Source organism: Schistocerca gregaria, unplaced genomic scaffold (genome assembly GCF_023897955.1).
Source record: "Schistocerca gregaria isolate iqSchGreg1 unplaced genomic scaffold, iqSchGreg1.2 ptg000066l, whole genome shotgun sequence".
Classification (NCBI taxonomy): domain Eukaryota; kingdom Metazoa; phylum Arthropoda; class Insecta; order Orthoptera; family Acrididae; genus Schistocerca; species Schistocerca gregaria.
This window is the reverse complement of record NW_026061707.1, coordinates 17,505,862-17,577,950: the sequence shown is the minus strand read 5'-3', so window position 1 is coordinate 17,577,950 and position 72,089 is coordinate 17,505,862.

Here is a 72,089-nt window from a genome sequence, read left to right as displayed (position 1 = left end):
TCACCATGCGCACTTTCCTACACGGGAGTAATGTCTCAAACAGTCTACGATTTGATCGTTCCCTGGAAGACCAGTAGTAGTTTCCGATGCACATCTGGTGGCCTTCTGTAATCTGTGGACTATCAGAGTGCTGATGAAACACAGAAATTGCATCGCGATTGAGTACAACAATCACAATGCGCACTTTCCTACACGGGAGTCATGTCTCAAACAGTCTACGATTTGATCGTTCCCTGGAAGACCAGTAGTAGTTTACGATGAACATCAGGAGGCATTCTGTAATCTGTGGACAATCAGAATGTTGATGAAACACAGAAATTGCATCGGGATTGAGTACAACAGTCAGCATGCGCACTTTCCTACACGGGAGTAATGTCTCAATAGGTCTACGCTTTGATCGTTCCCTGGAAGACCAGTAGTAGTTTCCGATGCACATCTGGGGGCTTTCTGTAATCTGTGGACTATCAGAGTGTTGATGAGACACAGAAATTGCATCGGGATTGAATACAACAGTCACCATGCGCACTTCCCTCCATGGGAGTAATTCTCAAACAGTCTATGTTTTTATCGTTCCCTGTAAGACCAGTAATAGTTTCCGATGCACATCAGATGGCATTCTGTAATCTGTGGACTATCAGAGTGTTGATGAAACACAGAAATTGCATCGGGACTGAATACGACAGTCACCATGCGCACTTTCTTCCATAAAAGTAATGTCTCAAACAGTTTACCCTTTGATCGTTACCTGGAAGACCAGTAGTAGTTTCCGATGAACATCTGGAGGCATTCTGTAATCTGTGGACTATCAGAGTGTTGATGAAACACAGAAATTGCTTCGGGATTGAATACAACAGTCTCCATGCGCAGTTTCCTCAATGGGAGTAATGTCTCTAACAGTTTTGAGCTTTGATCGTTCCTGGAAGACCAGTAGTAGTTTCCGATGAACATCTGGAGGCATTCTGTAATCTGTGGACTATCAGAGTGTTGATAAAACACAGAAATTGCATCGGGAATGAATACAATAGTCACCACGCGCACTTTCCTCTACGGTAGTAATGTCTCAAACAGTCTACGCTTCGATCGTTCCCTGGAAGACCAGTAGTGGTTTCCGATAAACAGCTGGTGGCATTCTGTAATCTGTGGACTATCAGAGTGTTGATGAAACACAGAAATTGCATCGGGATTCAATACAACAGTCGCCATGCGCACTTTCCTCCGTGGGAGTAATGTCTCTAACAGTCTACGCTTTGATCGTTCCCTGGAGGACCAGTAGTAGTTTCCAATGCACATCTGGAGGCTTTCTGTACTCTGTGGACTATCAGAGAGTTGATGAAACACAGAAATTGCATCGGGATTGAAAACAACAGTCTCCATGCGCAGTTTCCTCCATGGAAGTAATGTCTCAAACAGTCTACGCTTTGATCGTTCCCTGGAAGACCAGTAGTAGTTTTAATTGCACGTCTGGAGGCATTCTGCAACCTGTGGACTATCACAGTGTTGATGAAACTCAGATATTGCATCGGGATTGAATACAACAGTCACCATGCGCACTTTACTCCATGGGAGTAATGTCTCTAACAGTCTACGCTTTGATCGTTCCCCAGATGACCAGTAAGAGTTTCCGAAGCACATCTGGACGCTTTCCGTAATCTGTGGACTATCACAGTGTTGATGAAACACAGAAATTGCATCGGGAGTGAACACAACAATCACTTTGCGCACTTTCCTCCATGGAGTAATGTTTCAAAGAGTTTACGCTTTGATCGTTCCCTGCAAGACCAGTTGCAGTTTCCGATGCACATCTAAAGGCATTCTGTAATCTGTGGACTATCAGAGTGTTGATGAAACACAGAAATTGCATCGGGATTTTATACAACAGTCACCAAGCGCACATTCCTCCATAAAATTAATGTCTCAAACAGTCTACGCTTTGATCGTTCCCTGGAAGCCCAGTAGTAGTTTCCGATTAACATCTGGAGGCATTCTGTATTCTGTGGAGCATCAGAGTGTTGATGAAACACAGAAATTGCATTGGGGGTTGAATACAACATTCTCCATGCGCACTTTCCTCCATGGCAGTAATGTCTCTAACAGTCTAGGCTTTGATCGTTCCCCAGTAGACCAGTAGTAGTTTCCTATGCACATCTGGAGGCTTTCTGTACACTGTGGACTATCAGAGTTTTGATGAAACACAGAAATTGCATCGGGGTTGAATACAACAGTCTCCATGCGCAGTTACCTCCATGGGAGTAATGTCTCAAACAGTTTACGCTTTGATCGTTCCCTGGAAGACCAGTAGTAGTTTCCGATGCATATCCGGTGGCATTCTGTAATCTGTGGACTATCAGAGTGTTGATGAAACACAGAAATTGCATCGGGAATAAATGCAACAGTCACCATGCGCACTTTCCTCCACGGGAGGTATGTCTCAAACAGTCTACGCTTTGATCTTTCCCTGGAAGACCAGTACTAGTTTCGGATGCACATCTGGAGGCATTCTGTAATCTGTGGACTATCAGAGTGTTGATGAAACACAGAAATTGCATCGGGATTGAATACAACAGTCACCATGCGCACTTTCCTCCATTGGAGTAATTCTCAAACAGTCTATGTTTTGATCGTTGCCTGTAAGACCAGTAGTAGTTTCCGATGCACATCTGGTGGCATTCTTTAATCTGTGGACTATCAGAGTGTTGATGAAACACAGAAATTGCATCGGGAATGTATACAACAGTCACCATGTGCACTTTCCTCCACGGGAGGTATGTCTCAAACAGTCTACGCTTTGATCGTTCCCTGTAAGACCAGTAGTAGTTTCCGATGCACATATGGAGGCATTCTGTAATCTGTGGACTACTAGAGTGATGATGAAACGGAGAAATTGCATCGGAATTGAATACAACAGTCACCATGCGCACATTCCTCCATAAAAGTAATGTCTCAAACAGTCTACCATTTGATCGTTCCCTGGAAGACCAGTAGCAGTTTCCGATGAACATCTGGAGGCATTCTGTAATCTGTGGACTATCAGAGTGTTGATGAAACACAGAAATTGGATCGGGATTGAATACAACAGTCACCATGCGCACTATCCAAAACGGGAGTAATGTCTCAAACAGTCTACGCTTTGATCGTTCCCTGGAAGACCAGTAGTAGTTTCCGATGCACATCTGGTGGCATTCTGTAATCTGTGGACTACTAGTGTGATGATGAAACACAGAAATTGAATCGTGATTGAATACAACAGTCACCATGCGCACATTCTTCCATAAAAGTAATGTCTCAAACAGTCTACCATTTGATCGTTACCTGGAAGACCAGTAGTAGTTTCCGATGAACATCTGGAGGCATTCTGTAATCTGCGGACTATCAGAGTGATGATGAAACACAGAAATTGCATCGGGATTGAATACAATAGTCACCATGCGCACTTTCCTCCATGGGAGTAATTTCTCAAACAGTCTATGCTTTGATCTTTCCCTGGAAGACCAGTAGTAGTTTCCGAAGCACATCTGGAGGCATTCTGAAATCTGTGGACTATCAGAGAGTTGATGAAACACAGTAATTGCATCGAGATTGAATACAACAGTCGCCATGCGCTCTTTCCTCCACGGGAGAAATGTCTCAAACAATCTACGCTTTGATCGTTCCCTGGAAGACCAGTAGTAGTTTCCGATGCACATCTGGTGGCATTCTGCAATGTGTAGACTATCGGAGTGTTGATGGAACACAGTAATAGCATCGGGATTCAATACAACAGTCACCATGCGCACTTTCCTCCATAGGAGTAATGTCTCTAACAGTCTACGCTTTGATCGTTCCCCAGAAGACCAGTAGTAGTTTCCTATACACATCTGGAGGCCTTCTGTACACTGTGGACTATCAGAGTGTTGATGAAACACAGATATTGCATCGGGATTGAATACAACAGTCTCCATGCGCAGTTTCCTCAATGGGAGTAATGTCTCAAACAGTTTACGCTTTGATCGTTCCTGGAAGACCAGTAGTAGTTTACGATGAACATCTGGAGGCATTCTGTAATCTGTGGACTATCAGAGTGTTGATTAAACACAGAAATTGCATCGGGAATGAATACAACAGTCACCACGCGCACTTTCCTCTACGGTAGTAAGTCTCAAACAGTCTACGCTTTGATCGTTCCCTGGAAGACCAGTAATAGTTTCCGATAAACAGCTGGCGGCATTCTGCAATCTGTGGACTATCAGAGTGTTGATGAAACACAGAAATTGCATCGGGATTGAATACAACAGTCACCATGCGCACTTTCCTCCATGGGAGTAATGTCTCTAACAGGCTTCGCTTTGATCGTTCCCTGGAAGACCAGTAGTAGTTTCCGATGCACATCTGGGTGCTTTCTTTAATCTGTGGCCTATTAGAGTGTTGATGAAACACAGAAATTGCATCGGGATTGAATACAACAGTCACCATGCGCACTTTCCTCCATGGGAGTAATTCTCAAACAGTCTATACTTTGATCGTTCGCTGTAAGACCAAAAGTAGTTTCCGATTAATATCTGGAGGCATTATGTATTCTGTGGAGTATCAGAGTGTTGATGAAACACAGAAATTGCATCGGGATTGAATACAACAGTCTCCATGCGCACTTTCCTCCATGGGAGTAATGTCTCAAACAGTCTACGCTTTGATCGTTCCCTGGAAGACCAGTAGAATTTTCCGATGCACATCTGGGGGCTTTCCGTAATCTGTGGACTATCAGAGTGTTGATGAAACACAGAAATTGCCTCGGGATTGAATACAACAGTCAACATGCGCACTTTCCTCCGTGAGAGTAATTCTCAAACAGTCTATGCTTTGATCGTTCCCTGTAAGACCAGTAGTAGTTTCCGATGCACATCTGGTGGCATTCTGTAATGTGTAGACTATCAGGGTGTTGATGAAACACAGTAATTGCATCGGGATTGAATACAACAGTAACCATGCGCACTTTCCTCCATAAAAGTAATGTCTCAAACAGTCTACGCTTTGATCGTTCCCTGGAAGACCAGTAGTAGCTTCCGATGCACATCTGGAGGCATTCTGTAATATGTGGACAATCAGAGTGTCGATGAAACACAGAAATTGCATCGGGATTGAATACAACAGTCATAATACGCACTTTCCTCCATGGGAGTAATTCTCAAACAGTCTATGCTTTGATCGTTCCCTTTAAGACCAGCAGTAGTTTTCGATGCATATCTGGTGGCATTCTGTAATCTGTGGACTATCAACGTGTTGATGAAACACAGAAATTGCATCGGGAATGAATACAACAGTCACCATGCGCACTTTCCTCCATGGGAGTAATGTCCACAAACAGTCTACGCTTTGATCATTCCCTGGAAAACCAGTAGTAGTTTCCGATGCACATCTGGAAGCATTCTGGGTTCTATGGAGTATCAGAGTGTTGATGAAACACAGAAATTGCATCGGGATTGAATACAACAGTCACCATGCGCACTTTCCTCCATGGGAGTAATGTCTCAAACAGTCTACGCTTTGATCGTTCCCTGGAAGACCAGTAGAAGTTTCCGATGCACATCTGGGGGCTTTCCGTAATCTGTGGACTATCTGAGTGTTGATGAAACACAGAAATTGCCTCGGGATTGAATACAACAGGCACCATGCGCACTTTCCTCCATGTGAGTAATGTCTCAAACAGTCTACGCTTTGATCGTTCCCTGGAAGACCAGTAGTAGTTTCCGATGCACATCTGGGGGCATTCTGTAATCTGTGGACTATCAGAGTGTTGATGAAACACAGAAATTGCCTCGGGATTGAATACAACAGTCATAATACGCACTTTCCTCCATGGGAGTAATTCTCAAACAGTCTATGCTTTGATCGTTCCCTTTAAGACCAGCAGTAGTTTTCGATGCATATCTGGTGGCATTCTGTAATCTGTGGACTATCAGCGTGTTGATGAAACCCAGAAATTGCATCGGGAATGAATACAACAGTCACCATGCGCACTTTCCTCCATGGGAGTAATGTCTCAAACAGTCTACGCTTTGATCGTTCCCTGGAAGACCAGTAGAAGTTTCCGATGCACATCTGGGGGCTTTCCGTAATCTGTGGACTATCAGAGTGTTGATGAAACACAGAAATTGCCTCGGGATTGAATACAACAGTCAACATGCGCAGTTTCCTCCATGGGAGTAATTCTCAAACAGTCTATGCTTTGATCGTACCCTGTAAGACCAGTAGTAGTTTCCGATGCACATCTGGTGGCATTCTGTAATGTGTAGACTATCAGGGTGTTGATGAAACACAGAAATTGCATCGGGATTGAGTACAACAGTCACCATGCGCACTTTCCTACACGGGAGTAATGTCTCAAACAGTCTACGATTTGATCGTTCCCTGGAAGACCAGTAGTAGTTTCCGATGCACATCTGGTGGCCTTCTGTAATCTGTGGACTATCAGAGTGCTGATGAAACACAGAAATTGCATCGCGACTGAGTACAACAATCACAATGCGCACTTTCCTACACGGGAGTAATGTCTCAATAGGTCTACGCTTTGATCGTTCCCTGGAAGACCAGTAGTAGTTTCCGATGCACATCTGGGGGCTTTCTGTAATCTGTGGACTATCAGAGTGTTGATGAGACACAGAAATTGCATCGGGATTGAATACAACAGTCACCATGCGCACTTCCCTCCATGGGAGTAATTCTCAAACAGTCTATGTTTTTATCGTTCCCTGTAAGACCAGTAATAGTTTCCGATGCACATCAGATGGCATTCTGTAATCTGTGGACTATCAGAGTGTTGATGAAACACAGAAATTGCATCGGGACTGAATACGACAGTCACCATGCGCACTTTCTTCCATAAAAGTAATGTCTCAAACAGTTTACCCTTTGATCGTTACCTGGAAGACCAGTAGTAGTTTCCGATGAACATCTGGAGGCATTCTGTAATCTGTGGACTATCAGAGTGTTGATGAAACACAGAAATTGCATCGGGATTGAATACAACAGTCTCCATGCGCAGTTTCCTCAATGGGAGTAATGTCTCTAACAGTTTTGAGCTTTGATCGTTCCTGGAAGACCAGTAGTAGTTTCCGATGAACATCTGGAGGCATTCTGTAATCTGTGGACTATCAGAGTGTTGATAAAACACAGAAATTGCATCGGGAATGAATACAATAGTCACCACGCGCACTTTCCTCTACGGTAGTAATGTCTCAAACAGTCTACGCTTCGATCGTTCCCTGGAAGACCAGTAGTGGTTTCCGATAAACAGCTGGTGGCATTCTGTAATCTGTGGACTATCAGAGTGTTGATGAAACACAGAAATTGCATCGGGATTCAATACAACAGTCGCCATGCGCACTTTCCTCCGTGGGAGTAATGTCTCTAACAGTCTACGCTTTGATCGTTCCCTGGAGGACCAGTAGTAGTTTCCAATGCACATCTGGAGGCTTTCTGTACTCTGTGGACTATCAGAGAGTTGATGAAACACAGAAATTGCATCGGGATTGAAAACAACAGTCTCCATGCGCAGTTTCCTCCATGGAAGTAATGTCTCAAACAGTCTACGCTTTGATCGTTCCCTGGAAGACCAGTAGTAGTTTTAATTGCACGTCTGGAGGCATTCTGCAACCTGTGGACTATCACAGTGTTGATGAAACTCAGATATTGCATCGGGATTGAATACAACAGTCACCATGCGCACTTTACTCCATGGGAGTAATGTCTCTAACAGTCTACGCTTTGATCGTTCCCCAGATGACCAGTAAGAGTTTCCGAAGCACATCTGGACGCTTTCCGTAATCTGTGGACTATCACAGTGTTGATGAAACACAGAAATTGCATCGGGAGTGAACACAACAATCACTTTGCGCACTTTCCTCCATGGAGTAATGTTTCAAAGAGTTTACGCTTTGATCGTTCCCTGCAAGACCAGTTGCAGTTTCCGATGCACATCTAAAGGCATTCTGTAATCTGTGGACTATCAGAGTGTTGATGAAACACAGAAATTGCATCGGGATTTTATACAACAGTCACCAAGCGCACATTCCTCCATAAAATTAATGTCTCAAACAGTCTACGCTTTGATCGTTCCCTGGAAGCCCAGTAGTAGTTTCCGATTAACATCTGGAGGCATTCTGTATTCTGTGGAGCATCAGAGTGTTGATGAAACACAGAAATTGCATTGGGGGTTGAATACAACATTCTCCATGCGCACTTTCCTCCATGGCAGTAATGTCTCTAACAGTCTAGGCTTTGATCGTTCCCCAGTAGACCAGTAGTAGTTTCCTATGCACATCTGGAGGCTTTCTGTACACTGTGGACTATCAGAGTTTTGATGAAACACAGAAATTGCATCGGGGTTGAATACAACAGTCTCCATGCGCAGTTACCTCCATGGGAGTAATGTCTCAAACAGTTTACGCTTTGATCGTTCCCTGGAAGACCAGTAGTAGTTTCCGATGCATATCCGGTGGCATTCTGTAATCTGTGGACTATCAGAGTGTTGATGAAACACAGAAATTGCATCGGGAATAAATGCAACAGTCACCATGCGCACTTTCCTCCACGGGAGGTATGTCTCAAACAGTCTACGCTTTGATCTTTCCCTGGAAGACCAGTACTAGTTTCGGATGCACATCTGGAGGCATTCTGTAATCTGTGGACTATCAGAGTGTTGATGAAACACAGAAATTGCATCGGGATTGAATACAACAGTCGCCATGCGCACTTTCCTCCATTGGAGTAATTCTCAAACAGTCTATGTTTTGATCGTTGCCTGTAAGACCAGTAGTAGTTTCCGATGCACATCTGGTGGCATTCTTTAATCTGTGGACTATCAGAGTGTTGATGAAACACAGAAATTGCATCGGGAATGTATACAACAGTCACCATGTGCACTTTCCTCCACGGGAGGTATGTCTCAAACAGTCTACGCTTTGATCGTTCCCTGTAAGACCAGTAGTAGTTTCCGATGCACATATGGAGGCATTCTGTAATCTGTGGACTACTAGAGTGATGATGAAACGGAGAAATTGCATCGGAATTGAATACAACAGTCACCATGCGCACATTCCTCCATAAAAGTAATGTCTCAAACAGTCTACCATTTGATCGTTCCCTGGAAGACCAGTAGCAGTTTCCGATGAACATCTGGAGGCATTCTGTAATCTGTGGACTATCAGAGTGTTGATGAAACACAGAAATTGGATCGGGATTGAATACAACAGTCACCATGCGCACTATCCAAAACGGGAGTAATGTCTCAAACAGTCTACGCTTTGATCGTTCCCTGGAAGACCAGTAGTAGTTTCCGATGCACATCTGGTGGCATTCTGTAATCTGTGGACTACTAGTGTGATGATGAAACACAGAAATTGAATCGTGATTGAATACAACAGTCACCATGCGCACATTCTTCCATAAAAGTAATGTCTCAAACAGTCTACCATTTGATCGTTACCTGGAAGACCAGTAGTAGTTTCCGATGAACATCTGGAGGCATTCTGTAATCTGCGGACTATCAGAGTGATGATGAAACACAGAAATTGCATCGGGATTGAATACAATAGTCACCATGCGCACTTTCCTCCATGGGAGTAATTTCTCAAACAGTCTATGCTTTGATCTTTCCCTGGAAGACCAGTAGTAGTTTCCGAAGCACATCTGGAGGCATTCTGAAATCTGTGGACTATCAGAGAGTTGATGAAACACAGTAATTGCATCGAGATTGAATACAACAGTCGCCATGCGCTCTTTCCTCCACGGGAGAAATGTCTCAAACAATCTACGCTTTGATCGTTCCCTGGAAGACCAGTAGTAGTTTCCGATGCACATCTGGTGGCATTCTGCAATGTGTAGACTATCGGAGTGTTGATGGAACACAGTAATAGCATCGGGATTCAATACAACAGTCACCATGCGCACTTTCCTCCATAGGAGTAATGTCTCTAACAGTCTACGCTTTGATCGTTCCCCAGAAGACCAGTAGTAGTTTCCTATACACATCTGGAGGCCTTCTGTACACTGTGGACTATCAGAGTGTTGATGAAACACAGATATTGCATCGGGATTGAATACAACAGTCTCCATGCGCAGTTTCCTCAATGGGAGTAATGTCTCAAACAGTTTACGCTTTGATCGTTCCTGGAAGACCAGTAGTAGTTTACGATGAACATCTGGAGGCATTCTGTAATCTGTGGACTATCAGAGTGTTGATTAAACACAGAAATTGCATCGGGAATGAATACAACAGTCACCACGCGCACTTTCCTCTACGGTAGTAAGTCTCAAACAGTCTACGCTTTGATCGTTCCCTGGAAGACCAGTAATAGTTTCCGATAAACAGCTGGCGGCATTCTGCAATCTGTGGACTATCAGAGTGTTGATGAAACACAGAAATTGCATCGGGATTGAATACAACAGTCACCATGCGCACTTTCCTCCATGGGAGTAATGTCTCTAACAGGCTTCGCTTTGATCGTTCCCTGGAAGACCAGTAGTAGTTTCCGATGCACATCTGGGTGCTTTCTTTAATCTGTGGCCTATTAGAGTGTTGATGACACACAGAAATTGCATCGGGATTGAATACAACAGTCACCATGCGCACTTTCCTCCATGGGAGTAATTCTCAAACAGTCTATACTTTGATCGTTCGCTGTAAGACCAAAAGTAGTTTCCGATTAATATCTGGAGGCATTATGTATTCTGTGGAGTATCAGAGTGTTGATGAAACACAGAAATTGCATCGGGATTCAATACAACAGTCACCATGCGCACTTTCCTCCATAAAAGTAACGTCTCAAACAGTCAACGCTTTGATCGTTCCCTGGAAGACCAGTAGTAGTTTCCGATGCACATCTGGAGGCATTCTGTAATCTATGGGCTATCAGAGTGTTGATGAAACACAGAAATTGCATCGGGATGAATACAACAGTCACCATGCGCACTTTCCTCCGTGGGAGTAATGTCCCAAACAGTCTACGCTTTGAACGTTCCCTGTAATACCAGTAGTAGTTTCCGATGCACACCTGGAAGCTTTCTGTAATCTGTGGACTATCAGAGTGTTGATGAAACACAGAAATTGCATCGGGATTGAATACAACAGTCACCATGCGCACTTTCCTCCATGGGAGTCATGTCTCAAACAGTCTACGATTTGATCGTTCCCTGGAAGACCAGTAGTAGTTTCCGATGCACATCTGGAAGCATTCTGTATTCTGTGGAGTATCAGAGTGTTGATGAAACACAGAAATTGCATCGTGATTGAATACAACAGTCACCATGCGCACTTTCCTCCACGGGAGGTATGTCTCAAACAGTCTACGCTTTGATCGTTCCCTGGAAGAGTAGTAGTAGTTTCCGATGCACATCTGGTGGCCTTCTGTAATCTGTGAACTATCAGAGTCTTGATGAAACACAGAAATTGCATAGGGATTGAATACAACAGTCACCATCCGCACTTTCCTTCTTAAAAGTAATGTCTCAAACAGTCTACGCTTTGATCATTCCCTGGAAGAACAGTAGTGGTTTCCGATGAACATCTGGAGGCTTTCTGTAATCTGTGGACTATCAGAGTGTTGATGAAACACAGTTATTGCATCGGGATTGAATACAACAGTCGCCATCCGCACTTTCCTCCATGGGAGTAATGTCTCTAACAGTCTACGCTTTGATCGTTCCCTGGAAGACCAGTAGTAGTTTCAATTGCACATCTGGGGGCATTCTGTAATCTGTGGACTATCAGAGTGTTGATGAAACACAGAAATTGCATCGGGATTGAACACAACAGTCACCATGCGCACTTTCCTCCATGGCAGTAATGTTTCAAAGAGTTTACGCATTGATCGTTCCCTGGAAGACCTGTAGCAGTTTCCGATGCACATCTGGAGGCATTCTGTAATCTGTGGACTATCAGAGTGTTGATGAATCACAGAAACTGCATCGGGATTGAATACAACAGTCACCATGCGCACTTTCCTCCACGGGAGGTATGTCTCAAACAGTTTACGCTTTGATCGTTCCCTGGAAGACCAGTAGTAGTTTACGATGCACATCTGGTGGCATTCCGTAATCTGTGGACTATCAGAGTGTTGATGAAACACAGAAATTGCATCGGGAATGAATACAACAGTCACCATGCGCTCTTTCCTCCACGGGAGAAATGTCTCAAACAATCTACGCTTTGATCGTTCCCTGGAAGACCAGTAGTTGTTTCTGATGCACATCTGGTGGCATTCTGTAATGTGTAGACTATCAGAGTGTTGATGAAACACAGTAATTGCATCGGGATTGAATACAACAGTCATCATGCGCACGTTCCTCCATGGCAGTAATGTCTCTAACAGTCTACGCTTTGATCGTTCCCCAGAAGACCAGCAGTAGTTTCCTATGCACATCTGGAGGCTTTCTGTACACTGTGGACTATCAGAGTGTTGATGAAACACAGAAATTGCATCGGGGTTGAATACAACAGTCTCCATGTGCAGTTTCCTCCATGGGAGTAATGTCTGAAACAGTTTACGCTTTGATCGTTCCCTGGAAGACCAGTAGTAGTTTCCGATGCACATCTGGTGGCATTCTGTAATCTGTGGACTATCAGAGTGTTGATGAAACACAGAAATTGCATCGGGAATGGATACAACAGTCACCATGCACACTTTCCTCCACGGGAGGTATGTCTCAAACAGTCTACGCTTTGATCGTTCCCTGGAAGACCAGTAGTTGTTTCCGATGCACATCTGGTGGCATTCTGTAATCTGTGGCCTATCAGAGCGTTGATGAAACATAGAAATTACATCGGGATTGAATACAACAGTCACCATGCGCACTTTCCTCCATGGGAGTAATCCTCAAACAGTCTATGCTTTGATCGTTCGATGTAAGGCCAGTAGTAGTTTCCGATGCACATCTGGAGGCATTCTGTAATCTGTGGACTACTAGAGTGATGATGAAACACAGAAATTGCATCGGGATTGAATACAACAGTCACCATGCGCACATTCCTCCATAAAAGTAATTTCTCAAACCGTCTACCCTTTGATCGTTACCTGGAAGACCAATAGTAGTTTCCGATGAACATCTGGAGGCATTCTGTAATCTGTGGACTATCAGAGTGTTGATGAAACACAGAAATTGCATCGGGATTAAATACAACAGTCACCATGCGCACTTTCCTCCATGGGAGTAATTTCTCAAACAGTCTACGCATTGATCTTTCCCTGGAAGACCAGTAGTAGTTTCCGATGCACATCTGGAGGCATTCTGAAATCTGTGGACTATCAGAGTGTTGATGAAACACAGAATTTGCATCTACATCTACATCTACATCTACATCCGTACTCCGCAAGCCACCTGACGGTGTGTGGCGGAGGGTACCCTGAGTACCTCTATCGGTTCTCCCTTCTATTCCAGTCTCGTATTGTACGTGGAAAGAAGGATTGTCGGTATGCTTCTGTGTGGGCTCTAATCTCTCTGATTATATCCTCATGGTCTCTTCGCGAGATATACGTAGGAGGGAGCAATATACTGCTTGACTCTTCGGTGAACGTATGTTCTCGAAACTTCAACAAAAGCCCGTACCGAGCTACTGAGCGTCTCTCCTGCAGAGTCTTCCACTGGAGTTTATCTATCGTCTCCGTAACGCTTTCGCAATTACTAAATGATCCTGTAACGAAGAACCCTACCTGGTGCGGATCCCACACTGCTGAGCAGTATTCAAGCATTGGGCGAACAAGCGTACTGTAACCTACTTCCTTTGTTGTCGGATTGCATTTCCTTAGGATTCTTCCAATGAATCTCTGTCTGGCATCTGCTTTACCGACGATCAAATTTATATGATCATTCCATTTTAAATCACTCCCAATGCGTACTCCCAGATAATTTATGGAAATAACTGCTTCCAGTTGCTGACCTGCTATTTTGTAGCTAAATGATAAGGGATTGAATACAAGAGTCACCATGCGCATTTTCCTCCACGGGAGTAATGTCTCAAACAATCTACGCTTTGATCGTTCCCTGGAAGACCAGTAGTAGTTTCCGATGCACATCTGGTGGCATTCTGTAATGTGTAGACTATCAGAGTGTTGAAGAAACACAGTAATTGCATCGGGATTGAATACAACAGTCGCCATGCGCACTTTCGTTCATGGGAGTAATGTCTCTAACAGTCTACGCTTTGAGCGTTCAATGGAAGACCAGTAGTAGTTTCCGATTAACATCTGGAGGCATTCTGTATTCTGTGGAGTATCAGAGTGTTGATGAAACACAGAAATTGCATCGGGATTCAATACTACAGTCACCATGCGCACTTTCCTCCTTGGGAGTAATGTCTCAAACAGTGTACGCTTTGATCGTTCCCTGGAAGACCAGTAGTAGTTTCCAATGCACATCTGGAGGCATTCTGTAGAATGTGGACTATCAGAGTGTTGATGAAACACAGAAATTGTATCCGGATTGAATACAACAGTAACCATGCGCACTTTCCTCCACGGGAGAAATGTCTCAAACAATCTACGCTTTGATCGTTCCCTGGAAGACCAGTAGTAGTTTCCGATGCACATCTGGTGGCATTCTGTAATGTGTAGACTATCAGAGTGTTGATGCAACACAGTAATAGCATCCGGATTCAATACAACAGTCACCATGCGCACTTTCCTCCATAGGAGTAATGTCATTAACAGTCTACGCTTTGATCGTTCCCCAGAAGACCAGTAGTAGTTTCCTATACATATCTGGAGGCTTTCAGTACACTGTGGACTATCAGAGTGTTGATGAAACACAGAAATTGCATCGGGATTGAATACAACAGTCTCCATGCGTAAATTCCTCAAAGGGAGTAATGTCTCAAACAGTTTACGCTTTGATCGTTCCTGGAAGACCAGTAGTAGTTTCCGATGAACATCTGGAGGCATTCTGTAATCTGTGGACTATCAGAGTGTTGATGAAACACAGAAATTGCATCGGGAATGAATACAACAGTTACCACGCGCACTTTCCTTCACGGTAGTAATGTCTCAAACAGTCTACGCTTTGATCGTTCCCATAAGACCAGTAGTAGTTTCAGATAAACAGCTGGCGGCATTCTGTAATCTGTGGACTATCAGAGTGTTGATGAAACAGAGAAATTGCATCGGGATTGAATACAACAGTCACCATGCGCACTTTCCTCCATGGGAGTAATGTCTCTAACAGGCTTCGCTTTGATCGTTCCCTGGAAGACCAGTAGTAGTTTCCGATAATCAGCTGGCGGCATTCTGTAATCTGTGGACTATCAGAGTGTTGAAGAAACACAGAAATTGCATCGGGATTGAATACAACAGTCACCATGCGCACTTTCCTCCATGGGAGTAATTCTCAAACAGTCTATGTTTTGTTCGTTCCCTGTAAGACCCGTAGTAGTTTCCGATTAACATCTGGTGGCATTCTGTATTCTGTGGAGTATCAGAGTGTTGATGAAACACAGAAATTGCTTCGGGATTCAATACAAGAGTCACCATGCGCACTTTCCTCCATAAAAGTAATGTCTCAAACAGTCTACGCTTTGATCGTTCCCTGGAAGACCAGTAGTAGTTTCCGATGCACATCTGGAAGCATTCTGGATTCTGTGGAGTATCAGAGTGTTGATGAAACACAGAAATTCATCGGGATTGAATACAACAGTCACCATGTGCACTTTCCTCCATGTTTGTAATGTCTCAAACAGTCTACGCTTTGATCGTTCCCTGGAAGACCAGTAGTAGTTTCCGATGAACATCTGGAGGCATTCTGTAATCTCTGGACTATCAGAGTGTTAAAGTAACACAGAAATTGCATCGGGAATGAATACAACAGTCACCATGCGCACTTTCCTACACCGGAGGTATGTCTCGAACAGTCTACGCTTTGATCGTTCCCTGGAAGACTAGTAGTAGTTTCCGATGCACATCTGGGGGCTTTCTGTACACTGTGGACTATCAGAGTGTTGATGAAACACAGAAATTGCATCGGGATTGAATACAACAGTCTCCATGCGCAGTTTCCTCAATGGGAGTAATGTCTCAAACAGTTTACGCTTTGATCGTTCCTGTAAGACCAGTAGTAGTTTCCGATGAACATCTGGTGGCATTCTGTAATCTGTGGCCTATCAGAGTGTTGATGAAACACAGAAATTGCATCGGGATTGAATACAACAGTCACCATGCGCACTTTCCTCCATGGGAGTAATGTCTCAAACAGTCTACGCTTTGATCGTTCCCTGGAAGACCAGTAGAAGTTTCCGATGCACATCTGGGGGCTTTCCGTAATCTGTGGACTATAAGAGTGTTGATGAATCACAGAAATTGCCTCGGGATTGAATACAACAGTCAACATGCGCACTTTCCTCCGTGAGAGTAATTCTCTAACAGTCTATGCTTTGATCGTTCCCTGTAAGACCAGTAGTAGTTTCCGATGCACATCTGGTGGCATTCTGTAATGTGTAGACTATCAGGGTGTTGATGAAACACAGTAATTGCTTCGGGATTGAATACAACAGTAACCATGCGCACTTTCCTCCATAAAAGTAATGTCTCAGAGAGTCTACGCTTTGATCGTTCCCTGGAAGACCAGTAGTAGCTTCCGATGCACATCTGGAGGCATTTTGTAATCTGTGGACAATCAGAGTGTTGATGAAACACAGAAATTGCATCGGGATTGAATTCAACAGGCACCATGCGCACTTTCCGCCATGTGAGTAATGTCTCAAACAGTCTACGCTTTGATCGTTCCTGGAAGACCAGTAGTAGTTTCCGATGCACATCTGGGGGCTTTCTGTAATCTGTGGACTATCACAGTGTTGATGAAACACAGAAATTGCCTCGGGATTGAATACAACAGTCATAATACGCTCTTTCCTCCATGGGAGTAATTCTCAAACAGTCTATGCTTTGATCGTTCCCTTTAAGACCAGCAGTAGTTTCCGATGCATATCTGGTGGCATTCTGTAATCTGAGGACTATCAGAGTGTTGATGAAACACAGAAATTGCATCGGGAATGAATACAACAGTCACCATGCACACTTTCCTCCATGGGAGTAATGTCTCATACAGTCTACGCTTTGATCGTTCCCTGGAAGACCAGTAGAAGTTTCCGATGCACATCTGGGGGCTTTCCGTAATCTGTGGACTATCAGAGTGTTGATGAAACACAGAAATTGCCTCGGGATTGAATACAACAGTCAACATGCGCAGTTTCCTCCATGGGAGTAATTCTCAAACAGTCTATGCTTTGATCGTTCCCTTTAAGACCAGCAGTAGTTTCCGATGCATATCTGGTGGCATTCTGTAATCTGAGGACTATCAGGGTGTTGATGAAACACAGAAATTGCATCGGGATTGAGTACAACAGTCACCATGCGCACTTTCCTACACGGGAGTAGTGTCTCAAACAGTCTACTCTTTGATCGTTCCCTGGAAGACCAGTAGTAGTTTCCGATGCACATCTGGTGGCATTCTGTAATCTGCGGACTATCAGAGTGTTGATGAAACACAGAAATTGCCTCCGGATTGAATACAACAGTCACCATGCGCTCTTTCCTCCATAAAAGTAATGTCTCAAACAGTCTACGCTTTGATCGTTCCCTGGAAGACCAGTAGTAGTTTCCGATGCACATCAGGAGGCATTCTGTAATCTGTGGACTATCAGAGTGTTGATGAAACACAGAAATTGCATCGGGATTGAGTACAACAGTCAGCATGCGCACTTTCCTACACGGGTGTAATGTCTCAAACAGTCTACGATTTGATCGTTCCCTGGAAGACCAGCAGTAGTTTCCGATGCACATCTGGTGGCATTCTGTAATCTGGGGTCTATCAGAGTGTTGATGAAACTCAGAAATTGCATCGGGATTGAATACAACAGTCACCATGCGCACTTTCCTCCACGGGAGTAGTGTCTCAAACAGTCTACTCTTTGATCGTTCCCTGGAAGACCAGTAGTAGTTTCCGATGCACATCTGGTGGCATTCTGTAATCTGCGGACTATCAGAGTGTTGATGAAACACAGAAATTGCATCCAGATTGAATACAACAGTCACCATGCGCACTTTCCTCCTTGGAAGTAATTCTCAAACAGTCTATACTTTGATCCTTCCCTGTAAGACCAGTAGTAGTTTCCGATGCACATCTGGTGAACTTCTGTAATCTGTGGACCTTCAGAGTGTTAAAGAAACACAGAAATTGCATCGGGAATGAATACAACAGTCACCATGCGCACTTTCCTCCACGGGAGGTATGTCTCGAACAGTCTACGCTTTGATCGTTCCCTTGAAGACCAGAAGTAGCTTCCGATGAACATATGGTGGCATTCTGTAATTTGTGGCCTATCAGAGTGTTGATGAAACGCAGAAATTGCATCGGGATTGAATACAACAGTCACCATACGCACTTTCCTCCATGGGAGTAATGTCTCTAACAGTCTACGCTTTGATCGTTCCCCAGAAGACCAGTAGTAGTTTCCTATGCACATCTGGAGGCTTTCGGTACACTGTGGACTATCAGAGTGTCGATGAAACACAGAAATTGCATCGGGGTTGAATAGAACAGTCTCCATGCGCAGTTTCCTCCATGGGAGTTACGTCTCAAACAGTTTACGCTTTGATCGTTCCCTTGAAGACCAGTAGTAGTTTCCGATGAACATCTGGAGGCATTCTGTAATCTGTGGACTATCAGAGTGATGATGAAACACAGAAATTGCATCGGGATTGAATAAAACAGTCACCATGCGCACTTTCCTCCATAAAAGTAATGTCTCAAACAGTCTACGCTTTGATCGTTCCCTGGAAGACCAGTAGTAGTCTCCGATGCACATCTGGGGGCTTTCTGTAATCTGTGGACTATCAGAGTGTTGATGAGACACAGAAATTGCATCGGGATTGAATACAACAGTCACCATGCGCACTTTCCTCCATGGGAGTAATTCTCAAACAGTCTATGTTTTGATCGTTCCCTGTAAGACCAGTAATAGATTCCGATGCACATCAGGTGGCATTCTGTAATCTGTGGACTATCAGTGTGTTGATGAAACACAGAAATTGCATCGGGATTGAATACAACAGTCACCATGCGCACTTTCTTCCATAAAAGTAATGTCTCAAACAGTCTACCCTTTGATCGTTACCTGGAAGACCAGTAGTAGTTTCCGATGAACATCTGGAGGCATTCTGTAATCTGTGGACTATCAGAGTGTTGATGAAACACAGAAATTGCATCGGGATTGAATACAACAGTCTCCATGCGCAGTTTCCTCAATTGGAGTAATGTCTCTAACAGTTTACGTTTTGATCGTTCCTGGAAGACCAGTAGTAGTTTCCGATGAACATCTGGAGGCATTCTGTAATCTGTGGACTATCAGAGTGTTGATTAAACACAGAAATTGCATCGGGAATGAATACAACAGTCACCACGCGCACTTTCCTCTACGGTAGTAATGTCTCAAACAGTCTACGCTTTGATCGTTCCCTGGAAGACCAGTAGTAGTTTCCGAAGCACAGCTGGTGTTATTCTGTAATGTGTAGACTATCAGAGTGTTGATGCAACACAGTAATAGCATCGGGATTCAATACAACAGTCACCATGCGCACTTTCCTCCATAGGAGTAATGTCTCTAACAGTCTACGCTTTGATCGTTCCCCAGAAGACCAGTAGTAGTTTCCTATACACATCTGCAGGCTTTCTGTACACTGTGGACTATCAGAGTGTTGATGAAACACAGAAATTTCTTCGGGATTCAATACAACAGTCACCATGCGCACTTTCCTCCATAAAAGTAATGTCTTAAACAGTCTACGCTTTGATCGTTCCCTGGAAGACCAGTAGTAGTTTCCGATGCACATCTGGAGGCATTCTGTAATCTATGGACTATCAGAGTGTTGATGAAACACAGAAATTGCATCGGGATGAATACAACAGTCACCATGCGCACTTTCCTACACCGGAGGTATGTCTCGAACAGTCTACGCTTTGATCGTTCCCTGGAAGACTAGTAGTAGTTTCCGATGCACATCTGGGGGCTTTCTGTACACTGTGGACTATCAGAGTGTTGATGAAACACAGAAATTGCATCGGGATTGAATACAACAGTCTCCATGCGCAGTTTCCTCAATGGGAGTAATGTCTCAAACAGTTTACGCTTTGATCGTTCCTGTAAGACCTGTAGTAGTTTCCGATGAACATCTGGTGGCATTCTGTAATCTGTGGCCTATCAGAGTGTTGATGAAACACAGAAATTGCATCGGGATTGAATACAACAGTCACCATGCGCACTTTCCTCCATGGGAGTAATGTCTCAAACAGTCTACGCTTTGATCGTTCCCTGGAAGACCAGTAGAATTTTCCGATGCACATCTGGGGGCTTTCCGTAATCTGTGGACTATCAGAGTGTTGATGAAACACAGAAATTGCCTCGGGATTGAATACAACAGTCAACATGCGCACTTTCCTCCGTGAGAGTAATTCTCAAACAGTCTATGCTTTGATCGTTCCCTGTAAGACCAGTAGTAGTTTCCGATGCACATCTGGTGGCATTCTGTAATGTGTAGACTATCAGGGTGTTGATGAAACACAGTAATTGCATCGGGATTGAATACAACAGTAACCATGCGCACTTTCCTCCATAAAAGTAATGTCTCAAACAGTCTACGCTTTGATCGTTCCCTGGAAGACCAGTAGTAGCTTCCGATGCACATCTGGAGGCATTCTGTAATCTGTGGACAATCAGAGTGTTGATGAAACACAGAAATTGCATCGGGATTGAATACAACAGTCATAATACGCAATTTCCTCCATGGGAGTAATTCTCAAACAGTCTATGCTTTGATCGTTCCCTTTAAGACCAGCAGTAGTTTTCGATGCATATCTGGTGGCATTCTGTAATCTGTGGACTATCAGCGTGTTGATGAAACACAGAAATTGCATCGGGAATGAATACAACAGTCACCATGCGCACTTTCCTCCATGGGAGTAATGTCCACAAACAGTCTACGCTTTGATCATTCCCTGGAAGACCAGTAGTAGTTTCCGATGCACATCTGGAAGCATTCTGTAATCTGGGGTCTATCAGAGTGTTGATGAAACTCAGAAATTGCATCGGGATTGAATACAACAGTCACCGTGCGCACTTTCCTCCACGGGAGTAGTGTCTCAAACAGTCTACTCTTTGATCGTTCCCTGGAAGACCAGTAGTAGTTTCCGATGCACATCTGGTGGCATTCTGTAATCTGCGGACTATCAGAGTGTTGATGAAACACAGAAATTGCCTCCGGATTGAATACAACAGTCACCATGCGCTCTTTCCTCCATAAAAGTAATGTCTCAAACAGTCTACGCTTTGATCGTTCCCTGGAAGACCAGTAGTAGTTTCCGATGCACATCAGGAGGCATTCTGTAATCTGTGGACTATCAGAGTGTTGATGAAACACAGAAATTGCATCGGGATTGAGTACAACAGTCAGCATGCGCACTTTCCTACACGGGTGTAATGTCTCAAACAGTCTACGATTTGATCGTTCCCTGGAAGACCAGCAGTAGTTTCCGATGCACATCTGGTGGCATTCTGTAATCTGGGGTCTATCAGAGTGTTGATGAAACTCAGAAATTGCATCGGGATTGAATACAACAGTCACCATGCGCACTTTCCTCCACGGGAGTAGTGTCTCAAACAGTCTACTCTTTGATCGTTCCCTGGAAGACCAGTAGTAGTTTCCGATGCACATCTGGTGGCATTCTGTAATCTGCGGACTATCAGAGTGTTGATGAAACACAGAAATTGCATCCAGATTGAATACAAAAGTCACCATGCGCACTTTCCTCCTTGGAAGTAATTCTCAAACAGTCTATTCTTTGATCCTTCCCTGTAAGACCAGTAGTAGTTTCCGATGCACATCTGGTGAACTTCTGTAATCTGTGGACCTTCAGAGTGTTAAAGAAACACAGAAATTGCATCGGGAATGAATACAACTGTCACCATGCGCACTTTCCTCCACGGGAGGTATGTCTCGAACAGTCTACGCTTTGATCGTTCCCTTGAAGACCAGAAGTAGCTTCCGAGGAACATATGGTGGCATTCTGTAATTTGTGGCCTATCAGAGTGTTGATGAAACGCAGAAATTGCATCGGGATTGAATACAACAGTCACCATACGCACTTTCCTCCATGGGAGTAATGTCTCTAACAGTCTACGCTTTGATCGTTCCCCAGAAGACCAGTAGTAGTTTCCTATGCACATCTGGAGGCTTTCGGTACACTGTGGACTATCAGAGTGTCGATGAAACACAGAAATTGCATCGGGGTTGAATAGAACAGTCTCCATGCGCAGTTTCCTCCATGGGAGTTACGTCCCAAACAGTTTACGCTTTGATCGTTCCCTTGAAGACCAGTAGTAGTTTCCGATGAACATCTGGAGGCATTCTGTAATCTGTGGACTATCAGAGTGATGATGAAACACAGAAATTGCATCGGGATTGAATAAAACAGTCACCATGCGCACTTTCCTCCATAAAAGTAATGTCTCAAACAGTCTACGCTTTGATCGTTCCCTGGAAGACCAGTAGTAGTCTCCGATGCACATCTGGGGGCTTTCTGTAATCTGTGGACTATCAGAGTGTTGATGAGACACAGAAATTGCATCGGGATTGAATACAACAGTCACCATGCGCACTTTCCTCCATGGGAGTAATTCTCAAACAGTCTATGTTTTGATCGTTCCCTGTAAGACCAGTAATAGATTCCGATGCACATCAGGTGGCATTCTGTAATCTGTGGACTATCAGTGTGTTGATGAAACACAGAAATTGCATCGGGATTGAATACTACAGTCACCATGCGCACTTTCTTCCATAAAAGTAATGTCTCAAACAGTCTACCCTTTGATCGTTACCTGGAAGACCAGTAGTAGTTTCCGATGAACATCTGGAGGCATTCTGTAATCTGTGGACTATCAGAGTGTTGATGAAACACAGAAATTGCATCGGGATTGAATACAACAGTCTCCATGCGCAGTTTCCTCAATGGGAGAAATGTCTCTAACAGTTTACGTTTTGATCGTTCCTGGAAGACCAGTAGTAGTTTCCGATGAACATCTGGAGGCATTCTGTAATCTGTGGACTATCAGAGTGTTGATTAAACACAGAAATTGCATCGGGAATGAATACAACAGTCACCACGCGCACTTTCCTCTACGGTAGTAATGTCTCAAACAGTCTACGCTTTGATCGTTCCCTGGAAGACCTGTAGTAGTTTCCGAAGCACAGCTGGTGTTATTCTGTAATGTGTAGACTATCAGAGTGTTGATGCAACACAGTAATAGCATCGGGATTCAATACAACAGTCACCATGCGCACTTTCCTCCATAAAAGTAATGTCTCAAACAGTCTACGCTTTGATCGTTCCCTGGAAGACCAGTAGTAGTTTCCGATGCACATCTGGAGGCATTCTGTAATCTATGGACTATCAGAGTGTTGATGAAACACAGAAATTGCATCGGGATGAATACAACAGTCACCATGCGAACTTTCCTCCGCGGGAGTTATGTCCCAAACAGTCCACGCTTTGATCGTTCCCTGTAAGACCAGTAGTAGTTTCCGATGCACACCGGGAAGCATTCTGTAATCTGTGGACTATCAGAGTGTTGATGAAACACAGAAATTGCATCGGGATTGAATACAACAGTCACCATGCGCACTTTCCTCCACGGGAGGTATGGCTCAAACAGTCTACGCTTTGATCGTTCCCTGGAAGAGTAGTAGTAGTTTCCGATGCACATCTGGCGGCATTCTGTAATCTGTCTACTATCAGAGTGTTGATGAAACACAGAAATTGCATCGGGATTGAATACAACAGTCACCATGCACACTTTCCTCCATGGGAGTAATGTCCACAAACAGTCTACGCTTTGATCATTCCCTGGAAGACCAGTAGTAGTTTCCGATGCACATCTGGAAGCATTCTGGGTTCTATGGAGTATCAGAGTGTTGATGAAACACAGAAATTGCATCGGGATTGAATACAACAGTCACCATGCGCACTTTCCTCCATGGGAGTAATGTCTCAAACAGTCTACGCTTTGATCGTTCCCTGGAAGACCAGTAGTAGTTTCCGATGAACATCTGGAGGCATTCTGTAATCTGTGGACTATCAGAGTGTTAAAGTAACACAGAAATTGCATCAGGAATGAATACAACAGTCACCATGCGCACTTTCCTACACCGGAGGTATGTCTCGAACAGTCTACGCTTTGATCGTTCCCTGGAAGACTAGTAGTAGTTTCCGATGCACATCTGGGGGCTTTCTGTACACTGTGGACTATCAGAGTGTTGATGAAACACAGAAATTGCATCGGGATTGAATACAACAGTCTCCATGCGCAGTTTCCTCAATGGGAGTAATGTCTCAAACAGTTTACGCTTTGATCGTTCCTGTAAGACCTGTAGTAGTTTCCGATGAACATCTGGTGGCATTCTGTAATCTGTGGCCTATCAGAGTGTTGATGAAACACAGAAATTGCATCGGGATTGAATACAACAGTCACCATGCGCACTTTCCTCCATGGGAGTAATGTCTCAAACAGTCTACGCTTTGATCGTTCCCTGGAAGACCAGTAGAATTTTCCGATGCACATCTGGGGGCTTTCCGTAATCTGTGGACTATCAGAGTGTTGATGAAACACAGAAATTGCCTCGGGATTGAATACAACAGTCAACATGCGCACTTTCCTCCATGTGAGTAATGTCTCAACCAGTCTACGCTTTGATCGTTCCCTGGAAGACCAGTAGAAGTTTCCGATGCACATCTGGGGGCTTTCCGTAATCTGTGGACTATCAGAGTGTTGATGAAACACAGAAATTGCCTCGGGATTGAATACAACAGGCACCATGCGCACTTTCCTCTATGTGAGTAATGTCTCAACCAGTCTACGCTTTGATCGTTCCCTGGAAGACCAGTAGTAGTTTCCGATGCACATCTGGGGGCATTCTGTAATCTGTGGACTATCAGAGTGTTGATGAAACACAGAAATTGCCTCGGGATTGAATACAACAGTCATAATACGCACTTTCCTCCATGGGAGTAATTCTCAAACAGTCTATGCTTTGATCGTTCCCTTTAAGACCAGCAGTAGTTTTCGATGCATATCTGGTGGCATTCTGTAATCTGTGGACTATCAGCGTGTTGATGAAACACAGAAATTGCATCGGGAATGAATACAACAGTCACCATGCGCACTTTCCTCCAAGGGAGTAATGTCTCAAACAGTCTACGCTTTGATCGTTCCCTGGAAGACCAGTAGAAGTTTCCGATGCACATCTGGGGGCTTTCCGTAATCTGTGGACTATCAGAGTGTAGATGAAACACAGAAATTGCCTCGGGATTGAATACAACAGTCAACATGCGCAGTTTCCTCCATGGGAGTAATTCTCAAACAGTCTATGCTTTGATCGTACCCTGCAAGACCAGTAGTAGTTTCCGATGCACATCTGGTGGCATTCTGTAATGTGTAGACTATCAGGGTGTTGATGAAACACAGAAATTGCATCGGGATTGAGTACAACAGTCACCATGCGCACTTTCCTACACGGGAGTAATGTCTCAAACAGTCTACGATTTGATCGTTCCCTGGAAGACCAGTAGTACTTTCCGATGCACATCTGGTGGCCTTCTGTAATCAGTGGACTATCAGAGTGCTGATGAAACACAGAAATTGCATCGCGATTGAGTACAACAATCACAATGCGCACTTTCCTACACGGGAGGCATGTCTCAAACAGTCTACGATTTTATCGTTCCCTGGAAGACCAGTAGTAGTTTACGATGAACATCAGGAGGCATTCTGTAATCTGTGGACAATCAGAATGTTGATGAAACACAGAAATTGCATCGGGATTGAGTACAACAGTCAGCATGCGCACTTTCCTACACGGGAGTAATGTCTCAATAGGTCTACGCTTTGATCGTTCCCTGGAAGACCAGTAGTAGTTTCCGATGCACATCTGGGGGCTTTCTGTAATCTGTGGACTATCAGAGTGTTGATGAGACACAGAAATTGCATCGGGATTGAATACAAAAGTCACCATGCGCACTTCCCTCCATGGGAGTAATTCTCAAACAGTCTATGTTTTTATCGTTCCCTGTAAGACCAGTAATAGTTTCCGATGCACATCAGATGGCATTCTGTAATCTGTGGACTATCAGAGTGTTGATGAAACACAGAAATTTCTTCGGGATTCAATACAACAGTCACCATGCGCACTTTCCTCCATAAAAGTAATGTCTCAAACAGTCTACGCTTTGATCGTTCCCTGGAAGACCAGTAGTAGTTTCCGATGCACATCTGGAGGCATTCTGTAATCTATGGACTATCAGAGTGTTGATGAAACACAGAAATTGCATCGGGATGAATACAACAGTCACCATGCGAACTTTCCTCCGTGGGAGTAATGTCCCAAACAGTCCACGCTTTGATCGTTCCCTGTAAGACCAGTAGTAGTTTCCGATGCACACCTGGAAGAATTCTTTAATCTGTGGACTATCAGAGTGTTGATGAAACACAGAAATTGCATCGGGATTGAATACAACAGTCACCATGCGCACTTTCCTCCACGGGAGGTATGGCTCAAACAGTCTACGCTTTGATCGTTCCCTGGAAGAGTAGTAGTAGTTTCCGATGCACATCTGGCGGCATTCTGTAATCTGTCTACTATCAGAGTGTTGATGAAACACAGAAATTGCATCGGGATTGAATACAACAGTCACCATACGCACTTTCCTCCATGGGAGTAATGTCCACAAACAGTCTACGCTTTGATCATTCCCTGGAAGACCAGTAGTAGTTTCCGATGCACATCTGGAAGCATTCTGGGTTCTATGGAGTATCAGAGTGTTGATGAAACACAGAAATTGCATCGGGATTGAATACAACAGTCACCATGCGCACTTTCCTCCATGGGAGTAATGTCTCAAACAGTCTACGCTTTGATCGTTCCCTGGAAGACCAGTAGTAGTTTCCGATGAACATCTGGAGGCATTCTGTAATCTGTGGACTATCAGAGTGTTAAAGTAACACAGAAATTGCATCGGGAATGAATACAACAGTCACCATGCGCACTTTCCTACACCGGAGGTATGTCTCGAACAGTCTACGCTTTGATCGTTCCCTGGAAGACTAGTAGTAGTTTCCGATGCACATCTGGGGGCTTTCTGTACACTGTGGACTATCAGAGTGTTGATGAAACACAGAAATTGCATCGGGATTGAATACAACAGTCTCCATGCGCAGTTTCCTCAATGGGAGTAATGTCTCAAACAGTTTACGCTTTGATCGTTCCTGTAAGACCTGTAGTAGTTTCCGATGAACATCTGGTGGCATTCTGTAATCTGTGGCCTATCAGAGTGTTGATGAAACACAGAAATTGCATCGGGATTGAATACAACAGTCACCATGCGCACTTTCCTCCATGGGAGTAATGTCTCAAACAGTCTACGCTTTGATCGTTCCCTGGAAGACCAGTAGAATTTTCCGATGCACATCTGGGTGCTTTCCGTAATCTGTGGACTATCAGAGTGTTGATGAAACACAGAAATTGCCTCGGGATTGAATACAACAGTCAACATGCGCACTTTCCTCCGTGAGAGTAATTCTCAAACAGTCTATGCTTTGATCGTTCCCTGTAAGACCAGTAGTAGTTTCCGATGCACATCTGGTGGCATTCTGTAATGTGTAGACTATCAGGGTGTTGATGAAACACAGTAATTGCATCGGGATTGAATACAACAGTAACCATGCGCACTTTCCTCCATAAAAGTAATGTCTCAAACAGTCTACGCTTTGATCGTTCCCTGGAAGACCAGTAGTAGCTTCCGATGCACATCTGGAGGCATTCTGTAATCTGTGGACAATCAGAGTGTTGATGAAACACAGAAATTGCATCGGGATTGAATACAACAGTCATAATACGCACTTTCCTCCATGGGAGTAATTCTCAAACAGTCTATGCTTTGATCGTTCCCTTTAAGACCAGCAGTAGTTTTCGATGCATATCTGGTGGCATTCTGTAATCTGTGGACTATCAGCGTGTTGATGAAACACAGAAATTGCATCGGGAATGAATACAACAGTCACCATGCGCACTTTCCTCCATGGGAGTAATGTCTCAAACAGTCTACGCTTTGATCGTTCCCTGGAAGACCAGTAGAAGTTTCCGATGCACATCTGGGGGCTTTCCGTAATCTGTGGACTATCAGAGTGTTGATGAAACACAGAAATTGCCTCGGGATTGAATACAACAGGCACCATGCGCACTTTCCTCCATGTGAGTAATGTCTCAACCAGTCTACGCTTTGATCGTTCCCTGGAAGACCAGTAGTAGTTTCCGATGCACATCTGGGGGCATTCTGTAATCTGTGGACTATCAGAGTGTTGATGAAACACAGAAATTGCCTCGGGATTGAATACAACAGTCATAATACGCACTTTCCTCCATGGGAGTAATTCTCAAACAGTCTATGCTTTGATCGTTCCCTTTAAGACCAGCAGTAGTTTTCGATGCATATCTGGTGGCATTCTGTAATCTGTGGACTATCAGCGTGTTGATGAAACACAGAAATTGCATCGGGAATGAATACAACAGTCACCATGCGCACTTTCCTCCATGGGAGTAATGTCTCAAACAGTCTACGCTTTGATCGTTCCCTGGAAGACCAGTAGAAGTTTCCGATGCACATCTGGGGGCTTTCCGTAATCTGTGGACTATCAGAGTGTTGATGAAACACAGAAATTGCCTCGGGATTGAATACAACAGTCAACATGCGCAGTTTCCTCCATGGGAGTAATTCTCAAACAGTCTATGCTTTGATCGTACCCTGTAAGACCAGTAGTAGTTTCCGATGCACATCTGGTGGCATTCTGTAATGTGTAGACTATCAGGGTGTTGATGAAACACAGAAATTGCATCGGGATTGAGTACAACAGTCACCATGCGCACTTTCCTACACGGGAGTAATGTCTCAAACAGTCTACGATTTGATCGTTCCCTGGAAGACCAGTAGTAGTTTCCGATGCACATCTGGTGGCCTTCTGTAATCTGTGGACTATCAGAGTGCTGATGAAACACAGAAATTGCATCGCGATTTAGTACAACAATCACAATGCGCACTTTCCTACACAGGAGTCATGTCTCAAACAGTCTACGATTTGATCGTCCCCTGGAAGACCAGTAGTAGTTTACGATGAACATCAGGAGGCATTCTGTAATCTATGGACTATCAGAGTGTTGATGAAACACAGAAATTGCATCGGGATGAATACAACAGTCACCATGCGAACTTCCCTCCGTGGGAGTAATGTCCCAAACAGTCCACGCTTTGATCGTTCCCTGTAAGACCAGTAGTAGTTTCCGATGCACATCTATAGGCTTTCTGTAATCTGTGGACTATCAGAGTGTTGATGAGACACAGAAATTGCATCGGGATTGAATACAACAGTCACCATGCGCACTTCCCTCCATGGGAGTAATTCTCAAACAGTCTATGTTTTTATTGTTCCCTGTAAGACCAGTAATAGTTTCCGATGCACATCAGATGGCATTCTGTAATCTGTGGACTATCAGAGTGTTGATGAAACACAGAAATTTCTTCGGGATTCAATACAACAGTCACCATGCGCACTTTCCTCCATAAAAGTAATGTCTCAAACAGTCTACGCTTTGATCGTTCCCTTTAAGACCAGTAGTAGTTTCCGATGCACATCTGGAGGCATTCTGTAATCTATGGACTATCAGAGTGTTGATGAAACACAGAAATTGCATCGGGATGAATACAACAGTCACCATGCGAACTTCCCTCCGTGGGAGTAATGTCCCAAACAGTCCACGCTTTGATCGTTCGGTGTAAGACCAGTAGTGGTTTCCGATGCACACCTAAAAGCATTCTGTAATCTGTGGACTATCAGAGTGTTGATGAAACACAGATATTGCATCGGGATTGAATACAACAGTCACCATGCGCACTTTCCTCCACGGGAGGTATGGCTCAAACCGTCTACGCTTTGATCGTTCCCTGGAAGAGTAGTAGTAGTTTCCGATGCACATCTAGCGGCATTCTGTAATCTGTCTACTATCAGAGTGTTGATGAAACACAGAAATTGCATCGGGATTGAATACAACAGTCACCATGCGCACTTTCCTCCATGGGAGTAATGTCCACAAACAGTCTACGCTTTGATCATTCCCTGGAAGACCAGTAGTAGTTTCCGATGCACATCTGGAAGCATTCTGGGTTCTATGGAGTATCAGAGTGTTGATGAAACACAGAAATTGCATCGGGATTGAATACAACAGTCACCATGCGCACTTTCCTCCATGGGAGTAATGTCTCAAACAGTCTACGCTTTGATCGTTCCCTGGAAGACCAGTAGTAGTTTCCGATGAACATCTGGAGGCATTCTGTAATCTGTGGACTATCAGAGTGTTAAAGTAACACAGAAATTGCATCGGGAATGAATACAACAGTCACCATGCGCACTTTCCTACACCGGAGGTATGTCTCGAACAGTCTACGCTTTGATCGTTCCCTGGAAGACTAGTAGTAGTTTCCGATGCACATCTGGGGGCTTTCTGTACACTGTGGACTATCAGAGTGTTGATGAAACACAGAAATTGCATCGGGATTAAATACAACAGTCTCCATGCGCAGTTTCCTCAATGGGAGTAATGTCTCAAACAGTTTACGCTTTGATCGTTCCTGTAAGACCTGTAGTAGTTTCCGATGAACATCTGGTGGCATTCTGTAATCTGTGGCCTATCAGAGTGTTGATGAAACACAGAAATTGCATCGGGATTGAATACAACAGTCACCATGCGCACTTTCCTCCATGGGAGTAATGTCTCAAACAGTCTACGCTTTGATCGTTCCCTGGAAGACCAGTAGAATTTTCCGATGCACATCTGGGGGCTTTCCGTAATCTGTGGACTATCAGAGTGTTGATGAAACACAGAAATTGCCTCGGGATTGAATACAACAGTCAACATGCGCACTTTCCTCCGTGAGAGTAATTCTCAAACAGTCTATGCTTTGATCGTTCCCTGTAAGACCAGTAGTAGTTTCCGATGCACATCTGGTGGCATTCTGTAATGTGTAGACTATCAGGGTGTTGATGAAACACAGTAATTGCATCGGGATTGAATACAACAGTAACCATGCGCACTTTCCTCCATAAAAGTAATGTCTCAAACAGTCTACGCTTTGATCGTTCCCTGGAAGACCAGTAGTAGCTTCCGATGCACATCTGGAGGCATTCTGTAATCTGTGGACAATCAGAGTGTTGATGAAACACAGAAATTGCATCGGGATTGAATACAACAGTCATAATACGCACTTTCCTCCATGGGAGTAATTCTCAAACAGTCTATGCTTTGATCGTTCCCTTTAAGACCAGCAGTAGTTTTCGATGCATATCTGGTGGCATTCTGTAATCTGTGGACTATCAGCGTGTTGATGAAACACAGAAATTGCATCGGGAATGAATACAACAGTCACCATGCGCACTTTCCTCCATGGGAGTAATGTCTCAAACAGTCTACGCTTTGATCGTTCCCTGGAAGACCAGTAGAAGTTTCCGATGCACATCTGGGGGCTTTCCGTAATCTGTGGACTATCAGAGTGTTGATGAAACACAGAAATTGCCTCGGGATTGAATACAACAGGCACCATGCGCACTTTCCTCCATGTGAGTAATGTCTCAACCAGTCTACGCTTTGATCGTTCCCTGGAAGACCAGTAGTAGTTTCCGATGCACATCTGGGGGCATTCTGTAATCTGTGGACTATCAGAGTGTTGATGAAACACAGAAATTGCCTCGGGATTGAATACAACAGTCATAATACGCACTTTCCTCCATGGGAGTAATTCTCAAACAGTCTATGCTTTGATCGTTCCCTTTAAGACCAGCAGTAGTTTTCGATGCATATCTGGTGGCATTCTGTAATCTGTGGACTATCAGCGTGTTGATGAAACACAGAAATTGCATCGGGAATGAATACAACAGTCACCATGCGCACTTTCCTCCATGGGAGTAATGTCTCAAACAGTCTACGCTTTGATCGTTCCCTGGAAGACCGGTAGAAGTTTCCGATGCACATCTGGGGGCTTTCCGTAATCTGTGGACTATCAGAGTGTTGATGAAACACAGAAATTGCCTCGGGATTGAATACAACAGTCAACATGCGCAGTTTCCTCCATGGGAGTAATTCTCAAACAGTCTATGCTTTGATCGTACCCTGTAAGACCAGTAGTAGTTTCCGATGCACATCTGGTGGCATTCTGTAATGTGTAGACTATCAGGGTGTTGATGAAACACAGAAATTGCATCGGGATTGAGTACAACAGTCACCATGCGCACTTTCCTACACGGGAGTAATGTCTCAAACAGTCTACGATTTGATCGTTCCCTGGAAGACCAGTAGTAGTTTCCGATGCACATCTGGTGGCCTTCTGTAATCTGTGGACTATCAGAGTGCTGATGAAACACAGAAATTGCATCGCGATTTAGTACAACAATCACAATGCGCACTTTCCTACACAGGAGTCATGTCTCAAACAGTCTACGATTTGATCGTTCCCTGGAAGACCAGTAGTAGTTTACGATGAACATCAGGAGGCATTCTGTAATCTAATGACTATCAGAGTGTTGATGAAACACAGAAATTGCATCGGGATGAATACAACAGTCACCATGCGAACTTCCCTCCGTGGGAGTAATGTCCCAAACAGTCCACGCTTTGATCGTTCCCTGTAAGACCAGTAGTAGTTTCCGATGCACATCTATAGGCTTTCTGTAATCTGTGGACTATCAGAGTGTTGATGAGACACAGAAATTGCATCGGGATTGAATACAACAGTCACCATGCGCACTTCCCTCCATGGGAGTAATTCTCAAACAGTCTATGTTTTTATCGTTCCCTGTAAGACCAGTAATAGTTTCCGATGCACATCAGATGGCATTCTGTAATCTGTGGACTATCAGAGTGTTGATGAAACACAGAAATTTCTTCGGGATTCAATACAACAGTCACCATGCGCACTTTCCTCCATAAAAGTAATGTCTCAAACAGTCTACGCTTTGATCGTTCCCTGGAAGACCAGTAGTAGTTTCCGATGCACATCTGGAGGCATTCTGTAATCTATGGACTATCAGAGTGTTGATGAAACACAGAAATTGCATCGGGATGAATACAACAGTCACCATGCGAACTTCCCTCCGTGGGAGTAATGTCCCAAACAGTCCACGCTTTGATCGTTCCCTGTAAGACCAGTAGTAGTTTCCGATGCACACCTAAAAGCATTCTGTAATCTGTGGACTATCAGAGTGTTGATGAAACACAGATATTGCATCGGGATTGAATACAACAGTCACCATGCGCACTTTCCTCCACGGGAGGTATGGCTCAAACCGTCTACGCTTTGATCGTTCCCTGGAAGAGTAGTAGTAGTTTCCGATGCACATCTGGCGGCATTCTGTAATCTGTCTACTATCAGAGTGTTGATGAAACACAGAAATTGCATCGGGATTGAATACAGCAGTCACCATGCGCACTTTCCTCCATGGGAGTAATGTCCACAAACAGTCTACGCTTTGATCATTCCCTGGAAGACCAGTAGTAGTTTCCGATGCACATCTGGAAGCATTCTGGGTTCTATGGAGTATCAGAGTGTTGATGAAACACAGAAATTGCATCGGGATTGAATACAACAGTCACCATGCGCACTTTCCTCCATGGGAGTAATGTCTCAAACAGTCTACGCTTTGATCGTTCCCTGGAAGACCAGTAGTAGTTTCCGATGAACATCTGGAGGCATTCTGTAATCTGTGGACTATCAGAGTGTTAATGTAACACAGAAATTGCATCGGGAATGAATACAACAGTCACCATGCGCACTTTCCTACACCGGAGGTATGTCTCGAACAGTCTACGCTTTGATCGTTCCCTGGAAGACTAGTAGTAGTTTCCGATGCACATCTGGGGGCTTTCTGTACACTGTGGACTATCAGAGTGTTGATGAAACACCGAATTTGCATCGGCATTGAATACAACAGTCTCCATGCGCACTTTCCTCCATGGGAGTAATGTCTCAAACAGTCTACGCTTTGATCGTTCCCTGGAAGACCAGTAGAATTTTCCGATGCACATCTGGGGGCTTTCCGTAATCTGTGGACTATCAGAGTGTTGATGAAACACAGAAATTGCCTCGGGATTGAATACAACAGTCAACATGCGCACTTTCCTCCGTGAGAGTAATTCTCAAACAGTCTATGCTTTGATCGTTCCCTGTAAGACCAGTAGTAGTTTCCGATGCACATCTGGTGGCATTCTGTAATGTGTAGACTATCAGGGTGTTGATGAAACACAGTAATTGCATCGGGATTGAATACAAGAGTAACCATGCGCACTTTCCTCCATAAAAGTAATGTCTCAAACAGTCTACGCTTTGATCGTTCCCTGGAAGACCAGTAGCAGCTTCCGATGCACATCTGGAGGCATTCTGTAATCTGTGGACAATCAGAGTGTTGATGAAACACAGAAATTGCATCGGGATTGAATACAACAATCATAATACGCACTTTCCTCCATGGGAGTAATTCTCAAACAGTCTATGCTTTGATCGTTCCCTTTAAGACCAGCAGTAGTTTTCGATGCATATCTGGTGGCATTCTGTAATCTGTGGACTATCAGCGTGTTGATGAAACACAGAAATTGCATCGGGAATGAATACAACAGTCACCATGCGCACTTTCCTCCATGGGAGTAATGTCTCAAACAGTCTACGCTTTGATCGTTCCCTGGATGACCAGTAGAAGTTTCCGATGCACATCTGGGGGCTTTCCGTAATCTGTGGACTATCAGAGTGTTGATGAAACACAGAGATTGCCTCGGGATTGAATACAACAGGCACCATGCGCACTTTCCTCCATGTGAGTAATGTCTCAAACAGTCTACGCTTTGATCGTTCCCTGGAAGACCAGTAGTAGTTTCCGATGCACATCTGGGGGCATTCTGTAATCTGTGGACTATCAGAGTGTTGATGAAACACAGAAATTGCCTCGGGATTGAATACAACAGTCATAATACGCACTTTCCTCCATGGGAGTAATTCTCAAACAGTCTATGCTTTGATCGTTCCCTTTAAGACCAGCAGTAGTTTTCGATGCATATCTGGTGGCATTCTGTAATCTGTGGACTATCAGCGTGTTGATGAAACACAGAAATTGCATCGGGAATGAATACAACAGTCACCATGCGCACTTTCCTCCATGGGAGTAATGTCTCAAACAGTCTACGCTTTGATCGTTCCCTGGAAGACCAGTAGAAGTTTCCGATGCACATCTGGGGGCTTTCCGTAATCTGTGGACTATCAGAGTGTTGATGAAACACAGAAATTGCCTCGGGATTGAATACAACAGTCAACATGCGCAGTTTCCTCCATGGGAGTAATTCTCAAACAGTCTATGCTTTGATCGTACCCTGTAAGACCAGTAGTAGTTTCCGATGCACATCTGGTGGCATTCTGTAATGTGTAGACTATCAGGGTGTTGATGAAACACAGAAATTGCATCGGGATTGAGTGCAACAGTCACCATGCGCACTTTCCTACACGGGAGTAATGTCTCAAACAGTCTACGATTTGATCGTTCCCTGGAAGACCAGTAGTAGTTTCCGATGCACATCTGGTGGCCTTCTGTAATCTGTGGACTATCAGAGTGCTGATGAAACACAGAAATTGCATCGCGATTGAGTACAACAATCACAATGCGCACTTTCCTACACGGGAGTCATGTCTCAAACAGTCTACGATTTGATCGTTCCCTGGAAGACCAGTAGTAGTTTACGATGAACATCAGGAGGCATTCTGTAATCTGTGGACAATCAGAATGTTGATGAAACACAGAAATTGCATCGGGATTGAGTACAACAGTCAGCATGCGCACTTTCCTACACGGGAGTAATGTCTCAATAGGTCTACGCTTTGATCGTTCCCTGGAAGACCAGTAGTAGTTTCCGATGCACATCTGGGGGCTTTCTGTAATCTGTGGACTATCAGAGTGTTGATGAGACACAGAAATTGCATCGGGATTGAATACAACAGTCACCATGCGCACTTCCCTCCATGGGAGTAATTCTCAAACAGTCTAAGTTTTTATCGTTCCCTGTAAGACCAGTAATAGTTTCCGATGCACATCAGATGGCATTCTGTAATCTGTGGACTATCAGAGTGTTGATGAAACACAGAAATTGCATCGGGATTGAATACGACAGTCACCATGCGCACTTTCTTCCATAAAAGTAATGTCTCAAACAGTTTACCCTTTGATCGTTACCTGGAAGACCAGTAGTAGTTTCCGATGAACATCTGGAGGCATTCTGTAATCTGTGGACTATCAGAGTGTTGATGAAACACAGAAATTGCATCGGGATTGAATACAACAGTCTCCATGCGCAGTTTCCTCAATGGGAGTAATGTCTCTAACAGTTTAGAACTTTGATCGTTCCTGGAAGACCAGTAGTAGTTTCCGATGAACATCTGGAGGCATTCTGTAATCTGTGGACTATCAGAGTGTTGATTAAACACAGAAATTGCATCGGGAATGAATACAATAGTCACCACGCGCACTTTCCTCTACGGTAGTAATGTCTCAAACAGTCTACGCTTCGATCGTTCCCTGGAAGACCAGTAGTGGTTTCCGATAAACAGCTGGTGGCATTCTGTAATCTGTGGACTATCAGAGTGTTGATGAAACACAGAAATTGCATCGGGATTCAATACAACAGTCGCCATGCGCACTTTCCTCCGTGGGAGTAATGTCTCTAACAGTCTACGCTTTGATCGTTCCCTGGAGGACCAGTAGTAGTTTCCAATGCACATCTGGAGGCTTTCTGTACTCTGTGGACTATCAGAGAGTTGATGAAACACAGAAATTGCATCGGGATTGAAAACAACAGTCTCCATGCGCAGTTTCCTCCATGGAAGTAATGTCTCAAACAGTCTACGCTTTGATCGTTCCCTGGAAGACCAGTAGTAGTTTTAATTGCACGTCTGGAGGCATTCTGCAACCTGTGGACTATCAGAGTGTTGATGAAACACAGATATTGCATCGGGATTGAATACAACAGTCACCATGCGCACTTTACTCCATGGGAGTAATGTCTCTAACAGTCTACGCTTTGATCGTTCCCCAGATGACCAGTAAGAGTTTCCGAAGCACATCTGGACGCTTTCCGTAATCTGTGGACTATCACAGTGTTGATGAAACACAGAAATTGCATCGGGAGTGAACACAACAATCACTATGCGCACTTTCCTCCATGGAGTAATGTTTCAAAGAGTTTACGCTTTGATCGTTCCCTGCAAGATCAGTTGCAGTTTACGATGCACATCTGGAGGCATTCTGTAATCTGTGGACTATCAGAGTGTTGATGAAACACAGAAATTGCATTGGGGGTTGAATACAACATTCTCCATGCGAACTTTCCTCCATGGCAGTAATGTCTCTAACAGTCTAGGCTTTGATCGTTCCCCAGAAGACCAGTAGTAGTTTCCTATGCACATCTGGAGGCTTTCTGTACACTGTGGACTATCAGAGTTTTGATGAAACACAGAAATTGCATCGGGGTTGAATACAACAGTCTCCATGCGCAGTTACCTCATTGGGAGTAATGTCTCAAACAGTTTACGCTTTGATCGTTCCCTGGAAGACCAGTAGTAATTTCCGATGCATATCCGGTGGCATTCTGTAATCTGTGGACTATCAGAGTGTTGATGAAACACAGAAATTGCATCGGGAATAAATGCAACAGTCACCATGCGCACTTTCCTCCACGGGAGGTATGTCTCAAACAGTCTACGCTTTGATCTTTCCCTGGAAGACCAGTACTAGTTTCGGATGCACATCTGGAGGCATTCTGTAATCTGTGGACTATCAGAGTGTTGATGAAACACAGAAATTGCATCGGGATTGAATACAACAGTCACCATGCGCACTTTCCTCCATTGGAGTAATTCTCAAACAGTCTATGTTTTGATCTTTGCCTGTAAGACCAGTAGTAGTTTCCGATGCACATCTGGTGGCATTCTGTAATCTGTGGACTATCAGAGTGTTGATGAAACACAGAAATTGCATCGGGAATGAATACAACAGTCACCATGTGCACTTTCCTCCACGGGAGGTATGTCTCAAACAGTCTACGCTTTGATCGTTCCCTGTAAGACCAGTAGTAGTTTCCGATGCACATATGGAGGCATTCTGTAATCTGTGGACTACTAGAGTGATGATGAAACGGAGAAATTGCATCGGAATTGAATACAACAGTCACCATGCGCACATTCCTCCATAAAAGTAATGTCTCAAACAGTCTACCATTTGATCGTTCCCTGGAAGACCAGTAGCAGTTTCCGATGAACATCTGGAGGCATACTGTAATCTGTGGACTATCAGAGTTTTGATGAAACACAGAAATTGCATCGGGGTTGAATACAACAGTCTCCATGCGCAGTTACCTCCATGGGAGTAATGTCTCAAACAGTTTACGCTTGCATCGTTCCCTGGAAGACCAGTAGTAGTTTCCGATGCATATCCGGTGGCATTCTGTAATCTGTGGACTATCAGAGTGTTGATGAAACACAGAAATTGCATCGGGAATAAATGCAACAGTCACCATGCGCACTTTCCTCCACGGGAGGTATGTCTCAAACAGTCTACGCTTTGATCTTTCCCTGGAAGACCAGTACTAGTTTCGGATGCACATCTGGAGGCATTCTGTTATCTGTGGACTATCAGAGTGTTGATGAAACACAGAAATTGCATCGGGATTGAATACAACAGTCACCATGCGCACTTTCCTCCATTGGAGTAATTCTCAAACAGTCTATGTTTTGATCGTTGCCTGTAAGACCAGTAGTAGCTTCCGATGCACATCTGGTGGCATTCTGTAATCTGTGGACTATCAGAGTGTTGATGAAACACAGAAATTGCATCGGGAATGAATACAACAGTCACCATGTGCACTTTCCTCCACGGGAGGTATGTCTCAAACAGTCTACGCTTTGATCGTTCCCTGTAAGACCAGTAGTAGTTTCCGATGCACATATGGAGGCATTCTGTAATCTGTGGACTACTAGAGTGATGATGAAACGGAGAAATTGCATCGGAATTGAATACAACAGTCACCATGCGCACATTCCTCCATAAAAGTAATGTCTCAAACAGTCTACCATTTGATCGTTCCCTGGAAGACCAGTAGCAGTTTCCGATGAACATCTGGAGGCATTCTGTAATCTGTGGACTATCAGAGTGTTGATGAAACACAGAAATTGGATCGGGATTGAATACAACAGTCACCATGCGCACTATCCAAAACGGGAGAAATGTCTCAAACAGTCTACGCTTTGATCGTTCCCTGGAAGACCAGTAGTAGTTTCCGATGCACATCTGGTGGCATTCTGTAATCTGTGGACTACTAGAGTGATGATGAAACACAGAAATTGAATCGGGATTGAATACAACAGTCACCATGCGCACATTCTTCCATAAAAGTAATGTCTCAAACAGTCTACCATTTGATCGTTACCTGGAAGACCAGTAGTAGTTTCCGATGAACATCTGGAGCCATTCTGTAATCTGCGGACTATCAGAGTGATGATGAAACACAGAAATTGCATCGGGATTGAATACAATAGTCACCATGCGCACTTTCCTCCTTGGGAGTAATGTCTCAAACAGTCTATGCTTTGATCGTTCCCTGGAAGACCAGTAGTAGTTTCCAATGCACATCTGGAGGCATTCTGTAAAATGTGGACTGTCAGAGTGTTGATGAAACACAGAAATTTCATCGGGATTGAATACAACAGTCACCATGCGCACTTTCCTCCACGGGAGAAATGTCTCAAACAATCTACGCTTTGATCGTTCCCTGGAAGACCAGTAGTAGTTTCCGATGCACATCTGGTGGCATTCTGTAATGTGTAGACTATCGGAGTGTTGATGGAACACAGTAATAGCATCGGGATTCAATACAACAGTCACCATGCGCACTTTCCTCCATAGGAGCAATGTCTCTAACAGTCTACGCTTTGATCGTTCCCCAGAAGACCAGTAGTAGTTTCCTATACACATCTGGAGGCCTTCTGTACACTGTGGACTATCAGAGTGTTGATGAAACACAGATATTGCATCGGGATTGAATACAACAGTCTCCATGCGCAGTTTCCTCAATGTGAGTAATGTCTCAAACAGTTTACGCTTTGATCGTTCCTGGAAGACCAGTAGTAGTTTCCGATGAACATCTGGAGGCATTCTGTAATCTGTGGACTATCAGAGTGTTGATTAAACACAGAAATTGCATCGGTAATGAATACAACAGTCACCACGCGCACTTTCCTCTACGGTAGTAAGTCTCAAACAGTCTACGCTTTGATCGTTCCCTGGAAGACCAGTAGTAGTTTCCGATAAACAGCTGGCGGCATTCTGCAATCTGTGGACTATCAGAGTGTTGATGAAACACAGAAAATGCATCGGGATTGAATACAACAGTCACCATGCGCACTTTCCTCCATGGGAGTAATGTCTCTAACAGGCTTCGCTTTGATCGTTCCCTGGAAGACCAGTAGTAGTTTCCGATGCACATCTGGAAGCATTCTGTATTCTGTGGAGTATCAGAGTGGTGATGAAACACAGAAATTGCATCGTGATTGAATACAACAGTCACCATGCGCACTTTCCTCCACGGGAGGTATGTCTCAAACAGTCTACGCTTTGATCGTTCCCTGGAAGAGTAGTAGTAGTTTCCGATGCACATCTGGTGGCCTTCTGTAATCTGTGAACTATCAGAGTCTTGATGAAACACAGAAATTGCATAGGGATTGAATACAACAGGCACCATCCGCACTTTCCTTCTTAAAAGTAATGTCTCAAACAGTCTACGCTTTGATCGTTCCCTGGAAGAACAGTAGTGGTTTCCGATGAACATCTGGAGGCTTTCTGTAATCTGTGGACTATCAGAGTGTTGATGAAACACAGTTATTGCATCGGGATTGAATACAACAGTCACCATGCGCTCTTTCCTCCACGGGAGAAATGTCTCAAAAAATCTACGCTTTGATCGTTCCCTGGAAGACCAGTAGTTGTTTCTGATGCACATCTGGTGGCATTCTGTAATGTGTAGACTATCAGAGTGTTGATGAAACACAGTAATTGCATCGGGATTGAATACTACAGTCATCATGCGCACTTTCCTCCATGGCAGTAATGTCTCTAACAGTCTACGCTTTGATCGTTCCCCAGAAGACCAGCAGTAGTTTCCTATGCACATCTGGAGGCTTTCTGTACACTGTGGACTATCAGAGTGTTGATGAAACACAGAAATTGCATCGGGGTTGAATACAACAGTCTCCATGCGCAGTTTCCTCCATGGGAGTAATGTCTGAAACAGTTTACGCTTTGATCGTTCCCTGGAAGACCAGTAGTAGTTTCCGATGCACATCTGGTGGCATTCTGTAATCTGTGGACTATCAGAGTGTTGATGAAACACAGAAATTGCATCGGGAATGAACACAACAGTCACCATGCACACTTTCCTCCACGGGAGGTATGTCTCAAACAGTCTACGCTTTGATCGTTCCCTGGAAGACCAGTAGTTGTTTCCGATGCACATCTGGTGGCATTCTGTAATCTGTGGCCTATCAGAGCGTTGATGAAACATAGAAATTACATCGGGATTGAATACAACAGTCACCATGCGCACTTTCCTCCATGGGAGTAATCCTCAAACAGTCTATGCTTTGATCGTTCGATGTAAGACCAGTAGTAGTTTCCGATGCACATCTGGAGGCATTCTGTAATCTGTGGACTACTAGAGTGATGATGAAACACAGAAATTGCATCGGGATTGAATACAACAGTCACCATGCGCACATTCCTCCATAAAAGTAATTTCTCAAACCGTCTACCCTTTGATCGTTACCTGGAAGACCAATAGTAGTTTCCGATGAACATCTGGAGGCATTCTGTAATCTGTGGACTATCAGAGTGTTGATGAAACACAGAAATTGTATCGGGATTAAATACAACAGTCACCATGCGCACTTTCCTCCATGGGAGTAATTTCTCAAACAGTCTACGCATTGATCTTTCCCTGGAAGACCAGTAGTAGTTTCCGATGCACATCTGGAGGCATTCTGAAATCTGTGGACTATCAGAGTGTTGATGAAACACAGAATTTGCATCTACATCTACATCTACATCTACATCCGTACTCCGCAAGCCACCTGACGGTGTGTGGCGGAGGGTACCCTGAGTACCTCTATCGGTTCTCCCTTCTATTCCAGTCTCGTATTGTACGTGGAAAGAAGGATTGTCGGTATGCTTCTGTGTGCGCTCTAATCTCTCTGATTATATCCTCATGGTCTCTTCGCGAGATATACGTAGGAGGGAGCAATATACTGCTTGACTCTTCGGTGAACGTATGTTCTCGAAACTTCAACAAAAGCCCGTACCGAGCTACTGAGCGTCTCTCCTGCAGAGTCTTCCACTGGAGTTTATCTATCGTCTCCGTAACGCTTTCGCAATTACTAAATGATCCTGTAACGAAGAACCCTACCTGGTGCGGATCCCACACTGCTGAGCAGTATTCAAGCATTGGGCGAACAAGCGTACTGTAACCTACTTCCTATGTTGTCGGATTGCATTTCCTTAGGATTCTTCCAATGAATCTCTGTCTGGCATCTGCTTTACCGACGATCAACTTTATATGATCATTCCATTTTAAATCACTCCCAATGCGTACTCCCAGATAATTTATGGAAATAACTGCTTCCAGTTGCTGACCTGCTATTTTGTAGCTAAATGATAAGGGATTGAATACAAGAGTCACCATGCGCATTTTCCTCCACGGGAGTAATGTCTCAAACAATCTACGCTTTGATCGTTCCCTGGAAGACCAGTAGTAGTTTCCGATGCACATCTGGTGGCATTCTGTAATGTGTAGACTATCAGAGTGTTGAAGAAACACAGTAATTGCATCGGGATTGAATACAACAGTCGCCATGCGCACTTTCGTTCATGGGAGTAATGTCTCTAACAGTCTACGCTTTGAGCGTTCCCTGGAAGACCTGTAGTAGTTTCCGATTAACATCTGGAGGCATTCTGTATTCTGTGGAGTATCAGAGTGTTGATGAAACACAGAAATTGCATCGGGATTCAATACTACAGTCACCATGCGCACTTTCCTCCTTGGGAGTAATGTCTCAAACAGTGTACGCTTTGATCGTTCCCTGGAAGACCAGTAGTAGTTTCCAATGCACATCTGGAGGCATTCTGTAGAATGTGGACTATCAGAGTGTTGATGAAACACAGAAATTGTATCCGGATTGAATACAACAGTAACCATGCGCACTTTCCTCCACGGGAGAAATGTCTCAAACAATCTACGCTTTGATCGTTCCCTGGAAGACCAGTAGTAGTTTCCGATGCACATCTGGTGGCATTCTGTAATGTGTAGACTATCAGAGTGTTGATGTAACACAGTAATAGCATCCGGATTCAATACAACAGTCACCATGCGCACTTTCCTCCATAGGAGTAATGTCTCTAACAGTCTACGCTTTGATCGTTCCCCAGAAGACCAGTAGTAGTTTCCTATACATATCTGGAGATTTTCAGTACACTGTGGACTATCAGAGTGTTGATGAAACACAGAAATTGCATCGGGATTGAATACAACAGTCACCATGCGCACTTTCCTTCACGGTAGTAATGTCTCAAACAGTCTACGCTTTGATCGTTCCCATAAGACCAGTAGTAGTTTCCGATAAACAGCTGGCGGCATTCTGTAATCTGTGGACTATCAGAGTGTTGATGAAACACAGAAATTGCATCGGGATTGAATACAACAGTCACCATGCGCACTTTCCTCCATGGGAGTAATGTCTCTAACAGGCTTCGCTTTGATCGTTCCCTGGAAGACCAGTAGTAGTTTCCGATAAACAGCTGGCGGCATTCTGTAATCTGTGGACTATCAGAGTGTTGATGAAACACAGAAATTGCATCGGGATTGAATACAACAGTCACCATGCGCACTTTCCACCATGGGAGTAATGTCTCTAACAGGCTTCGCTTTGATCGTTCCCTGGAAGGCCAGTAGTGGTTTCCGATTAACATCTGGAGGCATTCTGTATTCTGTGGAGTATCAGAGTGTTGATGAAACACAGAAATTGCATCGGGATTCATTACAACAGTCACCATGCGCACTTTCCTCCATGGGAGTAATGTCTCAGTCCACGGTTTGATCGTTCCCTGGAAGACCAGTAGTAGTTTCCGATGCACATCTGGAGGCATTCTGTAAAATGTGGACTATCAGAGTGTTGATGAAACACAGAAATTGCATCCGGATTGAATATAACAGTCACCATGCGCACTTTCCTCCACGGGAGAAATGTCTCAAACAATCTACGCTTCGATCGTTCCCTGGAAGACCAGTAGTAGTTTCTGATGCACATCTGGTGGCATTCTGTAATGTGTAGACTATCAGAGTGTTGATGAAACATAGTAATTGCATCGGGATTGAATACAACAGTCACCATGCGCACTTTCCTCCATGGGAGTAATGTTTCTAACAGTCTACGCTTTGATCGTTCCCCAGAAGACCAGTAGTAGTTTCCTATACACATCTGCAGGCTTTCTGTACACTGTGGACTATCAGAGTGTTGATGAAACATAGAAATTGCATCGGGATTGAATACATCAGTCACCATGCGCACATTCCTCCATAAAAGTAATGTCTCAAACATTCCACGCTTTGATCGTTCCCTGGAAGACCAGTAGTAGTTTCCGATGCACATCTGGAGGCATTCTGTATTCTGTGGAGTATCAGAGTGTTGATGAAACACAGAAATTGCATCGGGATTGAATACAACAGACACCATGCGCACTTTCCTCCACGGGAGGTATGTCTCAAACAGTCTACGCTTTGATCGTTCCATGGATGAGTAGTAGTAGTTTCCGATGCACATCTGGTGGCATTCTGTAATCTGTGCACTATCAGAGTGTTGATGAAACACAGAAATTGCATAGGGATTGAATACAACAGTCACCATTAGCACTTTCCTCCATAAAAGTAAAGTCTTAAACAGTCTACGCTTTGTTCGTTCCCTGGAAGACCAGTAGTGGTTTCCGATGAACATCTGGAGGCATTCTGTAATCAGTGGACTATCAGAGTGTTGATGAAACACAGTTATTGCATCGGGATTGAACGCAACAGTCACCATGCGCACTTTCCTCCATGGGAGTAATGTTTCAAAGAGTTTACGCATTGATCGTTCCCTGGAAGACCTGTAGCAGTTTCCGATGCACATCTGGAGGCATTCTGTAATCTGTGGACTATCAGAGTGTTGATGAAACACAGAAATTGCATCGGGATTGAATACAACAGTCACCATGCGCACATTCCTCCATAAAAGTAATGTCTCAAACAGTCTACGCTTTGATCGTTCCCTGGAAGACCAGTAGTAGTTTCCGATGCACATCTGGTGGCATTCTGTAATCTGTGGACCTTCAGAGTGTTGATGAAACACAGAAATTGCATCCGGATTGAATACAACAGTCACCATGCGAACTTTCCTTAATGGGAGTAATGTCCCAAACAGTCTACGCTTTGATCGTTCCCTGGAAGTCCAGTAGTAGTTTCCGATGAACACCTAGAGGCATTCTGTAATCTGTGGAATATCAGAGTGTTGATGAAACACAGAAATTGCATCGGGATTGAATACAACAGTCACCATGCGCACTTTCCTCCACGGGAGGTATGGCTCAAACAGTCTACGCTTTGATCGTTCCCTGGAAGAGTAGTAGTAGTTTCCGATGCACATCTGGCGGCATTCTGTAATCTCTCTACTATCAGAGTGTTGATGAAACACAGAAATTGCATCGGGATTGAATACAACAGTCACCATCCGCACTTTCCTCCATGGGAGTATTGTCTCAAACAGTCTACGCTTTGATCGTTCCCTGCAAGACCAGTAGTAGTTTCCGATGCACATCTCGTGGCATTCTGTAATCTGTGGACTATCAGAGTGTTGATGAAACACAGAAATTGCATCGGGATTGAATACAACAGTCACCATGCGCACATTCCTCCATAAAAGTAATGTCTCAAACAGTCTACGCTTTGATCGTTTCCTGGAAGTGCAGTAGTAGTTCCCAAAGCACCTCTGGAGGCATTCTGTAATCTGTGGACTATCACACTGTTGATGAAACACAGAAATTGCATCGGGACTGAATACAACAGTCACCATGCGCACTTTTCTCCATGGGAGTAATGTCTCAGTCTACGCTTCGATCGTTCCCTGGAAGACCAGTAGTAGTTTCCGATGCACATTTGGAGGCATTCTGTAATATGTGGAGTATCAGAGTGTTGATGAAACACAGAAATTGCATCGGGATTGAATACCACAGTCACCATGCGCACTTTCCTCCATGGGAGTAATTCTCAAACAGTCTACGCTTTGATCGTTACCTGGAAGACCAGTAGTAGTTTCCGATGCACATCTGGTGGCATTCTGTAATCTGTGGATTATCAGAGTGTTGATGAAACACAGAAATTGCGTCGGGATTGAATACAACAGTCACCATGCGCACATTCCTCCATAAAAGTAATGTCTCAAACAGTCTACGCTTTGATCGTTCACTGGAAGACCAGTAGTAGTTTCCGTTGCACATCTCGTAGCATTCTGTAATGTGTAGACTATCAGAGTGTTGATGAAACACAGTAATTGCATCGGGATTGAATACAACAGTCACCATGGGCACTTTCCTCCATGGGAGTAATGTTTCTAACAGTCTACGCTTTTATTGTTCCCTGGAAGACCAGAAGTAGTTTCCGATGCACATCTGGAGTCTTTCTGTACTCTGTGGACTATCAGAGTGTTGATGAAACACACAAATTGCATCGAGATTGAATACAACAGTCTCCATGCGCAGTTTCCTCCATGGGAGTAATGTCTCAAACAGTCTACGCTTTGATCGTTCCCTGGATGACCAGTAAAAGTATCAATTGCTTATCTGGAGGTATTCTGTAATCTGTGGACTATCGGAGTGATGATGAAACACAGAAATTGCATCGGGATTGAATACAACAGTCACCATGCGCACTTTACTCCATGGGAGTAATGTCTCTAACAGTCTACGTTTTGATCGTTCCCTGGAAGACCAGTAGTAGTTTCCAATGCACATCTGGAGGCTTTCCGTAATCTGTGGACTGTCAGAGTGTTGACGAAAAACAGAAATTGCATCGGGATTGAATACAACAGTCACCATGCGCACTTTCCTCCATGGGAGTAATGTCCCAAACAGTCTACGCTTTGATCGTTCCCTGGAAGATCAGTAGTAGTTTCCGATGCACATCGGGAGGCATTCTGTAATCTGTGGACTATCAGAGTGTTGATGAAACACAGACATTGCATCGGGATTGAATACAACAGTCACCATGCGCACTTTCCTCCATGGGTGTAATGTTTCACAGAGTTTACGCTTTGATCGATCCCTGGAAGACCAGTAGTAGTTTCCGATGCACATCTCGTGGCATTCTGTAATCTCTTGGACTATCAGAGTGTTGATGAAACACAGAAAATGCATCGGGATTGAATACAACAGTCACCATGCGCACATTCCTCCATAAAAGTAATGTCTCAATCAGACTACGCTTTGATCGTTTCCTGGAAGTGCAGTAGTAGTTTCCAAAGCACATGTGGAGGCATTCTGTAATCTGTGGACTATCAGAGTGTTGATGAAACACAGAAAATGCATCGGAATTGAATACAACAGTCACCATGCGCACATTCCTCCATAAAAGTAATGTCTCAAACAGACTACGCTTTGATAGTTACCTGGAAGACCAGTAGTAGTTTCCGATGCACATCTGGTGGCATTCTGTAATCTGTGGACTGTTCAAGTGTTGATGAAACACTAAAATTGCATCGGGATTGAATATAACAGTCACCATGAACACTTTCCTCCATGGAGGTATGTCTCAAACAGTCTAAGCTTTGATCGTTCCCTGGAAGACCAGTAGTAGTTTCCGATGCACATCTGGAGGCATTCTGTAATCTGTGGATTTTCAGAGTGTTGATGAAACACGGAAATTGCATCGGGATTGAATACAACAGTCACCATGCACACATTCCTCCATGGGAGTAATGTCTCAAACAGTCTACGCTTTGATCGTTCCCTGGAAGACCAGTAGTAATTTCCGATGAACATCAGGAGGCATTCTGTAATCTGTGGACTATCTGAGTGTTGATGAAACACAGAAATTGCATCGGGATTGAATTCAACAGTCACCATGCGCACATTCCTCCATAAAAGTAATGTCTCAAACAGTCTACGCTTTGATCGTTCCCTGGAAGACCAGTCGTAGTTTCCGATGCACATCTGGATGCATTCTGTAATCTGTGGACTATCAGAGTGTTGATGAAACACAGAAATTGCATCGGGATTGAATACAACAGTCACCATGCGCACTTTCCTCCATGGGAGTAATTCTCAAACAGTCCACGCTGTGATCGTTCCCTGGAAGACCAGTAGTAGTTTCCGATGCACATCTGGATGCATTCTGTAATCTGTGGACTATCAGAGTGTTGATGAAACACAGAAATTGCATCGGGATAGAGTACAACAGTCACAATGCGCACTTTCCTCCACGGGAGGTATGTCTCAAACGGTCTACGCTTTGATCGTTCCCTGGAAGACCAGTAGTAGTTTCCGATGCACATCTGGTGGCATTCTGTAGTCTGTGGACTATCAGAGTGTTGATGAAACACAGAAATTGCATCGCGATTGAATACAAAAGTCACCCTCCGCACTTTCCTCCATGGGAGTAATGTCAAAAACAGTCTACGATTTGATCGTTCCCTGGAAGACAAGTAGTATTTTCCGATTAACATCTGGAGGCATTCTGTGATCTGTGGAGTATCAGAGTGTTGATGAAACACAGAAATTGCATCGGGATTGAATACAACAGTCACCATTCGCACATTCCTCCGTAAAAGTAATGTCTCAAACAGTCTACGCTTTGATCGCTCCCTGGAAGACCAGTAGTAGTTTCCGATGAACATCTGGAGGCATTCTGTAATCTGTGGACTATCAGAGAATTGATAAAACAAAGAAATTGCATCGGGATTAAAAACAACAGTCACCATGCGCACTTTCCTCCACGGGAGGTATGTCTCAAACAGTCGACGCTTTAATCGTTCCCTGGAAGACCAGTAGTAGTTTCCGATGCACATCTGGAGGCATTCTGTAATCAGAGTGTTGATGAAACACGGAAATTGCATCGGGATAGAATACAACAGTCACAATGCGCACTTTCCTCCACGGGAGGTATGTCTCATACGGTCTACGCTTTGATCGTTCCCTGGCAGAGTAGTAGTAGTTTCCGATGCACATCTCGTGGCAATCTGTAATCTGTGGACTATCAGAGTGTTGATGAAGCACAGAAAATGCATCGGGATTTATTACAACAGTTACCATGCGCACTTTCCTCCATGGGAGGAATGTCTCAAAGAGTTTACGCTTAGATCGTTCCCTGAAAGACCAGTAGTAGTTTCCGATGCACATCTGGAGGCATTCTGTAATCTGTGGACTATCAGAGTGTTGATGAAACACAGAAATTGCATCGGGATTGAATACAACAGACTCCATGCGCACTTTACTCCATGGGAGTAATGTCTCTAACAGTCTACGCTTTGATCGTTGCCTGGAAGACCAGTAGTAGTTTCCGATGGAAATCTGGAGGCTTTTCGTAATCTGTGGACAATCAGAGTGTTGATGAAACACAGAAATTGCATCGGGATTGAATACAACAGTCACCATGCGCACTTTCCTATATGGGAGTAATGTCCCAAATAGTCTACGCTTTGATCGCTCCCTGGAAGACCAGTAGTAGTTTCCGCTTAACATCTGGAGGCATTCTGTAATCTGTGGACTCTCAGAGTGTTGATGAAACACAGAAATTGCATCCGGATTGAATACAACAGTCACAATGAGCACATTCCTCCATAAAAGTAATGTCTCAAACAGTCTACGCTTTGATCGTTCCCTGGAAGACCAGTAGTAGTTTCCGATGCACATCTGGAGGCATTCTGTAATCTGTGGACTATTAGAGTGTTGATGAAACACAGAAATTGCATCGGGATTGAATACAACAGTCACCATGCGCACTTTCCTCTATGGGAGTAATGTCTCCAACAGCCTACGCTTTGATCGTTCCCTGGAAGACCAGTAGTAGTTTCCGATGCACATCTGATGGCATTCTGTAATCTGTGGACTATCAGAGTGTTGATGAAACACAGAAATTGCATCGGGATAGAATACAACAGTCACAATGCGCACTTTCCTCCACAGGAGGTATGTCTCAAACGGTCTACGCTTTGATCGTTCCCTGGAAGACCAGTAGTAGTTTCCGATGCACATCTGGTGGCATTCTGTAATCTGTGGACTATCAGAGTGTTGATGAAACACAGAAATTGCATCGGGATTGAATACAACAGTCACCATCCGGACTTTCCTCCATGGGAGTAATGTCCCAAACAGTCTACGATTTGATCGTTCCCTGGAAGGTCAGTAGTAGTTTCCGATTAACATCTGGAGGCATTCTGTAATCTGTGGAGTATCAGAGTGTTGATGAAACACATAATTTGCATCGGGATTGAATACAACAGTCACCATTCGCACATTCCTCCGTAAAAGTAATGTCTCAAACAGTCTACGCTTTGATCGTTCCCTGGAAGACCAGTAGTTGTTTCCGATGAACATCTGGAGGCATTCTGTAATCTGTGGTCTATCAGAGAGTTGATGAAACAAAGAAATTGCATCGGGATTGAATGCAACAGTCACCATGCGCATTTTCCTCCACGGAATAATGTCTCAAACAGTCTACGATTTGATCGATCCGTGGAAGACCAGTAGTAGTCTCCGATGCACATCTGGTGGCATTCTGTAATCTGTGGACTATCAGAGTGTTGATGAAACACAGAAATTGCATCGGGATTGAATACAACAGTCACCATCCGCACTTTCCTCCATGGGAGTAATGTCCCAAACAGTCTACGATTTGATCGTTCCCTGGAAGGTCAGTAGTAGTTTCCGATTAACATCTGGAGGCATTCTGTAATCTGTGGAGTATCAGAGTGTTGATGAAACACATAATTTGCATCGGGATTGAATACAACAGTCACCATTCGCACATTCCTCCGTAAAAGTAACGTCTCAAACAGTCTACGCTTTGATCGTTCCCTGGAAGACCAGTAGTTGTTTCCGATGAACATCTGGAGGCATTCTGTAATCTGTGGTCTATCAGAGTGTTGATGAAACAAAGAAATTGCATCGGGATTGAATGCAACAGTCACCATGCGCATTTTCCTCCACGGAATAATGTCTCAAACAGTCTACGATTTGATCGATCCGTGGAAGACCAGTAGTAGTCTCCGATGCACATCTGGTGGCATTCTGTAATCTGTGGACTATCAGGGTGTTGATGAAACACAGAAATTGCATCGGGATTGAATACAGCAGTCTCCATGCGCAGTTTCCTCCATGGGAGTAACGTCTCAAACAGTCTACGCTTTGATCGTTCCCTGGAAGACCAGTAAAATTTTCAATTGCACATCTGGTGGCATTCTGTAATCTGTGGACTATCAGAGTGTTGATGAAACACAGAAATTGCATCGGAATTGAATACAACAGTCACCATGCGCACTTTACTCCATGGGAGTAATGTCTCTGACAGTCTACGCTTTGATCGTTCCCTGGAAGACCAGTAGTAGTTTCCGATGCACATCTGGAGGCCTTCCGTAATCTGTGGACTATCAGAGTATTGATGAAACATAGAAATTGCATCGGGATTGAATACAACTGTCACCATGCACACATTCCTCCATAAAAGTAATGTCTCAAACAGTCTACGCTTTGATCGTTCCCTGGAAGACCAGTAGTAGTTTCCGATGAACATCTGGAGGCATTCTGTTATCTGTGGACTATCAGAGTGATGATGAAACACAGAAATTCCATCGGGATTGAATTCAACAGTCACCATGCGCACATTCCTCAATAAAAGTAATGTCTCAAACAGTCTACGCTTTGATCGTTCCCTGGAAGACCAGTCGTAGTTTCCGATGCACATCTGGATGCATTCTGTAATATGTGGACTATCAGAGTGTTGATGAAACACAGAAATTGCATCGGGATTGAATACAACAGTCACCATGCGCACTTTCCTCCATGGGAGTAATGTCTCAAACAGTCTACGCTTTGGTCGTTCCCTGGAAGACCAGTAGTAGTTTCCAATTAACATCTGGAGGCATTCTGTAATCTGTGGACTATCAGACTGATGATGAAACATAGAAATAGCATCGGGATTGAATACAACAGTCACCATGCGCACTTTCCTCTATGGGAGTAATGTCTCCAACAGTCTACGCTTTGATCGTTCCCTGGAAGATCAGTAGTAGTTTCCGATGCACATCTGATGGCATTCTGTAATCAGTGGACTATCAGAGTGTTGATGAAACACAGAAATTGCATCGGGATAGAATACAACAGTCACAATGCGCCCTTTCCTCCACGGGAGGTATGTCTCAAACGGTCTACGCTTTGATCGTTCCCTGGAAGACCAGTTGTAGTTTCCGATGCACATCTGGTGGCATTCTGTAATCTGTGGACTATCAGAGTGTTGATGAAACACAGAATTTGCATCGGGATTGAATACAACAGTCACCATCCGCATTTTTCTCCATGGGAGTAATGTCCCAAACAGTCTACGATTTAATCGTTCCCTGGAAGGTCAGTAGTAGTTTCCGATTAACATCTGGAGGCATTCTGTAATCTGTGGAGTATCAGAGTGTTGATGAAACACAGAAATTGCATCGGGATTGAATACAACAATCACCATTCGCACATTCCTCCGTAAAAGTAATGTCTCAAACAGTCTACGCTTTGATCGTTCACTGGAAGACCAGTAGTTGTTTCCGATGAACATCTGGACGCATTCTGTAATCTGTGGACTATCAGAGTGTTGATGAAACAAAGAAATTGCATCGGGATTGAATGCAACAGTCACCATGCGCATTTTCCTCCACGGAATATTGCCTCAAACAGTCTACGCTTTGATCGTTCCGTGGAAGACCAGTAGTAGTCTCCGATGCACATCTGGTGGCATTCTGTAATCTGTGGACTATCAGAGTGTTGATGAAACACAGAAATTGCATCGGGATTGAATACAACAGTCACCATGCGTACTTTCCTCCATGGGAGTAATTCTCAAACAGTCTACGTTTTGATCGCTACCTGGAAGACCAGTAGTAGTTTCCGATGCACATCTGGTGGCATTCTGTAATCTGTGGACTATCATAGTGTTAATGAAAAACTAAAATTGCATCGCTATTGAATACAACAGTCACCATGCGCACTTTCCTCCACGGGAGGTATGTCTCAAACAGTCTACGCTTTGATCGTTCCCTAGAAGACCAGTAGTAGTTTACGATGCACATCTGGAGGCATTCTGTAATCCGTGGATTATCAGAGTGTTGATGAAACACAGAAATTGCGTCGGGATTGAATACAACAGTCACCATGCGGACATTCCTCCATAAAAGTAAAGTCTCAAACAGTCTACGCTTTGATCGTTCCCTGGAAGACCAGTAGTAGTTTCCGATGCACATCTGGAGTCTTTCTGTACTCTGTGGACTATCATGGTGTTGATGAAACACAGAAATTGCATCGGGATTGAATACAACAGTCTCCATGCGCAGTTTCCTCCATGGGAGTAATGTCTCAAACAGTCTACGCTTTGATCGTTCCCTGGAAGACCAGTAAAAGTTTCAATTGCACATCTGGAGGCATTCTGTAATCTGTGGACTATCGGAGTGTTGATAAAACACAGAAATTGCATAGGGATTGAATACAACAGTCACCATGCGCACTTTACTCCATGGGAGTATGTCCGTAACAGTCTACGCTTTGATCGTTCCCTGGAAGACCAGTAAAATTTTCAATTGCACATCTGGAGGCATTCTGTAATCTGTGGAGTATCAGAGTGTTGATGAAACACAGAAATTGCATCGGGATTGAATACAACAGTCACCATTCGCACATTCCTCCGTAAAAGTAATGTCTCAAACAGTCTACGCTTTGATCGTTCCCTGGAAGACCAGTAGTAGTTTCCGATGAACATCTGGAGGCATTCTGTAATCTGTGGACTATCAGAGAGTTGATGAAACAAAGAAATTGCATCGGGATTGAATACAACGGACACCACGCGCGCTTTGCTCCACGGTTGTAATGTCTCAAACAGTCTACGATTTGATCGTACCCTGGAAGACCAGTAGTAGTTTCCGATGAACATCTGGAGGCATTCTGTAATCTGTGGACTATTAGAGTGTTGATGAAACACAGAAATTGCATCGGCATTGAATACAACAGTCACCATGCGCACTTTCCTCCACGGGAGTAATGTCTCAAAAAATCTACGCTTTGATCGTTCCCTGGAAGACCAGTAGTAGTTTCCGATGCACATCTGGTAGCATTCTGTAATGTGTAGACTATCAGCGTGTTGATGAAATACAGTAATTGCATCGGGATTGAATACAACAGTTACCATGCGCACTTTCTTCCATGGGAGTAATGTTTCTAACAGTCTACGCTTTGATCGTTCCCTGGAAGACCAGTAGAAGTTTCCGATGCACATCTGGAGGCTTTCTGTACTCTGTGGACTATCAGAGAGTTGATGAAACACAGAAATTGCATCGGGATTGAATACAACAGTCTCCATGCGCAGTTTCCTCCATGAGAGTAATGTCTCAAACAGTCTACGCTTTGATCGTTCATTGGAAGACCAGTAACAGTTTCAATTGCACATCTGGAGGCATTCTGTAATCTGTGGACTATCAGAGTGTTGATGAAACACAGAAATTGCATCGGGATTGAATACAACAGTCACCATGCGCACTTTACTCCATGGGAGTAATGTCTCTGACAGTCTACGCTTTGATCGTTCCCTGGAAGACCAGTAGTAGTTTCCGATGCACATCTGGAGGCCTTCCGTAATCTGTGGACTATCAGAGTGTTGATGAAACATAGGAATTGCATCGGGATTGAATACAACTGTCACCATGCACACATTCCTCCATAAAAGTAATATCTCAAACAGTCTACGCTTTGATCGTTCCCTGGAAGACCAGTAGTAGTTTCCGATGAACATCTGGAGGCATTCTGTAATCTGTGGACTATCAGAGTGATGATGAAACACAGAAATTCCAAAGGGATTGAATTCAACAGTCACCATGCGCACATTCCTCCATAAAAGTAATGTCTCAAACAGTCTACGCTTTGATCGTTCCCTGGAAGACCAGTCGTAGTTTCCGATGCACATCTGGATGCATTCTGTAATTTGTGGACTATCAGAGTGTTGATGAAACACAGAAATTGCATCGGGATTGAATACAACAGTCACCATGCGCACTTTCCTCCAGGGGAGTAATGTCTAAAAAAGTCTACGCTTTGGTCGTTCCCTGGAAGACCAGTAGTAGTTTCCAATTAACATCTGGAGGCATTCTGTAATCTGTGGACTATCAGAGTGATGATGAAACATAGAAATAGCATCGGGATTGAATACAACAGTCACCATGCGCACTTTCCTCTATGGGAGTAATGTCTCCAACAGCTTATGCTTTGATCGTTCCCTGGAAGACCAGTAGTAGTTTCCGATGCACATCTGATGGCATTCTGTAATCTGTGGACTATCAGAGTGTTGATGAAACACAGAAATTGCATCGGGATAGAATACAACAGTCACAATGCGCACTTTCCTCCACGGGAGGTATGTCTCAAACGGTCTACGCTTTGATCGTTCCCTGGAAGACCAGTAGTAGTTTCCGATGCACATCTGGTGGCATTCTGTAATCTGTGGACTATCAGAGTGTTGATGAAACACAGAAATTGCATCGGGATTGAATACAACAGTCACCATCCGCACTTTCCTCCATGGGAGTAATGTCCCAAACAGTCTACGATTTGATCGTTCCCTGGAAGGTCAGTAGTAGTTTCCGATTAACATCTGGAGGCATTCTGTAATCTGTGGAGTATCAGAGTGTTGATGAAACACAGAATTTGCATCGGGATTGAATACAACAGTCACCATTCGCACATTCCTCCGTAAAAGTAATGTCTCAAACAGTCTACGCTTTGATCGTTCCCTGGAAGACCAGTAGTTGTTTCCGATGAACATCTGGAGGCATTCTGTAATCTGTGGACTATCAGAGTGTTGATGAAACAAAGAAATTGCATCGGGATTGAATGCAACAGTCACCATGCGCATTTTCCTCCACGGAATAATGTCTCAAACAGTCTACGATTTGATCGTTCCGTGGAAGACCAGTAGTAGTTTCCGATGCACATCTGGTGGCATTCTGTAATCTGTGGACTATCATAGTGTTAATGAAACACTAAAATTGCATCGGGATTGAATACAACAGTCACCATGCGCACTTTCCTCCACGGGAGGTATGTCTCAAACAGTCTACGCTTTGATCGTTCCCTAGAAGACCAGTAGTAGTTTACGATGCACATCTGGAGGCATTCTGTACTCTGTGGACTATCAGGGTGCTGATGAAACACAGAAATTGCATCGGGATTGAATACAACAGTCTCCATGCGCAGTTTCCTCCATGGGAGTAATGTCTCAAACAGTCTACGCTTTGATCGTTCCCTGGAAGACTAGTAAAAGTTTCAATTGCACATCTGGTGGCATTCTGTAATCTGTGGACTATCGGAGTGTTGATAAAACACAGAAATTGCATCGGGATTGAATACAACAGTCACCATGCGCACTTTACTCCTTGGGAGTATGTCTCTAACAGTCTACGCTTTGATCGTTCCCTGGAAGGCCAGTAGTAGCTTCCAATGCACATCTGGAGGCTTTCCGTAATCTGTGGACTATCAGAGTGTTGACGAAAAACAGAAATTGCATCGGGATTGAATACAACAGTCACCATGCGCACTTTCCTCCATGGGAGTAATGTCCCAAACAGTCTACGCTTTGATCTTTCCCTGGAAGACCAGTAGCAGTTTCCGTTGCACAACTGGAGGCATTCTGTAGTCTGTGGACTATCAGAGTGTTGATGAAACACAGAAATTGCATCGTGATTGAATACAACAGTCACCATGAGCACATTCCTCCATGAAAGTAGTGTCTCATACAGTCTAGTCTTTGATCGTTCCCTGGAAGACCAGTAGTAGTTTCCGATGCACATCTGGAGGCATTCTGTAATCTGTGGACTATCAGAGTCTTGATGAAACACAGAAATTGCATCGGGATTAAATACAACAGTCACCATGCGCACTTTCCTCCACGGGAGGTATGTCTCAAACAGTCGACGCTTTAATCGTTCCCTGGAAGACCAGTAGTAGTTTCCGATGCAGATCTGGTGGCATTCTGTAATCGGTGGACTATCAGAGTGTTGATGAAACACAGAAACTGCATCGGGATTGAATACAACAGTCACCATCCGCCGTTTCCTGCATGGGAGTAATGTCTGAAACAGTCTACGCTTTGATCGTTCCCTTAAAGACCAGTAGTAGTTTCCGATGCACATCTCGTGGCATTCTGTAATCTGTGGACTATCAGAGTGTTGATGAAGCACAGAAAATGCATCGGGATTTATTACAACAGTTACCATGCGCACTTTCTTCCATGGGAGGAATGTCTCAAAGAGTTTACGCTTTGATCGTTCCCTCAAAGACCAGTAGTAGTTTCCGATGCACATCTTCAGGCATTCAGTAATCTTTGGACTATCAGAGTGTTGATGAAACACAGAAATTGCATCTGGATTGAATAGAACAGTCTCCATGCGCACTTTACTCCATGGGAGTAATGTCTCTAACAGTCTACGCTTTGATCGTTCCCTGGAAGACCAGTAGTGGATTCCGATGCACATCTGGTGGCATTCTGTAATCTGTGGACTATCAGAGTGTTGATGAATCACAGAAATTGCAACGGGATTGAATACAACATTCACCATGCGCACTTTCCTCCACGGGAGGTATGTCTCAAACAGTCTACGCTTTGACTGTTCCCTGGAAGACCGGTATTAGTTTCCGATGAACATCTGGAGGCATTCTGTAATCTGTGGAGTATCAGAGTGCAGATGAAACACAGAAATTGCATCGGGTTTTGAATACAACAGTTACCATGCGCACTTTCCTCCATGGGAGTAATGTCTCTAACAGTCTAAGCTTTGATCGTTCCCTGGAAGACCAGTAGTAGTTTCCGATGCACATCTGGAGTCTTTCTGTAATCTGTGGACTATCAGAGTGTTGATGAAACACAGAAATTGCATCGGGATTGAATACAACAGTCACCATGCGCACTTTCCTCCATGGGAGTAATTCTCAAACAGTCTACGGTTTGACCGTACCCTGGAAGACCAGTAGTAGTTTCCGATGCACATCTGGTGGCATTCTGTAATCTGTGGACTATCAGAGTGTTGATGAAACACAGAAATAGCTTCGGGATTGAATACAACAGTCACCATGCGCACTTTCCTCCACGGGAGGTATGTCTCAAACAGCCGACGCTTTGATCGTTTCCGGGAAGACCAGTTGTAGTTTCTGATGCACATCACGTGGCTTTCTGTAATCTGTTTACTATCAGAGTGTAGACGAAAGACAGAAAATACAACGGGGTTGAATACAACAGTTACCATGCGCACTTTCCTCCATAGGAGTAATGTCTTAAGGAGTTTACGCTTTGATCGTTACCTGAACGACCAGTAGTAGTTTCCGATGCACATCTGGAGGCATTCTGTAATCTGTGGACTATCAGAGTGTTGATGATCACAGAAATTACATCGGGATTGAATACAACAGTCACCATGCGCATATTCCTCCATAAAAGTAAAATCTCAAACAGTCTACGCTTATGATCGTTCCCTGGAAGACCAGTAGTAGTTTCCGATGCACATCTGGAGGCATTTTGTAATCTGTGGACTATCAGAGTGTTGTGAAACACAGAAATTGCATCGGGATTGAATACAACAGTCACCATCTAACTTTCCTCCATGGGATTAATGTCTCAAACAGTCTACGCTTTGATCTTTCCCTGGAAGACCAGTAGAAGTTTCCGATGCACATCTGGATGCATTCTGTAATCTGTGGACTATCAGAGTGTTGATGAAACACAGAAATTGCATCGGGATTGAATACAACAGTGACCATCCGCACTTTCCTCCATGGGAGTAATTCTCAATCAGTCCACGATTTGATCGTTCCCTAGGAGACCAGTAGTAATTTCCGATGCACACCTGGTGGCATTCTGTAATCTGTGGACTATCAGAGTGTTGATGAAACACAGAAATTGCATCGGGATTGAGTACAACAGTTACCATGCGCACTTACCTCCATGGGAGGTATGTCTCAAACAGTTACGCTTTGATCGTTCCCTGGAAGAGTAGTAGTAGCTTCCGATGCATATCTGGTGGGATTCTGTAATCTGTGGACTATCAGAGTGTTGATGAAACACAGAAATTGCATCGGGATTGAATACAACAGTCACCATGCGCACTTTCCTCCATGGGAGTAATTCTCAAACAGTCCACGCTGTGATCGTTCTCTGGAAGACCAGTAGTAGTTTCCGATGCACAACTGGTGGCATTCTGTAATCTGTGGACTATCAGAGTGTTGATGAAACACAGAAATTGCATCGGGATAGAATACAACAGTCACAATGCGCACTTTCCTCCACGGGAGGTATGTCTCAAACGGTCTACGCTTTGATCGTACCCTGGAAGACCAGTAGCAGTTTCCGATGCACATCTGGTGGCATTCTGTAATCTGTGGACCATCAGAGTGTCGATGAAACACAGAAATTGCATCGTGATTGAATACAACAGTCACCATTCGCACTTTCCTCCATGTGAGTAATGTCCCAAACAGTCTACGATTTGATCGTTCCCTGGAAGACCAGTAGAAGTTTCCGATGCACATCTGGATGCATTCTTTAATCTGTGGACTATCAGAGTGTTGATGAAACACAGAAATTGCATCGGGATTGAATACAACAGTCGCCATCCGCACTTTCCTCCATGGGAGTAATTCTCAATCAGTAGACGCTTTGATCGTTCCCTAGGAGACCAGTAGTAATTTCCGATGCACACCTGGTGGCATTCTGTTATCTGTGGACTATCAGAGTGTTGATGAAACACAGAAATTGCATCGGGATTGAATACAACAGTCACCATGCGCACTTTCCTCCATGGGAGGTATGTCTCAAACAGTTACGCTTTGATCGTTCCCTGGAAGAGTAGTAGTAGTTTCCGATGCACATCTGGTGGCATTCTGTAATCTGTAAACTATCAAAGTGTTTATGAAACACAGAAATTGCATCGGGATTGAATACAACAGTCACCATCCGCACTTTCCTCCATGGGAGTAATGTCCCAAACAGTCTACGATTTGATCGTTCCCTGGAAGACCAGTAGTAGTTTCCGATTAACATCTGGAGGCATTCTGTAATCTGTGGAGTATCAGAGTGTTGATGAAACAAAGAAATTGCATCGGGTTTGAATACAACAGACACCACGCGCACTTGCCTCCACGGTTGTAATGTCTCAAACAGTCTACGATTTGATCGTACCCTGGAAGACCAGTAGTAGTTTCCGATGAACATCTGGAGGCATTCTGTAATCTGTGGACTATTAGAGTGTTGATGAAACACAGAAAATGCATCGGGATTGAATACAACAGTCAGCATGCGCACTTTCCTCCAAGGGAGTAATGTCTCAAACAATCTACGCTTTGATCGTTCCCTGGAAGACCAGTAGTAGTATCCGATGCACATCTGGTAGCATTCTGTAATGTGTAGACTATCAGAGTGTTGATGAAACACAGTAATTGCATCGGGATTGAATACAACAGTCTCCATGCGCAGTTTCCTCCGTGGAAGTAATGTCTCAGTCTACGCTTTGATCGTTCATTGGAAGACCAGTAAAAGTTTAAAATGAACATCTGGAGGCATTCTGTAATCCGTGGACTATCAGAGTGATGATGAAACACAGAAATTCCATCGGGATTGAATTCAACAGTCACCATGCGCACATTCCTCCATAAAAGTAATGTCTCAAACAGTCTACGCTTTGATCGTTCCCTGGAAGACCAGTCGTAGTTTCCGATGCACATCTGGATGCATTCTGTAATTTGTGGACTATCGGAGTATTAATGAAACACAGAAATTGCATCGGGATTAAATACAACAGTCACCATGCGCACTTTCCTCCATGGGAGTAATGTCTCAAACAGTCTACGCTTCGGTCGTTCCCTGGAAGACCAGTTGTAGATTCCAATTAACATCTGGAGGCATTCTGTAATCTGTGGACTATCAGAGTGATGATGAAACATAGAAATAGCATCGGGATTGAATACGACAGTCACCATCCGCACTTTCCTCCATGGGAGTAATGTCTCCAACAGTCTACGCTTTGATCGTTCCCTGGAAGACCAGTAGTAGTTTCCGATGCACATCTGGTGGCATTCTGTAATCTGTGGACTATCAGAGTGTTGATGAAACACAGAAATTGCATCGGGATAGAATACAACAGTCATAATGCGCACTTTCCTCCACGGGAGGTATGTCTCAAACGGTCTACGCTTTGATCGTTCCCTGGAAGACCAGTAGTAGTTTCAGATGCACATCTGGTGGCATTCTGTAATCTGTAGACTATCAGAGTGTTGATGAAACACAGAAATTGCATCGGGATTGAATACAACAGTCACCATCCGCACTTTCCTCCATGGGAGTAATGTCCCAAACAGTCTACGATTTGATCGTTCCCTGGAAGACCAGTAGTAGTTTCCGATTAACATCTGGAGGCATTCTGTAATCTGTGGAGTATCAGAGTGTTGATGAAAAACACAGAAATTGCATCGGGATTGAATACAACAGTCACCATTCGAACATTCCTCCGTAAAAGTAATGTCTCAAACAGTCTACGCTTTGTCGTTCCCTGGAAGACCAGTAGTAGTTACCGATGAACATCTGGAGGCATTCTGTAATCTGTGGACTATAAGAGTGTTGATGAAACAAAGAAATTCCATCGGGATTGAATACAACAGACACCACGCGCACTTTCCTCCATGGGAGTAATGTCACAAACAGTCTACGCTTTGATCGTTCCCTGGAATACCAGTAGTAGTTTCCGATGCACATCAGGAGGCATTCTGTAATCTGTGGACTATCAGAGTGTTGATGAAACACAGAAATTGCATCGGGATTGAATACAACAGTCACCATGCGCACTCTCCTCCATGGGAGTAATGTCTCAAAGAGTCTACGCTTTGATCGTTCCCTTGAAGACCACTAGTAGTTTCCGATGCACATCTCATGGCATTCTGTAATGTGTGGACTATCAGAGTGTTGATGAGACACAGAAATTGCATCGGGATTGAATACAACAGTCACCATGCGCACTTTCCTCCATGGGAGTAATCTCTCTAACAGGCTTCGCTTTGGTCGTTCCCTGGAAGACCAGTAGTAATTTCCGATTAACATCTGGAGGCATTCTGTATTCTGTGGAGTATCAGAGTGTTGATGAAAGACAGAAATTGCATCGGGATAGAATACAACAGTCATAATGCGCACTTTCCTCCACGGGAGGTATGTCTCAAAGGGTCTACGCTTTGATCGTTCCCTGGAAGACCAGTAGTGGTTTCAGATGCACATCTGGTGGCATTCTGTAATCTGTGGACTATCAGAGTGTTGATGAAACACAGAAATTGCATCGGGATTGAATACAACAGTCACCATCCGCACTTTCCTCCATGGGAGTAATGTCCCAAACAGTCTACGATTTGATCGTTCCCTGGAAGACCAGTAGTAGTTTCCGATTAACATCTGGAGGCATTCTGTAATCTGTGGAGTATCAGAGTGTTGATGAAAAACACAGAAATTGCATCGGGATTGAATACAACAGTCACCATTCGAACATTCCTCCGTAAAAGTAATGTCTCAAACAGTCTACGCTTTGTCGTTCCCTGGAAGACCAGTAGTAGTTACCGATGAACATCTGGAGGCATTCTGTAATCTGTGGACTATAAGAGTGTTGATGAAACAAAGAAATTCCATCGGGATTGAATACAACAGACACCACGCGCACTTTCCTCCATGGGAGTAATGTCACAAACAGTCTACGCTTTGATCGTTCCCTGGAATACCAGTAGTAGTTTCCGATGCACATCAGGAGGCATTCTGTAATCTGTGGACTATCAGAGTGTTGATGAAACACAGAAATTGCATCGGGATTGAATACAACAGTCACCATGCGCACTCTCCTCCATGGGAGTAATGTCTCAAAGAGTCTACGCTTTGATCGTTCCCTTGAAGACCACTAGTAGTTTCCGATGCACATCTCATGGCATTCTGTAATGTGTGGACTATCAGAGTGTTGATGAGACACAGAAATTGCATCGGGATTGAATACAACAGTCACCATGCGCACTTTCCTCCATGGGAGTAATCTCTCTAACAGGCTTCGCTTTGGTCGTTCCCTGGAAGACCAGTAGTAATTTCCGATTAACATCTGGAGGCATTCTGTATTCTGTGGAGTATCAGAGTGTTGATGAAAGACAGAAATTGCATCGGGATAGAATACAACAGTCATAATGCGCACTTTCCTCCACGGGAGGTATGTCTCAAAGGGTCTACGCTTTGATCGTTCCCTGGAAGACCAGTAGTAGTTTCAGATGCACATCTGGTGGCATTCTGTAATCTGTGGACTATCAGAGTGTTGATGAAACACAGAAATTGCATCGGGATTGAATACAACAGTCACCATCCGCACTTTCCTCCATGGGAGTAATGTCCCAAACAGTCTACGATTTGATCGTTCCCTGGAAGACCAGTAGTAGTTTCCGATTAACATCTGGAGGCATTCTGTAATCTGTGGAGTATCAGAGTGTTGATGAAACACAGAAATTGCATCGGGATTGAATACAACAGTCACCATTCGAACATTCCTCCGTAAAAGTAATGTCTCAAACAGTCTACGCTTTGATCGTTCCCTGGAAGCCCAGTAGTAGTTTCCGATGCACATCTGGTAGCATTCTGCAATGTGTAGACTATCAGAGTGTTGATGAAACACAGTAATTGCATCGGGATTGAATACAACAGTCACCATGCGCACTTTCCACAATGGGAGTAATGTTTCTAACAGTCTACGCTTTGATCGTTCCCTGGAAGACCAGTAGAAGTTTCAGATGCACATCTGGAGGCTTTCTGTAATCTGTGGACTATCAGAGTGTTGATGAAACACAGAAATTGCATCGGGATTGAATACAACAGTCTCCATGCGCAGTTTCCTCCATGGGAGTAATTTCTCGAACAGTCTACGCTTTTATCGTTCCCTGGAAGTCCAGTAGTAGTTTCCGATGCACATCTGGTGGCATTCTGTAATCTGTGGACTATCAGAGTGATGATGAAACATAGAAATTGCATCGGGATTGAATACAACAGTCACCATGCGCACTTTCCTCCATGCGAGTAATGTCCCAAACAGTCTTCGCTTTGATCGTTCCCTGGAAGACCAGTAGTAGTTTCCGATGCACATCTGGAGGCATTCTGTAATCTGTGGACTATCAGAGTGTTGATGAAACACAGAAATTGCATCGTGATTGAATACAACAGTCACCATGCGCACTTTCCTCCATGGGAGTAATGTCTCCAACAGTCTACGATTTGATCGTTCCCAGGAAGACCTGTAGTAGTTTCCGATGCACATCTGGAGGAATTATGTATTCTGTGGAGTATCAAAGTGTTGATGAAACACAGAAATTGCATCGGGATTGAATACAACAGTCACCATGCGCACTTTCCTCCATGGGAGTAATTGTCAAACAATCCACGATGTGATCGTTCCCTGGAAGACCAGTAGTAGTTTCCGATGCACATCTGAAGGCTTTCCGTCATCTGTGGACTATCAGAGTGTTGATGAAACACAGAAATTGCATCGGGATAGAATACAACAGTCACCATGCGCACTTTCCTGCACGGGAGGTATGTCTCAAACGGTCTACGCTTTGATCGTTCCCTGGAAGACCAGTAGTAGTTTCCGATGCACATCTGGTGGCATTCTGTAATCTGTCGACTATCAGAGTGTTGATGAAACACAGAAATTGCATCGGGATTGAATACAACAGTCACCATCCGCACTTTCCTCCATGGGAGTAATGTCGCAAACAGTCTACGATTTGATCGTTCCCTGGAAGACCAGTAGTAGTTTCCGATTAACATCTGGAGGTATTCTGTAATCTGTGGACTATCAGCGTGTTGATGAAACACAAAATTGCATCGGGATTTAATACAACTGTCACCATGCGCACTTTCCTCCATGGGAGTAACGTTTCAAAGAGTTTACGCTTTGATCGTCCCCTGGAAGACCAGTAGCAGTTTCCGATGCACATCTGGAGGCATTCTGTAATCTGTGGACTATTAGAGTGTCAATGAAACACAGAAATTGCATGGGGATTGAATACAACAGTCACCATGCGCACTTTCCTCCATGGGAGTAATGTTTCTAACAGTCTACGCTTTGATCGTTCCCTGGAAGACCAGTAGTAGTTTCCGATGCACATCTGAAGGCTTTCTGTACTCTGTGGACTATCAGAGTGTTGATGAAACACAGAAATTGCATCGGGATTGAATACAACAGTCACCATGCGCACTTTCCTCCATCGGAGTAATGTCTCAAACAGCCTACGCTTCGATCGTTCCCTGGAAGACCAGTAGTAGTTTCCGATGCACATCTGGAGGCATTCTGTAATCTGTGGAGTATCAGAGTGTTGATGAAACACAGAAATTGCATCGGGATTGAATACAACAGTCACCATGCGCACATTCCTCCGTAAAAGTAATGTCTCAAACAGTCTACACTTTGATCGTTCCCTGGAAGACCAGTTGTAGTTTCCGATGAACATTTTGAGGCATTCTGTAATCTGTGGACTATCAGAGTGTTGATGAAACACAGAAATTGCATCGGGATTGAATACAACAGTCACCATGCGCACTTTCCTCCATGGGAGAAATGTCTCAAACAGTCTACGCTTTGATCGTTCCCTGGAAGACCAGTATTAGATTCCGATGCACATCTGGTGGCATTCTGAAATCTGTGGACCATCAGAGTGTTGATGAAACCCAAAATTGCATCGGGATTGGATACAACAGTCACCACGCGCACTTTCTTCCCCAGGAGTAATGTCTCAAACAGTCTACGCTTTGATCGTTCCCTGGAAGACCAGTAGTAGTTTCCGATGCACATCGGGAGGCATTCTGTAATCTGTGGACTATCAGAGTGTTGATGAAACACAGAAATAACATCGGGATTGAATATAACAGTCACCATGCGCACTTTCCTCCATGGGTGTAATGTGTCAAAGAGTTTACGCTTTGATCGTTCAATGGAAAACCAGTAGCAGTTTCCGTTGCACATCTGGAGGCATTCTGTAATCTGTGGACTATCAGAGTGTTAATGAAACACAGATGTTGCATCGGGATTGAATACAACAGTCACCATGCGCACTTTCCTCCACGGGAGGTATGTCTCAAACGGTCTACGTTTTGATCGTTCCCTGGAAGACCAGTAGTAGTTTCCGATGCACATCTGGTGGCATTCTGTAATCTGTGGACTATCAGAGAGTTGATGAAACACAGAAATTGCATCGGGATTGAATACAACAGTCACCATCCGCACTTTCCTCCATGGGAGTAATGTCGCAAACAGTCTACGATTTGATCGTTCCCTGGAAGACCAGTAGTAGTTTCCGATTAACATCTGGAGGCATTCTGTAATCTGTGGACTATCAGCGTGTTGATGAAACACAAAATTGCATCGGGATTTAATACAACTGTCACCATGCGCACTTTCCTCCATGGGAGTAACGTTTCAATGAGTTTACGCTTTGATCGTCCCCAGGAAGACCAGTAGCAGTTTCCGATGCACATCTGGAGGCATTCTGTAATCTGTGGACTATCAGAGTGTCAATGAAACACAGAAATTGCATGGGGATTGAATACAACAGTCACCATGCGCACATTCCTCCATGGGAGTAATGTTTCTAACAGTCTACGCTTTGATCGTTCCCTGGAAGACCAGTAGTAGTTTCCGATGCACATCTGGAGGCTTTCTGTACTCTGTGGACTATCAGAGTGTTGATGAAACACAGAAATCGCATCGGGATTGAATACAACAGTCACCATGCGCACTTTCCTCCATCGGAGTAATGTCTCAAACAGCCTACGCTTCGATCGTTCCCTGGAAGACCAGTAGTAGTTTCCGATGCACATCTGGAGACATTCTGTAATCTGTGGAGTATCAGAGTGTTGATGAAACACAGAAATTGCATCGGGATTGAATACAACAGTCACCATGCGCACATTCCTCCGTAAAAGTAATGTCTCAAACAGTCTACACTTTGATCGTTCCCTGGAAGACCAGTTGTAGTTTCCGATGAACATTTGGAGGCATTCTGTAATCTGTGGACTATCAGAGTGTTGATCAAACAAAGAAATTGCATCGGGATTGAATACAACAGTCAGCATGCGCACTTTCCTCCATGCGAGTAATGTCCCAAACAGTCTTCGCTTTGATCTTTCCCTGGAAGACCAGTAGTAGATTCCGATGCACATCTGGAGTCATTCTGTAATCTGTGGACTATCAGAGTGTTCATAAAACACAGAAATTGCATCGGGATTGAATACAACAGTCACCATGCGCAGTTTCCTCCATGGGAGTTATTTCTCCAACAGTCTACGCTTTGATCGTTCCCTGGAAGACCAGTAGTAGTTTCCGATGCACATCTGGTGGCATTCTGTAATCTGTGGACTATCAGAGTGTTGATGAAACACAGTAATTGCATCGGGATACAATACAACAGTCACAATGCGCACTTTCCTCCACGGGAGGTATGTCTCCAATGGTCTACGCTTTGATCGTTCCCTGGAAGACCAGTAGTACTTTCCGATTAACATCTGGAGGCTATCTGTAATCTGTGGAGTATCAGAGTGTTGATGAAACACAGAAATTGAATCGGGATTGAATACAACAGTCACCATTCGCACATTCCTCAGTAAAAGTAATGTCTCAAACAGTCTACGCTTTGATCGTTCCCTGGAAGACCAGTAGTAGTTTCCGATGGACATCTGGAGGCATTCTGTAATCTGTGGTTTATCAGAGTGTTGATGAAACAAAGAAATTGCATCAGGATTGAATACAACAGACACCACGCGTACTTTGCTCCACAGTAGTAATGTCTCAAACAGTCTACGCTTTGATCGTTCCCTGGAAGATCAGTAGTAGTTTGCGATGAACATCTGGAGGCATTCTGTAATCTGTGGACTATTAAAGTGTTGATGAAACACAGAAATTGCATCGGGATTGAATACAACAGTCACCATGCGCACTTTCCTCCACGGGAGTAATGTCTCAAACAATCTACGCTTTGATCGTTCCCTGGAAGACCATTAGAAGTTTCCGATGCACATCTGGAGGCTTTCCGTACTCTGTGGACAATCAGAGTGTTGATGAAACACAGAAATTGCATCGGGATTGAATACAACAGTCACCATGCGCACTTTACTCCATGGGAGTAATGTCTCTATGAGTCTAAGCTTTGATCGTTCCCTGGAAGACCAGTAGTAGTTTGCGATGCACATCTGGAGGCTTTCCGTAATCTGTGGACTATCAGAGTGTTGATGAAACATAGAAATTGCATCGGGATTGAATACAACAGCCACCATGCGCACTTTCCTCCACGGGAGTTATGTCTCAAATAGTCTACGCTTTGATCGTTCCCTGGAAGACCAGTAGTAGTTTCCAATGCACATCTGGAGGCATTCTGTAATCTGTGGATTATCAGAGTGTTGATGAACACAGAAATTGCATCGGGATTGAATACAACAGTCACCATGCACACATTCCTCCATAAAAGTAATGTCTCAAACAGTCTACGCTTTGATCGTTCCCTGGAAGACCAGTAGTAGTTTCCGATGGACATCTGGAGATTTTCTGTAATCTGTGGACTATCAGAGTAATGATGAAACACAGAAATTTCATCGGGATTGAATTCAACAGACACCATGCGCACATTCCTCCATAAAAGTAATGTCTCACACAGTCTACGCTTTGATCTTTCCCTGGAAGACCAGTCGTAGTTTCCGATGCACAGCTGGATGCATTCTGTAATTTGTGGACTATCAGAGTGTTGATGAAACACAGAAATTGCATCGGGATTGAATACAACAGTCACCATGCGCACTTTCCTCCATGGGAGTAATGTCTCAAACAGCCTACGCTTTGGTCGTTCCCTGGAAGACCAGTACTAGTTTCCAATTAACATCTGGAGGAATTCTGTAATCTGTGGACTATCAGAGTGATGATGAAACATAGAAATTGCATCGGGATTAAATACAACAGTCACCATGCGCACTTTCCTCCATGCGAGTAATGTCCCAAACGGTCTTCGCTTTGATCGTTCCCTGGAAGACCAGTAGTAGTTTCCGATGCACATCTGGAGGCATTCTGTAATCTGTGGACTATCAGAGTGTTGATGAAACACAGAAATTGCATCGTGATTGAATACAACAGTCACCATGCGCACTTTCCGCCATGGGAGTAATGTCTCCAACAGTCTACGCTTTGATCGTTCCCAGGAAGACCTGTAGTAGTTTCTGATGCACATCTGGAGGAATTCTGTATTCTGTGGAGTATCAAAGTGTTGATGAAACACAGAAATTGCATCGGGATTGAATACAACAGTCACCATGCGCACTTTCCTCCATGGGAGTAACGTTTCAAAGAGTTTACGCTATGATCGTCCCCTGGAAGACCAGTAGCAGTTTCCGATGCACATCTGGAGGCATTCTGTAATCTGTGGACTATCAGAGTGTCAATGAAACACAGAAATTGCATGGGGATTGAATACAACAGTCACCATGCGCACTTTCCTCCATGGGAGTAATTCTCAAACAATCCACGATGTGATCGTTCCCTGGAAGACCAGTAGTAGTTTCCGATGCACATCTGAAGGCTTTCCGTCATCTGTGGACTATCAGAGTGTTGATGAAACACAGAAATTGCATCTGGATAGAATACAACAGTCACCATGCGCACTTTCCTCCACGGGAGGTATGTCTCAAACGGTCTACGCTTTGATCGTTCCCTGGAAGACCAGTAGTAGTTTCCGATGCACATCTGGTGGCATTCTGTAATCTGTGGACTATCAGAGTGTTGATGAAACACAGAAATTGCATCGGGATTGAATACAACAGTCACCATCCGCACTTTCCTCCATGGGAGTAATGTCGCAAACAGTCTACGATTTGATCGTTCCCTGGAAGACCAGTAGTAGTTTCCGATTAACATCTGGAGGCATTCTGTAATCTGTGGAGTATCAGAGTGTTGATGAAACACAAAATTGCATCGGGATTTAATACAACTGTCACCATGCGCACTTTCCTCCATGGGAGTAACGTTTCAAAGAGTTTACGCTTTGATCGTCCCCTGGAAGACCAGTAGCAGTTTCCGATGCACATCTGGAGGCATTCTGTAATCTGTGGACTATCAGAGTCTCAATGAAACACAGAAATTGCATGGGGATTGAATACAACAGTCACCATGCGCACTTTCCTCCATGGGAGTAATGTTTCTAACAGTCTACGCTTTGATCGTTCCCTGGAAGACCAGTAGTAGTTTCCGATGCACATCTGGAGGCTTTCTGTACTCTGTGGACTATCAGAGTGTTGATGAAACACAGAAATTGCATCGGGATTGAATACAACAGTCACCATGCGCACTTTCCTCCATCGGAGTAATGTCTCAAACAGCCTACGCTTCGATCGTTCCCTGGAAGACCAGTAGTAGTTTCCGATGCACATCTGGAGGCATTCTGTAATCTGTGGAGTATCAGAGTGTTGAAGAAACACAGAAATTGCATCGGGATTGAATACAACAGTCACCATGCGCACATTCCTCCGTAAAAGTAATGTCTCAAACAGTCTACACTTTGATCGTTCCCTGGAAGACCAGTTGTAGATTCCGATGAACATTTGGAGGCATTCTGTAATCTGTGGACTATCAGAGTGTTGATGAAACAAAGAAATTGCATCGGGATTGAATACAACAGACACCATGCGCACTTTGCTCCACAGTAGTAATGTCTCAAACATTCTACGATTTGATCGTTCCCTGGAAGACCAGTAGTAGTTTCCGATGTGCATCTGGAGGCATTCAGTAATCTGTGGACTATTAGAGTGTTGATGAAACACAGAAATTGCATCGGGATTGAATACAACAGTCACCATGCGTACTTTCCTCCATGGGAGTAACGTTTCTAACAGTCTACGCTTTGACCGTTCCCTGGAAGACCAGTAGTAGTTTCCGATGCACATCTGGAGGCTTTCTGTACTCGGTGGACTATCAGAGTGTTGATGAAACACAGAAATTGCATCGGGATTGAATACAACAGTCTCCATGCGCAGCCGGCCGCGGTGGTCTCGCGGTTCTAGGCGCGCAGTCCGGAACCGTGCGGCTGCTACGGTCGCAGGTTCGAATCCTGCCTCGGGCATGGATGTGTGTGATGTCCTTAGGTTAGTTAGGTTTAAGTAGTTCTAAGTTCTAGGGGACTGATGACCACAGCAGTTGAGTCCCATAGTGCTCAGAGCCATTTGAACCATCTCCATGCGCACTTTCCTCCATGGGAGTAATGTTTCTAAGAGTCTACGCTTTGATCGTTCCCTGGAAGACCAGTAGTAGTTTCCGATGCACATCTGGAGGCTTTCTGTACTCTGTGGACTATCAGAGTGTTGATGAAACACAGAAATTGCATCGGGATTGAATACAACAGTCACCATGCGCACTTTCCTCCATGGGAGTAATGTCTCAAACAGTCTACGCTTTGATCGTTCCCTGGAAGACCAGTATTAGATTCCGATGCACATCTGGTGGCATTCTGAAATCTG